General features: G+C 40.6%; 1 protein-coding gene and 1 long non-coding RNA gene across 4 annotated transcripts; one reads left to right on the top strand and one right to left on the bottom strand.

Moving 5' to 3' along the window:
- Positions 1–19,732: 19,732 nt before the first annotated feature.
- Positions 19,733–51,784, top strand: LOC120865807. 3 transcript variants are annotated; one of them, XR_005721510.1, is made up of 3 exons: positions 19,733–19,802; positions 44,940–45,043; positions 51,601–51,784. It is a non-coding gene; the product is annotated as an uncharacterized LOC120865807 (long non-coding RNA). The 3 variants fall into 3 exon arrangements; XR_005721511.1 differs by lacking the exon at positions 19,733–19,802 and adding an exon at positions 40,773–40,783; XR_005721512.1 differs by lacking the exon at positions 19,733–19,802 and adding an exon at positions 43,750–43,851.
- On the bottom strand, positions 25,411–42,651 carry ERI1 (exoribonuclease 1). Its single transcript, XM_040243195.1, has 7 exons — positions 42,384–42,651; positions 38,351–38,529; positions 36,942–37,152; positions 32,282–32,365; positions 30,833–30,942; positions 27,976–28,090; positions 25,411–26,524 (listed from the first exon to the last, which is right to left on the bottom strand). The coding sequence occupies exons 1-7, from the start codon at positions 42,489–42,491 to the stop codon at positions 26,282–26,284; spliced, it is 1,050 nt and encodes a 349-aa protein (XP_040099129.1). The 5' UTR covers positions 42,492–42,651; the 3' UTR covers positions 25,411–26,281.
- Positions 51,785–72,089: the final 20,305 nt, after the last annotated feature.

Genomic DNA, 72,089 nt, shown 5'->3' with positions numbered 1-72,089 from the left:
CTTTCAACCACAATGCTACACCATTTCCCCACCCTTCCTGTTTTAAACTACATGTGAGGTAGACAGCCTAATTGTCTCCATTTTACAGAGGAAGAAATGAGAGACAAACTTCATCCATAAAGTGGTAGGGTCAGGATTGAAATGCACAGAATCTGCATCCAAAGCCTATGCTTTCACTGATTCTGCTGTGCTGCAGAGTCGGGGGCTGGGAGGCACAGTGCCTTGGAGAATGGGGGCATCATAAGCAGACACTGCACCTTTTGCATATACGGAGAGTGCAGAACCAGTCACTCTTAGGAGCCCCAACCCTAAGCTGGGGACTCAGACATGTTTAGCAGTAGAGGACCTGCAGTCAAGACCAAGTCATGATCAAGAAAGAGAGAGCCAAGAGAGCCTTGGGAGGAGGAAACCCTCCACAAAGAGTGATTGACCTGGGATGCTGATGCATACAGCCAGCTCTCTGTGAGTGTACATGCAAAAGTCCCTAAAGTTGCAGTAAAAAAATTACTAGTATTCTTTCTGAGCTCCTAGTGCACTTGCTCCAGAAAACCACAGGACTGGGTCAATTCAGAGTTCCCGAGGAATGCCTTCCCTGAGTTATAGCTGAATGTCATGCTCAGTTTCTGTCAATAATTCACATAAGAAATGACCATTTAAGTAACAGCTGTGTTCTTCAGAAAATATGCCACTGAATTCATTCTTTTTACTTCTTATACCATGAGCCTAATATCCTGCCCTCAGTTTAGAGCAGAGAAATATTAGTCTCTCCAGGCAAATGTGTGCTTATTTTTATCAGACAATGTAAATGGCATGGTACATGTTTTCCTCTCTGCATTGACCCCTGTCAACCATAAGTTAAATTTAGTGCTGAATTGTTCACATATCATCCTAGGTTCTTGGATGTCTCTTAATAAATTTTGATTTTCCTTTTTGTCTTGAACCATCTTGGTGTTTTCTGGCTTCATTTTTGTTTAACTTTTTAATTGTAAGGGGAAACACTGACTGAAACTGCCTACGCTGGCCAGATGAGATAGTAGCCACTTGCATGAGTAATGTTGGAACAGGAGGTCCTGGTAAGGAACATGGAATTAACAAGCTACCACCAACCAGAAGAATTTAGGAAAAGTCAAAAGGATAGAGAAGTCCATATGCCCCACCAATCTCCCAGAATCCTTTTTGCTGGAATCCATTTTGGCTGAGTGATGCGTGCACCACGAGGAAGAACCCTGAATCAGAATGGTCAGCCAGAGACAACCCAGAAACTAATCCCATCACCATAAAACTTGAGAGTGCAAACCACTTGGCAGATAAGTCCTCCCAGGTTCCCTTATCCTCGTGCTCTCCACTTGAGTGCCCCTTCCCAATAAAATCTTTTGCTTTGTCAACACACATGTCTCCTCAGACAATTCATTTCTGAATGTTAGACAAGAGCCCACTCTCGGGCCCTAGAAGAGGTCTCCCTTTCTGCAACAGAACATATACCCAAAGGAGTGTACAAAACAAAAGCATTCTGTACAATGGTTATCTCAAGATAAACACACATACAACCGCCAGCCAGGTCAATACTCAGAAGTTGCCAGCACCCCAAAAGCCCTTTCTTTCTCCTCTTAAACACCACCTATCCCTGACACAGAGCAGGACCCTGTGGCACAAAAGCCTTTCTGTGTCCTCTGGTTTTTGTTTGTAGGAGATGGGTTTCATCCAGCCTCCATGACCTTCCTTGAGTTCCAACAGGCAGGTTTAAAAAGTTACTAATCAGGGAAGAGAGGGGATGCAGAGACAAGGGAAGAGCAGTCAAGAAACAATATTGCAGCCTTGGGAAAGGGTTCTGGTTCCCCTTCAAAGGATATACACAACAATATCTTTGAGCTGTTTTGGGCAGATACTGAAACCTCACCAGGTGGGAGAAGTTAACTGTTTGCCCACGAGCATGTAGACCCCAGACCAGCTGGAACCAGAAGGCTGATGATGCTGACTCCCACTTATCTCACCACCAACCGATTAGAAGAAAGTCCACGAGCTGATCATGCCCTCCTCTTTGAACCATTAGTCAAACTCTTCACCACCCCCTCCAGGTCAGGACACACAGTTCTGAGGGCACTGGCCTACTGTGGCCCACTTTGCCTGGCAAAGCAATGAAACTATTCTTTTCTACTTCACCCAAAACTCTGTCTCCGAGATTCAATTAGGTAGGCACTGGTGCACAGAGGCTGGTTTCAGCATCATCTTCTCTCCCCAGTATCCCTCCCTTATCATTCTGACTGCTTTGCTTGAATTTAGCCCCGTGAGGCCCATTTTGAAGTCCTGACCTCCAGAACTGAGAATTTATGATGTTTTTAGCTGCTAAATTGTAGTAATTTGTTAGAGCAACAACAGGAGGGAGAAACACCTCCTGGAATCAGTCTTTCTATATAATGCTTCCCATTGCTACTGTGAAGAGAAGAAGACAGCAAAGAAATAGAGACAAAACATTGCCAAGAAGTGTGATAGGGAGCAGTAGTTGTAATTCGTAGCAATTGCCCCATAGGGCAAGATTGAAGCTTCACAATTGCGCAGACCAGTATAATAGCGAACACAACTAGGGTCAATACAATAATGGTTAACATTTATTGAATGGTTGCTACTCACTAGACAATTTGTAAACATCCACTCTGACATTTCTCACTATAATCCTATGAGACCAAGGCTACCATGCCCCATTTAACAGAGAAAGGCCCCTTGCTCGGTGGCACCTCATGGCATCAGAGCCCAGCTGTCGATCAACACCCTACACTCATTCTTTAATGATGGTTGGAAGGTGACTCTGCCATTCAAGTTCAAGTTTGAATTATGAGCACTTAACGTCCAAATCACTGAAAATTCTCATGAATTAGTGCATGAGCTTTGGGAAAAAGAAGTGATGCTTCAAACACATTCACACGAAGAATATGTAACTACATGGGACATTTAAGGAGATCAGAATATACAGTCAGGACAACACAAGTGGCTGTACTTCTCAGGACTAGGAGGAAGGCATTTCCCCAGTTCCCAGGGGAAAGTAACATGGTTAAGGCCAGAACTAATGTCTATTCTCTCAGAGTACAAGTTGGGTAAGTAATATGTAGCTCATTCTAGAGTTCAAATTTTGTGACTCTCAATTAAACTTTTCTGCTATCATTTTAAAGTCCTGAATAAAGAATCTACTTCTAAGGATTATTGAAGTTCAGCGTCAGAACTGGCTTAATCAGTCCCAAGAAATGAGCCCACTTCAAGAACTACACCTTAATAAAGTGTATTTCCATCTGAGTGGGGAACTGTGAGTTACTTCTTGACCCTTTTTTCTTTGACCTCACAAGAGGAAAACAACAGGAAAGATACTAATATTTATATCTTCACTTCATAAAGCAGAAATAAAGAGGGCCAGAGATGTGAAGGGATATAGCTAAGCTTAGAATCCAAGCTTCTCCATTCCTTCTCTAATCCTGGTCCATTTTAGTGATAAATTCCCAGACTTATTTATAAGCAAGAAAATTGACTGGTTTGGACCACCCTCTGGTGAGTGATCAGTAAGCAGTGAACTGTTCCCCAAGTAGACTGAGATTAGGAAGGTAGAGCTTCTAGAACAGACTTAGAAATGGAATTGTCACATGATAATAAATGCCATGTTTTTAGCACTTAGAATATACCAGGCAGTGTGTGAAGTGATTTACATATATGATGTCACCTCTCCTTAAAACATCCCCATGAGGAATGTATATTACTGGCTCTATTCTACAGATAAGGAGTGCTGAAGGTTAACTTACCAAGGGAACAGTCAGGAACCCGTATGATGGGCGTTGTGTTCAGATCCTAAATACATCCCTACCTCAAGTATCAGCAGACAGGACTCCGAGGCTGCCCCTAGTGACATGAACTGGCCGGCACGCAGCTCAGCTTCTCATTACCCTCTCTCTTTCTCACAGGCTGGTAATTTTTCTGTTGAAGTGTTCACTCTGAGGCAGGAAATTGCATCAGGTCCCTGGGAGGTTAATGTTGGAAGGCTTTTGTGGTATTCCCGTCACTTAATTCAGAAGGATCTGAACAAGCCATAAAGAAGTTATCTACTCTCCTTGAGTAAACGATGGGGCACAACATTTAAGAAAAATAATACTTTAAAAAATCAAAATTAACATCAAAAAATCTATTTAAATAAATATGGGAGATCCAAGCCTACACTTGCACCGCTCACCCCACTGCCTTCATCCCAGCCCCAACTCTGTCAGATTCAGTCTATAGTTATTAATGACATTTTGTTCACTGTGAGTCTTTTTTGCATTAAATTTGTATTTTTAAATATAGTACTAAACTAGTATTTATCCTGATGATTGAGTTTTAGGGGTTTTTTTGAGTCCCCATAAATTCGTACCTGGGGTGAGCACCTCTCTTGCCAGTTGCAGTGGGTACATAGAAGATGGAATCACAGATGGTGGACCCCGATCCCCAGTTTATAATTTTCCCATGTCCTTGCCATCTCTTCTAGATGTCAGCTATTCTCCATGCAGCCTCACCAAATTAGTGACCGTCCCATGCTCTCAAGTTACTTCATGGCTGAGCCATGGGGGAGAAAGAAAGCAGCAAAAGCCTTGCAGCAGAGCTACAGGGGAAATCTGCTGTGTTTCTTTCTCTTTCTTAAAGGACATTTTTTACACCATCAGTTGAGTAATTTGCCATGAGGGAAATTCCTATCTTTGACACCCTCAAATCAGTGTTGATGTGTAATTTTAATTATTGAATTCCTATCACAGTTTCTCTAATGTAGTGGCTCTCAACCTTGAAAAAACAAATCCCTAAGCCTAGGCTGCTCCCTAGATCCAGGAAATCAGTATCTCCAGAGGCGTGAGCCTGGAGTCTGTAATCTTTAAAGCTTCCCAGAGGATTCCGACGGGCAGGCAAAGCTGAGAATGAAAGTCAGTGAAAGGCTGACTTTCTATTTTCCTCCCTCCTTTCTGTTTTTTACCTTGTGGTCCTTTCTGGAGGCCATTAACAGTCAGCATCCAGAGTCAGAAGGAGCAGCACCCAATTCCTGGCTTTCCCATACACTAGCTTTGTGACCTTGGATAAGATAGGTGACTTGTGTTTTCTCAGTTGTGCTATGGAGACAATCAGAGAATTGTCTGAAGGCACAAGCTCGGAGCACAGTGTCTGGCATGCATGCGCCTGCATGCCCTCACATATCCACACACCCAGCATGAGCTATTAGTCTTTATCAGTTAGGAGTCCATTCATCCAACCCAATGATAGGAAGCCCAATGAGTAAATAGACGAAGGCTGGACTGCTTTTGGAAACCAGGGATTAGGAGAGATTCAGATCCCACTCTCCTCTTCCAGGGGTCTGCAAACCTTCTGGGGTTCTGGGAAATAATTTGAAAACCACCAGAAGGGACATAATGACATTCCAGACTCAATTTACCCTGTTTGGGGTGGCCTTTACGGTCTTAGAACTGGTGGGTCCATGTCCAATCTCTTCTCTTGAGGCAGGATCTGGCTGGCCGGATTCAGGATGGTTCTATGGCCACAGAAGCCAGCAGAGTAGAACTGATTGGCCAGAGTGGCCTCTGTAGCCTCAAACTCATTAGGGAAGTAAGCAGCCACTAAGTTAGACCACTGACCCACCCAAGAGACACTGCTTTAAACCCCCCACCCCCTGACTGGCTTGATGTCTCTGGTTTTTAGGTGTGTGGTGGTGGCTAGGAGGCTTGAACCATTTCCTGTTCAAGAGTAGAAGAGTACTGAAGTGCTCTGTGCAGGAAGACCCTGAGGACATCCTGGCTTGGCAAGGATGCTCCCTTTGAAAAGAGTGGCTTGCCTGTTTTCCCATCTGAGAACAGCTGTGCTCTATTTGTTTCTTGGACGGTGTTGATTGTTTTCAACCCACCAGGCAAACATGCTGGCCCGGTTCAGAGACCTCTGCCAGCCTCGGGCTGACTCAGAGAGGGCGAGGCAGAAGGAACAGATCAGGATCAGTGTAACGGAGGCTGACTCAGCCTCAGACATCATCTGAACCACAAAAGTAGCTATAGTTCCTTTTCCTTTCTGGAGGCCCATCTGGGCTCCGCCAGTTCATGCGTGGCTTCCATCTCTTCCTGTCATCTTTTGTATAGATATAACTAGATACGGCATTTTCTTTTTTCTTTTTCCTTTTTTCATAAAGGATTACTAAATAAGTGTCTCAATAGTTAGAATAATTTGGTTTTTTCCTCCCCTGAGCCCATTTCCAGACTTGTTTGAAAGAAACTTATTTTGTACCAGAGCGTGTTTACAGTGTGTGCCTGGGGGAGGGATAAAGTAGAAGTTTGAGATGAACAGATATTCACTACTAAACATAAAACAGACAAACAACAAGAACCTACCTGCCACAGAGCATGAAAGAAGTGAAAGTGAAGTCACTCAGTCATGTCCGACTCTTTGTGACCCCGTGGACTGTAGCCTACCAGGCTTCTCCATCCATGAGATTTTCCAGGCAAGCGTACTGGAGTGGGTTTCCATTCCCTTCTCCAGGGTATCTTCCTGACCCAGGAATTGAACTTGAGTCTCTCACATTGTAGGCAGACGCTTTACCCTCTGAGCCACCAGAGGAAGCCCAACTATATTCAATGCCTTGTAATAACCTATAATGGAAAAGAATCTGAAAAAGAATATATATATATATATATATATAACTAAATAATATATAAATGGCTTTCCTGATGGCTCAGACAGTAAAGAATCTTTCTGCTGGAAAAGAGAATGGCAACCCACTCCAGTCTTCTTGCCTGGAGAATTCCATGGACAGAGGAGCCTGGCAGACTACAATCCACGGGGTCGCAAAGAGTCAGACACAACTGAGCAACTAGCACGCACACACACACACACATACATAACTGAATCATTCTGCTATACACCTGAAACTAATACAACATTGTAAATCCACTAAATTCCAATAAAAATATATCCCTCAACTGTTCTTTAGAGAAACGATTTTAGTCAGACTCCTAGTCATTGGGCTCTTTAATTGTAACAAAAATGACTCGTGGGGCTTTAGCCACAGAGAATAATTTATTATAAGGATAAAGGAACATCTCTGGGAAGACAAAAAAGGAGTATGGCCATGCTTCAGGAGGGGACGGGGGACTGGAAGGCTGCCAGGACACGCTTGCAATGTCTCGTCTGCAGAGCTCTGCATGTGAGTTGCTTCTGTGTGTCTCTGCTCACTGGCTTTTCTTGCCTCTGCCTACAAGGAGAAACACTGCTACCACTCAGAGGGCTGTACCTCCACTTCCAGTCCAGAGCATGACTAGTGTCTTTCGGTATCTCCTCTCAGGAAGCAGAACCTGACCGGTGAGATTCCATCAGCAGTGGTCAGTGGACAGACAGCCCATTGACCGTCTCCTCAGCCAAGGTGCCCTGAGCTGGCTGATGATCTCAGTCACTTGTGGGAGACTTTTTTTTTTTTTCTTAATACAGACCCAGGCTCCATCCTAGAATCTCTGAGTAGGAGCTGGGACCCTGCATTAAAAATTTCTCAAGCAATTCTGATGATAAATTAGATTTGAGAGCCACTGAAATGCAAGACCTTGGTATCCATTAATCTTTCTACTGAGGTCTAACGAGAGACTGCCTTTTAAGCTGTCTACTCTTCGTGGAGGCTATTACTGTAGGGCTTGAGTGAGCAATTCATTTCAGTGCAAATATACGTGAGTGGGCTGGGGAACTCCCTGCGCCACAGAACACGTGCTGTAGAACCAGTCTAGTGGAAATCTGAGACGCTTGCTCAGAGCTGAATCTAACGTCACTAATTTTGAAGAGTTCATGGTCAGGGCTTTCAGACAAGATGTCAAGAGCACTTCTTACCAAGTGAGATCTCCCTTAATGTTAGCCAAGGAGATGAGGCAGGTAGTGTGGGTCAGTGTAAGAGACCAGAACCAAACCTAGGCTTAGAATCTAGGTCTTCATAGTAAAGAAAAATGGAGCTCCACTGGGAAAATACCATCTTAAAGAATCAAGCTGTGTTTTCTGTTCCCACGCTTTTCTTTCTTACACTTGCCATTTCTGCTGCTTGGAGATATTACCTCTTCTAATGCCTAATGATTTGTTTTGTAAGACTTCACTTGTGTTGCACTTAGGGGAAGCGTTCTCTGAGTCCCTCATCTGGGAATCTCTGCTTCTGCTCTTACACTATTCTTCTGTGCCTCCACCACGTGGCTTGTAATCATTTTACGTCTCCATCACCTCCACTTGATGATGGGTAGTTGGCATTTCAGTAAATGCTCTTATGGGGGTTGGTGTGAACTGTCCTTCTACTGAATTGATGTATGGTCTATCTGCTCATCTGGCCCCTGGCCTCCCTTCCATCCTTCACAGCACCCTTATTCCCACAGTCTTAGCCATTTTGCTTTTGCCAACAATCTTGTGGGAGGTTTTTTTTTTTTTTCTCCAGGTTCTGGGATCACTCATCCTTGAATCATGAAAAATAAGGTGACTTGTAAGCCCTGCAACCCATTATGCCAGGCCAATTAGGACACCCTTTAACACTATGATGAATTTTGCAGATGTTTTATTTCTGTTTTACTGTACAATATTCCAGCTACCTCGGCCATCATTCACTAGGCATGATTCAGATATTACCTCATTTAACTCCTACAACAGGCCTACAAAGAAAGCTTTATAGGGAAAACTGGGAGTCAGAAAGCCTCAGTAACCTGCCTCAGTTACACCACCAGCAAGTGTCAGGACAAAGATCAAAATTCCAGATCCTTATGTTCTCAAATACCAGCCACTTGAGGCCCCTTGAGAAACCTGCTTTACAGTCAGCTATCTTTCCCTGTGTCTATCTTTATTTTGGATGAATATAAGCAATTGTGGATCTGAATGTCATTGATCTGAACAACAACAACAAAAATGTCTAGCCTGTTACTGGTTACCAGGCACAGAATGACTCTAGAAGTGTCTATTTAAAAGTCTCCAACAGAATGGGAACCTAGGTCTACCGGCATCCCAGCTGTGTACTATGGCTGATTTCCCCATGGCTGTCTTCACTTTTCATAAGACATTCCTAAACTCCAAGGAAGCCCTACTTTCATGGTGCTGTTTGTTTCAGGTGGGGCACCACACAGTTGGGTCTGAAAGCACGTACGTGCTCAGATGAATCCTCTGAGATTCATCACTGAGTCACAGAAGTGTCCCACATTCAGGTCTGGAATTGGGCGTTAGGGGAAGGCACTACACTCACAGGTTTCCCAAATACACCATCTACATATCTCATAGCCCACACAAGAAAGCATTGACCACGTGTCTGAAAGGACAAGTTTTTAAGAAGTTCTCAGGGATATCAGAAATGACTGTCATCAATTATAAATGAAGTACAAAGACAATTTTAAAAATACACTGGAATTATGCACCCCCTTCATGCCCAAGCATGGTTTAAGGGTGAGAAACTTAAAGAGATGCACTTGGACGTAAAAGTAGAGTCAAACCCCACCTAATCCAACAGAAGAGATGAAAAGTAACCTGCAAGGGGGCAGGAGCCAAGCTGTTTCTTTCCAGGGACCGCAGAAAGGGCCTTGCAGGGACAACAGAGGCACCAGGCAGATACTCAGCACCACACGTCGAAGCAGTGGAGGGAGTGCTGATTGGAGCAGGCTCAGGCATTGCCTCCTGAAAGCTCAGCACTGAAGCCTCCAGCTCATCAGCAAACTTTTTATTCTAGATGTAAAGGGTGATCACATCTAGGCTTCCTCCAAGAGCAGAGAGCCATGGCGTGCCTGTACTGTGATGAATGAAGCACCCCCCTAAGCCCAAAGAACAGGAAACTGGCAGCTTTGCTGCAGATTCTGAAAAAGTGATGAGCAGGTGGCAGAAGTACAGGCCAGGTGGGGGCGGGGTGGGGAATAACCCTGCGTTTGTTTTTTTAATGTATTACATTTAAGGTGCTGGTGATGCTCACAAAATATCCAGTAAGCTGGTAGAGAACTTCTAGAATTCAAGAGAGGTCAGGGCACTAGACTTTAGGAATCTTTTGCAGGAAGGTGATAAAATCTTGTGCATCCAAGGCAGAAAATAAAGCAAATCGAGGACCAAGGATACAAGTTTAGGGAGACATATCCTGGGTGAGGCAGACTGGTTACCAGGTCCCAAGTCCTTTCTCTTCTTTGTACAAAGATTCCTTTTAGCCTTGAGAAAATCCTGACGTTTATCTTATTCTGTTTCCTTTTACCCTGAACAGAAGTTAAAATTTTCATCCCAAACCTGACATTCACATAGAGCCTTGGAATAAATGACTTTATCCAGTAAGCCTATAAAAGACCTTGTAGTAGCAGGCAGTCTTTGAATGGATAAATAACCTTTCTCAAAAAATGAAAAAAGAACTATGGTATCTAAAACAGCATACTGCACACCATTATATTCATATATTGTGCAAAAAAAAAAAAAATCCCTTATAAGAATGTTTGAAACTGTAAGTCAGGCTTTTAATAGATCTATTTTGTAAAGGTTCCTCCTCTTTTTCTCCTCCCCAGACACTACTGGTAGAACACAAGGAAGTTGACTATATAAAGAATGTAGGATTTAATGCAAGTTTTATGACTTAAGGTTTACTTATTTTACCTGTCTTTCCTGAATTTCCTGAATCATCATTAGTTTACTATTTGCAGTTCCCACATTTTTCTCACTATACACACAAAATGAACAAAAGTCATGCTCATTGTTCCCAGCGGTGCTCTTTACACATTTTAAGCAAGCAAGTAGAAGCGTGGTGCAATCACCACAACACTCAGCAGAGTGAGTGATTGGGTTTCAGCTGTCTGCACTGAAAACTGTTTCTTAACATTATACCTGGTATGTATGCAGTTTCAACACGGCTCAGGGCTGAATAAGCACTCGACAGAGGTGGAAAGAATGCTATAACCCAGGTGTTCCTGACATTATCTGATAAAGGGAACTCAAAGGCTTGGTGTTGGTTGGTTGACGGATAAGCTTTATGACATTAACGAGTCAGGGGCAGGTTAGTTTGCTTTACACTCCCCTACAAAAGAGTAACCCAGTTTTCTCTAATGCTCACTAAGAAAGTCCTAAATAAGAACTTTAATCAAATGGGAACTCAAAAAAAAAAAAGTACAAGGCCACTGATGGAAACGTTTCACAAACACATGAAAATAAGGACAAAAATCTTCAACACTCTGGAGCAGAGTGTTCAGATGGGGTATATCTAGCCCTAATGTGGGTGACCTCAAAACCTTTCAAGGGGTTCTTGAGAAAGGGTTATTTTATTTTTTTAATATTTATTTATTTGGCTGCACTGGGTCTTAGTTATGGCATGTGGGATCTAGCTCCTCGACCAGGAATCAAACCCAGGACCCCTGCATTGAAAGCATGGAGTCTTAGCCACTGGACCAACAGGAAGTCCTTAGGGGGTAATTTTTTTTTAAATTTCTTTTACTTTGTTTTACTTTACAATACTGTATTGGTTTTGCCATACATGAATCCGCCATGGGTGTACACGTGTTCCCAATCCTGAACCCTCCTCCCACCTCCCTCCCCATACCATCTCTCTGGGTCATCCCAGTGCACCAGCCCCAAGCATCCTGTATCATGCATCTAACCTAGACTGGCGATTTGTTTCTTCTATGATATTATACATGTTTCAATGCCATTCTCCCAAATCATCCCACCCTATCCCTCTGCCACAGAGTCCAAAAGACTGTTCTATACATCTGTGTCTCTTTTGCTGTCTCGCATACAGGGTTATCATTACCATCTTTCTAAATTCCATATATATGTGTTAGTATACTGTATTGGTGTTTTTCTTTCTGGCTTACTTCATTCTGCATAATCGGCTCCAGTTTCATCCACCTCGTTAGAACTGATTCAAATGTATTCTTTTTAATGGCTCAGTAATACTCCATTGTGTATATGTACCACAGCGTTCTTATCCATTCATCTGCTGATGGACATCTAGGTTGCTTCCATGTCCTGGCTATTATAAACAGTGCTGCAATGAACATTGGAGTACACGTGTCTCTTTCAATTCTGGTTTCCTCAGTGTGTATGCCCAGCAGTGGGATTGCTGGGTCGTGTGGCAGTTCTATTTCCAGTTTTTTAAGGAATCTCCACACTGTTCTCCATAGTGGCTGTACTAGTTTGCATTCCCACCAACAGTGTAAGAGGGTTCCCTTTTCTCCACACCCTCTCCAGTATTTATTGCTTGTAGACTTCTGGATACCAGCCATTATGACTGGTGTGAAATGGTACCTCACTGTGGTTTTGATTTGCATTTCTCTGATAATGAGCATCTTTTCATGTGTTTGTTAGCCATCTGTATGTCTTCTTTGGAGAAATGTCTATTTATTTCTTTGGCCCATTTTTTGATTGGGTCGTTTATTTTTCTGGAATTGAGCTGCAGAAGCTGCTTGTATATTTTTGAGATTAGTTGTTTGTCAGTTGCTTCATTTGCTATTATTTTCTCCCATTCTGAAGGCTGTCTTTTCACCTTGCTTATAGTTTCCTTTGTTGTGCAGAAGCTTTTAAGTTCAATTAGGTCCCATTTGTTTATTTTTGCTTTTATTTCCAGTATTCTGGGAGGCGGGTCATAGAGGATCTTGCTGTGATTTATGTCGGAGAGTGTTTTGCCTATGTTCTCCTCTAGTTTTCCTCACCTTTCATATATTAATATAACCTTCCCTCAAACTGAGCAATCAAAAAACAACAAAATACTGTATAGACAATAATTCTTGTCTTGTCCAAGATAATTGTCTTGGACAATTCTTCCATCCTATAAATTGAAGGCACACTACTCCGCTACAAATCATGCTAGGCTGTACTTCCTTGAAGCATTCATGTCTCCAGAGTCCTTGGGGCTGCCTGACGCTCCCTGTTCTATATTTCTGTTCAGGGAGATTTAGAGACTAGGTGTTTGGGGAATTGTTAAGATGTTCAAAATCTGAATATGTGGTAAAGTGGGATACAGTGGAAGTAATGCTGATTTTTATTTAACAAATAGGCTACTTCCATCTTCAGATTCATGTCCAGGAAGAAATAGATCACTCGATGGAAACCCTACCAGCAAAGCAGGAAGTACCTGTAAGAAACGTTGAATACTACAAACAGCTTTTCTCATGAGTACTTTTTATACTATTTAAAATATTCATCCTCAGAACAATCACTGAACCCTCATAAAAGTACCTTTGAACAGTTAAATAAGAATAGTTTAGTAGTGCTGATTATTTTAATTACTTTTCAGTGAATTATTTATTACCAGAATTTTCATGATGCATTGAATAAAACCTACATAAAAAAACTTTTCATATCATGAAATATTTATTTCAAATAGTCAAATCTAAAATTTAATTTTATGAAATGACATTTCCCATCAGCTAGCAACAGAAAATTAGATTAGATTTTAGTTGCCATACCAGTTAGTTTTTAGCACCCTACAGAATATTCTATAGAAAAATCTGATCCTGATAATGTTATTCATTCCTAATTCTACTAAGTGTCAAATACACTAGTTCAATATATGCCCACAGGTTTAGTAAAAGATTACTTCTTGTTTTATCAACCTATGTGCTTCCTAATAACTTACAATTTTAGCTTACAGAGACTGACTTGTTAAAAGTTAAATATTGGGAAATTGTATATTGACTCAATAGTTTTTAAAAAATATACATTAAGTCTATGAATTTTATACCTTGAATGCTTTTAGTAATCTCTTAAAAATATTCTGTAATTTTAAAATAAATTTTATTCTTCAAAATTCATTTCCACAATATTTGAATGGTCAGGTCAGACTTTCTGACAGAAAGGAATATGATCTGGTTATCTGATTTAATGAGGAGATGGTGGATATCTGACTTGATTTCATTATATGGTAGACATTTACCATAAATTGAATGATTAAATCGGCAGCTCAAAGTTTTTGAATGAGTTATATATTTAATAAAATATATATTGTGATAAAAATATATATAAAGCACTAATTTTATCAAAAAAATCTGAAAAAATGTTTTTGAAAGTAACTGGTTGGATTTTCCAGCTGGATTAAATGAAGTTTTTCTAAGTGAAAGAGTGACAGGTAGAGTTAATAACCATTTGATAGTCTTGGTAAAGCCATTTGAGTTTATATCCCCAAATTTGAGAATGAATCACTAAGTAACAAATATTTCTAAAAGTTAGAGCTACCAATTCTCTGTTTTCAACAACAAAAAGAACAATAAACGAATCATATTTTCAGTTGAAGGATGATATACGATCTTTGCATGGGATTTAAAGAATTGAGTAAAATTTTTTAATAAAATTACTTCCAAGCCCATCTCTTTATTTAGAAGCTGTTTTTCAGCATTTACATAGATAGAAATGAAAGGCAGAAACAGAACTGGCATTGAGACTTCTTTCATTCTAGCTGACCACATTTATCCAGGGATAAACTAATCAGAAAATTACTCTCATTAAAAAAGAACTTTCAACAATTTCACATTTCATTTAACAAGTGTCAAAATCTTAAATGTATTTTGATTATGTAAAATAAAAGATTTTAATTATGCTAAACAGAAGAAATTTAGCACAATACGTAAATTTTAAAATGTTAATTTATATATATATATTTTTTGGCAAAGATGTATGATAGTGTAATCAATATTACTTTTGGACATAAAGATATCTAGTTAACTCCTATGACAACAAACTCCAAGAATATAAGAATCTGATCTAACAGAATCGGACCCTCCCTCCAGTCCAGCCCCTTATTCCCAAATGTGCAGGCTTCTCTGGGGAAGTCATGGGGTGGGGCCTTTCTCAGTTCAGTGAATGGTCAGTCTGTACAATAAATGTCACTACATTTACTTTTGTCCCTTGTGTGATAATACAGACTAAAATATCCTTTTTTCTTTCATTACAATAGCAATAACATGACCCTACATTTTCACAATTTGATTTTTTGGATTCTATCTAGGCATTATTGTAGTAATCTACAGGATAAAATCCTGTGGGGAAATTACAATGAAATACAAATTCAAAGAGAATAAACAAAGATGTAAAATTCTCAATATCTTTATCTTTTATATGGCTGATGGCATTAAATTTCTAAGATATTTTGCCTGCATTGGATATATTTGAAAGACCAATGTTTTGTTTTTAAAATGTCAATATTTATACTATGCTGGAAATTCTATCTTTTGCCAATATTTATACTTAGGAACAGCTTTAAATGCAGAAAAGAACAGTTTCCTTTTAAGATGATTTCTAAGAAACTATTAGGGAGTATTTGGGCAAATAAAGTTTGCAAATCACTGTTCTAGACAGAAGAAAGGTTAGCAATGACCTTTTCAAGGCCAAGGGTGGTTGGAGCAAGATGTTTATCAGCAGTGCACAGAGTGAGCAACTTTGCATTTGCTTGCTTTTCCTGGCACCTAGAGGGAAAGTCATGCACAGACAGGAATTAAACATTTCTTCTCTAAAAGCTGATTTATGGAACACAGTAAGAGGAACTCTGTAACTCTGCTCAAGCAATAACTCCTTTTTGACCAGAGACTAGTCAAGACAGGGAGGCCTGGCGTACAGCAGTCCAGGGGGTCACAAAGAGTCGACAGGACTGAGCGACTGAACTGAACTGAGTCAAGACTTAAGCTCTTTACTCTGCAGTTTTAGGAAAAGGTACTCATTAACACCATTAATTATTTTTAATTGAGCATCCCTTATGAAACAGAAAAAAACACCGAGATAAATATGGATCCATGTAGCACAAATTAAGGATCCAGTGACGACGACAAAACTAAAGTGAACAAATAGAAGGAGTTATTGCCAAAGGTCAGGGTGGTCTGGGAAGAAAACTGAAATCAAATTGGGTCTTTAAAAAAACAAACAAACAAAAAAAAACAGAATCAAGAGAATAAAACTGATGGGCTAAGTTGTGGGGACAGAAATAGGATGCTGTTGGTGTGATGCAGCCTTGACGGTGAGTGGCAGAATGATTGGCCCAGAGCAGATAGCTACTATAAAAGTTGCAAGGTAGCTAAAAACCAGACTGTGGAGTGTCTTAAATGCCAACCAATAGCTAGCTCTTGCACCATGGGAAACGTGAAGGTTTCTGAGATTAGTGAGAGACATTTTAGGGAGGTTTTTTTTTTTTTTTTTTTTTAATGACAGTAGAATGTAGGAAGAGAGAAGAGTCAGTTCAATTTTAGCAAAAGTCTGAGGAGCTAGGATGGAAACAGAGACTGCAGTAAGGATACCGTGACTGGAAAATAATCAAAGGACAATTTGATAAAAGGAGAGAGGGAACCACGTAATTCCAAAGTTTTAAGCCTATGTGACTGTGATAATCATGGTCCCACTGACAAAAATAATCCAAAGGGAAAGGAGGCTGATACTGGAAGGAGCAGGGTCAGTAAGAATGGACACAAGCAGGAGAAAGTCCAACCTCTAACCCATCTGCCATCATCACCTAGATGGGAAATCAAATGCTTTCTCCTATGCCTTCTTATTCAACAGGGGGAAAATCAACATCCTCCACTTGATCATACTACATGACTTATTGGTATTCATCCTAAAAAAATCATACTGTATGACTTATTGACCCTAAAGAATCATATTATATGATGTAAGGATTGACTAGTATTCACTCTAAAGAAATCTAAGGAAATTTTCCTTGAGAATACTCACTCAGAAGTCCAAAAGCAGATCTAACTTAAAGCCTCAGAATCATCAGCCTCTTACACAAGTCTTGATACAGAATTCATAAAGCAACCACCTCCACCTTCAGTCCCCTCATCAGCCAAGCTTAAGCCCTTTAACCACTATGTCTCATTACAGACTCATCATATACTTTGCCTTGAGAATGAAAGGAAAAATGGTCAACATCAATCTTTACCCTTCCTCACTGACCCCCGTCCCTGACAAGCCTTGAAAGCTTTGTCATCTGTGAAATTAACAATATTTTGTATGTTTGTTCCATCCAAAGAATGAACATCAAATGCTTTCCTGATATGTAATATTTAGTACAATCAGATACTGGAAATATCTAATTTAAACTGCAGCAGGGGGATTTCCCCAGGGGTCCAGTGGTTAAGACTGCACTTCCACTACAGGGCACATAGGTTCCATCCCTGGTTGGGAACTAAGATTCCACATGCCACACAGTATAGCAAAAAAAAAGAAAAACTTTAACAGGAAGATGTTCGTGCAATGTAGGACAACCTAGTTGTTCGCAGAACATCAAAGGAGCTGAAATATGTAAGGGGAGTTGGCATAGCAAAAGGGTACAGTGCAAAAGGCTCAAGGCAGACTCCCCAAGTCTGAAACTCCCACTACTTAAACTTTGGCAGGTCAACCTCTCTGTACCTCAATTTTTCCATCTGTAAAATGGAGGTGATACTGTACAGCCTATAGGCTTCATGCTGAACAATGGATTAACATGCTTTCACAGTGTTCAAAGTCAGGGTTCTTATTATATCTGAACACTCAGCTCTAGGCTATCACTCACCACAGTTAACTCCTCATTTATTGATGGAACTTACATATTGCTCTAGATCAAGGGGTAGGAGTAAGTAAGCTTTTTCTGCAAAGGGCTAGACAGCAATAGTCTCATCCTGGCTGGTCAGGTGGTCTCTGCTGCAACTACTCAATCCCACTATTGCAGGACAAAAGGAGTCGCAGGTAATATGTAACAAATGAGCATTGTAGCTGAGTTCCAATAAACCAATAAAGCTTTAAAGGAACTAAAACTGAATTCCATATAATTTGGGGCTACCAAACACTCTTATCCTTTTGATTTTTTTCAACTGTTTAAAAATGTAAAAACCACACTTAGTTTGAAGGCCGTGGGCCACATTTGTCCCAGGGATTGGTAGTTTGCTGACACCAGCTCCATAATACACTTTATAAGTTTATGGGCTTTGGAAGTTTGTAGGAGCAGGGAAGTCTGAAATACAGGTTGTTTGTGGTAGAGAAGAAAGAGGAAGCTTCTACATATTATGGAAAAAAGGTTATTTAATGCTATCGTTCACTTATTAACACAGGACTCAGTTATATGTGGAACATTTCTTAACTCACACACTGTTGTAGATGTCACTGTGCAAAGATGTGGAAGTCATAGTCCCTGCTCTCAAGGAGCTTATACTCCTTCACTGTAATTTAAAAACTGAAAGGCTTCCTTCAAAATGCAGTACATCCTATCAGGCTTTCCCAGCACACACAGGCGCGTTTATACCGGAGGCCTGGAGTTTCTCATGTGACCCACAGCCCATGCCAAACACACGTTATTGTGACCACCCTGTTTCTTCCTCTCTTCAGTAACTTTATGACCAGTTCTCTCTCACGCCTTTATATTATTGTGTTTTGCATGATCATTTTGGATATAATATTTATGAACAAGTAGTAAAGACAGCAGGTCAACTGGTCCAAGCTTTAAAAAAAAATGACCATTTAAACTAGTCTTCAAAGATACCGTCTCCCTTCTCATAGGTACCAGTTTAGTGATTCCCATAGTTTTTCACTTTAACCCAGGTAGAAACCTGCCCCTGGGAGGCAGGTTAAACAGGTCTATCTTTATGAAAAAAAGACTTCAGAAAACAGATTTTTTTTTTTCCACAGCAACTGTTCTGAAGTATTTTACCTAAAGAACACAAAACACAGGCAAAATACAGTGCTCCCTTATTCATCTCAGTTGGTTCTGAAGGTTTGGATTTAAAGTAATACAGCAGAAACCCAGTATGTCAATATGTCACAATAAGTGAAAAATGGAGAACAAGGCAATCAATGTAGCTAATGATTAGGAAAAAAGTGTTTGTAAATAATAAATATTAATATTGTAGTATATAGTATAATAATATCATTAACAGAAAACAAACACTGATAATCAAATACTCCTAATATTGTTGACTTTCTGGAATACTAAACAGCAAAACTGCTTAAGAGTAAGCATTTTCCTTGCAAGAATTAGCAGTACTGAGTATTTTAAAAACAGGAGACCACAACAAAAATTCAAAACCTGTACTCTTGATGTTTAAGATCCCCTCATCAGAACAGGCACAGTTAGTCTCAACCCCCAAGCCCAAAAGTCCATCTGATACAGGGAATATCACACAGGAGGAGGGGGCGGAGACTCAACAGAGCACTTAAAAATGAGTGAGGAGGGGGCACCAGCGAGGTGGAGGGCTAAGAGGCACTAACACTTCTCTCTCCACAAACACAACAAATCAATAAAAATAGGGAAAGCTGTTTCCTTAAAACACAGAAAGCTCTGGACTACAACAAAGCAGCAGCAAAACCTGTGCAGAGCTCAAAAAGCAGGGACAGCCGCACAGTGAAGGGAACTGTGAAGGAAACATTTCAGCTGCGTCCCCTCATTTCCCAGTCCAGAGCAGCTCGGCTCCAGGAAGGATGCCCTCAGAGGAATCACTTGATGGGGAAAGGAGAGCAGGAGAACCCCAGTGAGCCTCCCTGCTGTGGACGCTTGCAGCCTTTGCTGTCGAGGACTGCACAGACTTCAGCAGGGCTGTCTGGAGGGCCCCCACTGCATCTGCTCCTGGGACTGCACTTCAGTGAGACCTGCCCCCAGGGGCCCCAGATGCAGCGGTGGCCCACTCTCCACAGGTGGATGCCACACACCTTGCCATATACTGAACCAGGGCTGCGACTGCTCTGTGTCCGACTCCCAGGCCTCGGTCACAACTCTGTCCCACCATTTCTGGGACATCGGTTGCTGATAAAAAGAACCAAAGCATACCACTACCAAAAGTCATCAACTCACAAGGACAAACATAAAGAGAGGAACAAAGGGCTCACTTAACAATCAGAAAGCAAAGAACAATACCGAGGTAAGTTGTTATCTATCAATAATTACTCTAAATGTAAATGATTTTTTACAACTAAAAAGAGTAGATGAATATATGTAAAAACAAGACTGAATTATATGCTCACTACCAGAGACTCACTTGCGCTATAAGGACACTCATAGGCTGAAAGTAAAGGGATGGAATGAGATATCCTATTAGAATAGAAAACAAAAGTCAGGAGTAGCCACAATTACATCAAACAAAACAGACTAACTCAAAAGCTGTAACAAAAGACAAAGGTCACCATACAATGATAAATGGGTCCGAATTAATTTAAGCAGGATATAACAACTGTAAATATGTACATACCCAATACTCGAGCACCTAAATATATTAAACAATTATTAACAGATCTGAAGGCAAAAATACACAGCAATGCAATAATAGTAGAGGACTTCAATATCCCACTTTCAACAAAGTATAGATCATTCAGACAGAAAATCAATAAAACAATAATGGACTTGAATGATACTTTAGATCAAATAGACCCAGCATGTACACACACACACACATATATAAAACATCCCATCCAACAGAATACAAGCATACCTCATTTCTGGATTTTGCTTTATTGTGCCTCACAGACACTACAGTTTTTACAAGCTGAAGGTTTGTAGCAACCCTGTGTTAAGCAAATCTATCGGTGCTATCTTGCCAACAGCATTTGCTCATTTTGTGGGCATATTTTGGTTATTCTTGCAATACTTCAAACTTTTTCACTGTTATTATATGTTATTATATTCATTGATCAATCTTTGATATTAATATAGTAATTGTTATGGGCGCATAAACTGTGCCCATGTACGACAGCAAACTTAGTAAATATTCTGTGTTCTAACTGCTCCACTGACCAGCTGTTTCCATCTCTCTCCCTCTCCTGTGTCTCTGAGACACAGCAATATTGAATTAGGCCAATTAATAACCCTACAGTGGCTTCCAAGTGTTCAAGTGACAGGAATAGTCCTGCATCTCTCATTTTAAATCAAAAGCTAGAAATGATTAAGCTTGGTGAGAAAGGCAAAAGGCAGAGATAGGCCTAAAGCTAGGCCTCTTGCACCAAACAGAGAAGGCGATGGCACCCCACTCCAGTGCTCTTGCCTGAAAAATCCCATGGACGGAAGAGCCTGGTGGGCTGCAGTCCATGGGGTCGCTGAAGGTTGGACACAACTGAGCGACTTCCCTTTCACTTTTCACTTTCATGCGTTGGAGAAGGAAATGGCAACCCACTCCAGTGTTCTTGCCTGGAGAATCCCAGGGATGGGGGAGCCTGGTGGGCTGCCGTCTACAGGGTCGCACAGAGTCGGACACGATTGAAGTGACTTAGCAGTAGCAGCTTGCACCAAATGGTCAAGTTGTGAATGCAAATGAAAAGTTCTTGAGGGAAATTAAAAGTGCTACTCCAGTGAATACATGAATTTTAAGAAAGTGAAAGTCCTATTGCTGAGGAAGTTTTAGTGGTATGGATAGATCAAACAAGCTACAATATCCCCTTAAGCTGCAGCATAATCCAAACTAAGGCCCTTACTTTCTTCAATTCTATGAAGGCTGAGATGAGGACAAGTGTGAGGAAAAGTGTGAAGCCAGCAGAGCATGGTTCATGAGGTTTAAGAAAAGCAGGAGTCTCCATAATATCAAAGTGGAAGGTGAAGCAACAAGTGCTGAGGTAGAAGCTGCAGCAAGTCACCCAGAGGATCTAGCTAATTAATCCAGGTGGCTACACTGAACAACAGATTTTCACTGTAGACAAAACTCTCTTCTGTTGGAAGATGATTCTGTCTAGGACTTTGATAGCTAGAGAGAAGTCAATGCCTGGCTTCAAAGCTTCAAAGGGCAGGCTGACTCTCTTGTTAGGGGCTTATGCAGCTGGTGACTTAATGTTGAAGCCAATGCTCATTTACAATCTCCCAAATCCCATGGCCCTCAAGAATGATAATCTACTCTGCCTGTGCTCCACAAATGGAACAACAAAGTCTAGATGACAACACACTTACAGCATGGTTTCCTGAATATTTTAAACCCACTGTTGAAACCTACTGCTCAGAAAGATTCAAGATATTACTGCTCATTGCCAATGCAGTAATAGCAACATTATTCAACATTGTGTTCATGTCTACCAACATAACATCCATTCTGCAGCTCATGAATCAAGAAATATTTCAACTTTCAAGTCTTAGTCTTTAGTCCAGTGGTCACATATGGATGTAAGTTTGACTATAAAAAATGTTGAGCACCGAAGAATCGATGCTTTTGAACTGTGGTATTGGAGAAGACTCTTGAGAGTCCCTTAGACTGCAAGGAGATCCAACCAGTTCATCCTAAAGGAGATCAGTCCTGGGTGTTCATTGGAAGGACTGATGCTGAAGCTGAAACTCCAACACTTTGGCCACCTGATGCAAAGAGCTGACTCATTTGAAAATACCCTGATGCTGGGAAAGATTGAGGGCAGGAGGAGAAGGGGACGACAAAGGATGAGGTGATTGGATGGCATCACTGAATTAATGGACAGAAGTTTGGGTGAACTCCGGGAGTTGGTGATGGACAGGGAGGCCTGTCCTGTTGGTGTGCTGTGGTTCATGGGGTCACAGAGTCTGACACGACTGTGCAAGTGAAATGAACTGAAGGCTAGTTGTGATAGACGGGGATTCCCCTGATGGACCTGGGCAGGGTCAATGGAAAACCTTCTGGAAAGGAGTCACCATTCTAGAGTCATGGGAACAGGTCAAAGTATCAACATTCACAGGAGTTTGTAAGAAGTTGATTCCAATCCTCTTGGATGACTTTGAGAGGCTTAAGACTTCAGTAGAGGAAGTAACTGCAGATGTGGCGGAAATAATAAGACAACTAGCTTTAAGAGTGGAGCCTGAAAATGTGAATTGCTAAAATTTCATGATAAAACCAATGGGGAAGAAGTTGCTTCTTATGGATGAGTGAAGAAAGTGGTTTGAGATGGAATCTACTCCTGGTGAAGATGCTGTGAAGACTGCTGAAATGACAACAAAGGATTTAATAATATTACATAAAATTAGTTGATAAAGCAGTTTCAGGATTTGAAAGGACTCCAGTTTTGAAAGGTGGATAAAATGCTGTCAAACAGCACTGCATGCTACAGAGAAATAATTTGTGAGTCAACTGATGTGGCAAACTTTCATTACTGTCTCTTATTAAGAAATTGTCACAGCCACCCCAACCTTCAAGATACCAGCCTGGTCAGTCAGCAATCAACATCAAGGTAAGATCCTCCACCAACAAAATGATTAAGAGTCACTGAAGGCTCAGATGATGACTAGTATTTTTTAGCAATACCATGTTTAAATTTTTTTAGACATAATGTTATTGCACACTTAGTAGACTATGGTGTAAACATACATAAAAAGTTCACATGACTCACTTTATTGTAGTGGTCTGGAACCAAACCCGCCCATCTGAGGTATTACCTGTACATATTCTTCTCAGGCACACAAGGAACATTCTCAGGATAGATCATATGTAAAGTCACAAAAAAAGTCTCAACAAATTTAAGATGACTAAAATCATACTAAGTATCTTTTCTGATTGCAACAGTATGAAAACTAGAAATCAGTAACAGAAGGAAAACTGGGAAGTTCACATAAGTGAACTCACATATAACTGGAAACTACACATATACTTCTGAGCAACTAATGGCTCAAAGAAGTCAAAAGGGAACTCAAAAAATACCGTGGCGGCAGGGGGGGGCGGGAATGGTACACACACACACACACATATACACACAGAGGGATATTATTGAGCCATAAAAAAGAAGGAAATCCTACCATTTGAGACAATGTGGATCAACCTGGAAGTTTAACTGAAATAAGCCAGATGGAGAAAACAAACACTATGGTATCACCTATATGTGGAATCTAGAAAAAGAAGGCCAACTTCATATAAACAGACAACAGAATGGTGGTTGTCAAGAGGTGAAGATGGCAGAAATGAGACAACGTAGGTCAAGGATACACATTTTCAGTTATACAAATAATTTCCAAGGTGTAATGTATAGTACTGTGACCATGCTTAATAATATGGTATTGAATACTTGAAAGTTGCCAAGAGAAGACCTCAAGCATTCTCACCATCAAAAAAAGGAAAAAAGCTAACTATATGAGGTAATGTATGTCCCAATTATCTTGATCTTGGTACCATTCCACAATGTGTATCAAATCACAATGTTTATACTTAAATATATACATATTTGTCAATTATTCCTCAATAGAGTTAAAAAAAAAAAAAGTCTAGACAGTAAAGCATCACCAGATAAAACATTCAGTTGAGCCAAAAGGATATTGAGAGCTTATATTGTTGAAGGTCTTAAAAAGAAATCTATCTATCTATCTATATATATAAAATGAGCTTGTTGATACTTGGCAAAAAGAAAAATAGGCAAAGAGATTAGCAGCTGGACTTGAAAACAAAAGAGGAAGGCAATTTAATATATTTCTTTGCTATCCTCGGATTTCTCCCTTGCAAATTTCAGCTCTTGTAAGCAACTCTGAAAGTTGGTGAGAGGACTCCAGCTTTGCTGTGGCATGAATCTGAATTCTACAGTGATGTGGCTATGTGGAAAAATTGCCTAGGGAGTGTGACTGGACATTTCAGCATCCACACCTTGCTGGTGACTTGCTGTTTCTGAATATTAATACTTGGCCCTGGCACAGTCCCTCTGTAACCATTTGAAGGAAATGCTTTAAAACGTCCAGTAATACTTCATGGTATATTGCATGGGGCTATTTAGGTTAACAAAAACCTTAGCATATATCCCTTTCACCTCAAGAATTTACTGTTTAAGCTGAAGACATCTAGATGTCTTTGTTTTACTATAATCTGTATGTATGTCTAAGGGCATCACATACACTGTGCTGTTATCCTCTGCTAAGTCACTTCAGTCGTGTCCGACTCTGTGTGACCCCATAGACAGCAGCCCACCAGGCTCCCCTGTCCCTGGGATTCTCCAGGAAAGAACACTGGAGTGGGTTGCCATTTCCTTCTCCAATGCATGAAAGTGAAAAGTGAAAGGGAAGTCGCTCAGTCGTGTCCAACTCTTCTCGACCCCATGGACCGCAGCCTACGAGGCTCCTCTGTCCATGGGATTTTCCAGGCAAGAGTACTGGAGTGGGGTGCCATCGCATTCTCCACTGTTATCTTCTAATTAATCTTTATTATGCTGACTCTATAATTCCTGAGAGGCAGGAATTCATTTTTTTTGAGTTAAAAACCTACAGCACTCTGTGGAGAATTCTTATACCAAGAAAAATGCCTACTTTCCTCCTATGCATCAGGGTTAGAAGACCTCTATAAAATTCATTCGATTACAATGTATATATCATCAAAATAAAGTAGCACCTATTTCACTATTAGGAAGTGAATGAAAAGAAGCAGTGCTAATAAAACTGTTCCAGGAAAGTTACAGTGGGAAATCCAATTCTGAAAATAAGTATTTCTAGATTAGGGGAATTTTACTTTCTCAACTATATAAATACATTTTTGTTTTCAGAATTAGTTAAGACTTAACTTTTCAACATTTGGTGGTCACTATGTAAAATCAGTTTTTTAACAATAAAAACATAAGATATGGTAGAAAGTATTATTTGACTTTATTAACCTCACTCACAATGTTGAATACAAATGCAAAATTAAGAAGTGACCTTGAAAGTCTAATTCAAACCATGGTCTCTTAGATTTAAGAAATAGGGCAGATGTCACAAGAGGGAGAGGAACCAAAAAACCAAATCCATGACCTCAATGATTTATCTATATATTATAAACTTCAAGCTGTAGCCTTATATTCCTTTTCTTTTGACTTTCCATTGACCTCATCAGTAACTGAATTTTTAACCAGACCCTATAACCTATCACGAGCCTTCCAGTTATAAAGAAAAAACAAAAAAACACAGGCAGATATGTTTACTAAGTTCTTTATGAAATTTACCACTCACAGCTCATGTTCACAAATAAGCTTCAAAAATCAAAAGGACTCTGGTATTCTTAAAACCCAAAGGCTAGTAGATAAGGCCCACCTTTCTGATCTTTTCTGCATTTGAAGAAATGATCTGATTTAATGATGTCAATGTAGAAATACATCACATATTTTAACATCAGAAAGATATGACATTCAAGGGGAGAGCCAATAAACCTTTGCATTTTAAACCCAAAGAAATACATCCTGGACACCTTAAATTATAAAATTCAATTCTAAGCAGAACTGTTACTGTGTAACAAATACTGCTCATATCAAAAGTGCTGGTGACAAGGAATTCAATATGCCCTCCCACGGAATCTGTTCACATATGTATGTGTATACCTATTACTGTAATAAGATTTTAAATGTTTAAGGTGCTTCAAGTTTGCACTGCAGGACTACTTCAATAGGTATTCATCTGCTACCTCTTTGTAGCAGCTCCAGTTACAGTGAATGATCCACAGGCAAAAGGGCAAAAATGCTGTTATTTTCTGGAATGTGGCATTTGTGGCGCTGGAGTGCCCTCTATTGGTAGTGAAGAGGACACACTCATTAGCTGCCCCGCATGCATTTTCTCGTTGACCCGGAGTTCACATCCATCCTGCAGCATTCGAACTGCTATTCGTGCAATGTTCTTAGAGTCATCAAGACCACTGTGAGGCCGCCCGTCGTAATCCATTCCGAGTTTCTCAAGCATTATTGTCAGCTTAGTTTGGCTTCGAGGAACCTGAAACATGGACAGCTCAGTGAATAATTCTTTAGTATTTTGTAAGTCTCAATGAAGTGGAAAATTAAGAGGCTGAAAATTAACAGTAATAGGCAAGATAGTAAAAATTTAGACAAAGGGCAAATACTCCTAGATCAAATGAAGCAAATAAAATTCCCAGACTTAGAGAAAAAAATGATCTTAGAGTTTTAGATAAAAATATATATAAACAGATGGAGTCCATAAAACAAAGTTTGCAGCTTTGTAACTTAATTATTTATGAAAGGAAATACATTGTTCTGAACAGCTAAGTTGAAGCCCTACTGTTTTAACCCAAACTAATTGTTTTGCATGGTATTTTTCTGTAATGTATTATTTTAATTGACTGACAAAATTTATAATTTTTATATATCAAATGACACTATCACCAGAGGGAAAAGGCAGCCCACAGAATGGAAGAAAATATTTGAAAATCACATATAGGAAAAGGGATTAACATCTAGAATGTATAAAGAATTCTTAAAATGCAACAACCAAAAAAGCAAACAATCTGATTGAAACTTGTGAACGCTCTCCACAGTCATTAGAAATGTAAACACTGAATAATGATTATAAAGCTAATGTGACTGAGTTAGAAAGACGCAGGGAAGGGAAGGATAGGCAGGAATGGTTACTGTTTAATGGGAGCTAAATCTTCGCTGTTCACTCCAAGAACTCAACAGATAACTCAGACTGAAAACTCAAGAAATAGCATAAATATATAATTTAGAAATAGGAAGGTTAATATGAGAAGAAATAGCTTAAAAAACTGCAAGTGTTTGGGAGAAATGGAACCAGTACTGGTAAGGGCCATGCTGCTGCTGCTGCTGCTAAGTCGCTTCAGTCGTGTCTGACTCTTCACGACCCCATGGACTGCAGCCCACCAGGCTCCTCCATCCATGGGATTTTCCAGGCAAGAGTACTGGAGTGGGGTGCCATTGCCTTCTCCGGGTAAGGGCCATGGGGGAAGACTATTTAAGACCTGCAATATTATTTAGTATTTTAAAAAATTCACACTACACACACATATTAACTTTGCTAAAATTAAAAATCAGTATGAACCGTCTGTTCCAGAAGCAAGCCATATATTTCAGTTTCAAATCTCTGTTACTAAAGATCATCAGTGGACATGGGCTTGTGCAGACTTTGGGAGAAAATGAAGGAAAGGGAAGCCCAGCCCATGGAGTCACAAAGTCAGACACGACTTAGCAACTGAATAACAACAATACATATACATTTACCCTGTTTTGAGTAATAGGTTGAGTAAGGAAGATAGCTTATTTTTCTAAACTCACATGAACATAACTATTTAGAATCTGAATAATTATATGATCTTTTTCTGTGAAAAGTCCCTAGTAAATTACAACTTTATGTACATGCAAAATATAATAAATTTATCATCAAGAGCAATATAATCAATATAGTAATCTTACCTTGTAAAAGTTTCCATACGACTTTCGAATATTGATCCACTTTTTGGCAAAAGGTGGATATTTGAGCCTGCTTAGCTGGCACTGAATGTTCAAGAACTTACTCATATCCCATGAACTTGAGTTGAAAGAGGAAAGAAAACTGAATTAAATACATGCTATACCATTCTTTAAAATGAGGATCTTAAGTCATTCTATCTGTTTTTATTGATACATCACCCTTCTTATATTTACACATAACATCAAGCTCAGAAAACAAACTTCTCTTTCTCCACAATAACTCAAAAATAAACTTCCCCTCTATCCTCTTGAGCATTTTTTCACAACTCTAAAGAACTGCCCAGCTTACTTTTAATGCCAGGTTTATCACATGAGGAAGGTCTTTGAGGGTATGCTTTGAAATAAAAACTACAAACAAATGAACAAAATACTTGAGAGGAACACAGATGATATCAAGTAGTTAGAACGCAATTTGTTCTGCCACAGTACATGCTTCAACACCACAAATCAAGAATCCTGACTGTATCATGTGGAAACTGTGCTGCTTGATACATAGTATTTCCTCAGCCAAAGGAGTCAGAATTGAAGCAGTTGAAATCATACTCTTCAGTAAGAAAGAAAAAAGGAAAATTCTCAACTCAGCTGCTGTAAGGCAAGTGGAGTACTTTTAAGAAAATAAAAAACAAGTGCCTGCCCCCATGATCCTCTGGCTTTTGTGTACTTGTAACATCCTCTGAGGTGACTTCCACAGACCCCAGGCTGCTTACCTGGACTGTCCAAACTATTTCTGGAGGTATATCAATTACTGTTTTGTTAGTCCTCTGGTTACAAAATTGCATAGATTTTGAACAATTTGTCCCAGAATGCAAGGTTTTTATAGAACTGCACACACCATGTTATAACAGAGACACCTGTGTAATTAAGCAGGGACACTCCTCATTTATCCCGAAAATCAGTAATAGATTTATAAAGAGGCTCATCAATGTTTTCACAAATTTCCATTTTTAATCCCTGTTTTAATCGCTCTCATCTCCATACTTTTCATGTAACTAATGCTTATGAAGCATAATTTCAAGCTCAGCACTATAGTAACAATATGGAAGATTCTCAAGTTGCAAAACCTCTTGCTCTGAAAGGATTAATTTCCTTGCAAACATAAATCTTACACACATAAAGTTTAGATACCAGAATATTTAGTCAGATGCCAACATGAATGGTACCTGTTGCAGAGGCTGTAAGATTTCAACAGAGACATCAACATGAGTTAATGTCTGGTGTAAAACACGAGGTGGGCTTTGAGTAATAAAGAAGTAAATAGTGAAGGAAGGGAACCTTCCAGCAGAGAGGAAAAGTTGCATGCATACACAGAGTAAGGATAAACCCCTGTGATTCACGTGTCAGCCTGACTGGAGTGAAAAAGAGAAACAGCAGGAGGATTAGGCTACACAGGTAGGGTAAGATTAGATGAGAGCCTTGAAAGCCAGACTGAAGAGTTTGGACTTTTCTGAGCAAGAAGCGTAGTGATAAAAACAATAAAATCATTTAGATTTTGCATATTAATATTTAATCTTCTAGTCCTGGATCAGACTGTTATTTCTTTCGCTCCTCTCTTTGACCCCTCAGTTCAGTTCAGTTCAGTTGCTCAGTCGTGTCTGACTCTTTGCGACCCCATGAATTGCAGCACACCAGGCCTCCCCGTCCATCACCAACTCCTGGAGTTCACCCAAACTCATGTCCATTGAATCAGTGATGCCATCCAGCCATCTCATCCTCTGTCATCCCCTTCTCATCCTGCCCCCAATCCCTCCCAGCATCAGGGTCTTTTCCAATCAGTCAACTCTTCGCATGAGGTGGCCAAAGTATTGGAGTTTCAACTTTAGCATCAGTCCTTCCAATGAACACCCCGGACAGATGTCCTTTAGGATGGACTGGTTGGATCTCCTTTCAGTCCAAAGGACTCTCAAGAGTCTTCTCCAACACTACAGTTCAAAAGCATCAACTCTTCGGCGCCCAGCCTTCTTCACAGTCCAACTCTCGCATCCATACATGACCAATGGAAAAACCATGGCCTTGACTAGATGGACTTTTGTTGGCAAAGTAATGTCTCTGCTTTTCAATAAGCTATCTAGGTTGTTCATAACTTTCCTTCCAAGGAGTAAGCGTCATTTAATTTCATGGCTGCAATCACCATCTGCAGTGATTTTGGAGCCCCGAAAAATAAAGTCTGACACTGTTTCCACTGTTTCCCCATCTATCTCCCATGAAGTGATGGGACCAGATGCCATGATCTTCGTTTTCTGAATGTTGAGCTTTAAGCCAACTTTTTCACTCTCCTCTTTTACTTTCATCAGGAGGCTCTTTAGTTCTTCATTTTTTGCCATAAGGGTGGTGTCATCTGCATATCTGAGGTTACTGTTATTTCTCCCAGCAATCTTGATTCCAGCTTGTGCTTCTTCCAGCCCAGTGTTTCTCATGATGTACTCTGCATATAAGTTAAATAAGCAGCGTGATAATATACAGCCTTGACATACTCCTTTTCCTATTTGGAACCAGTCTGTTGTTCCATGTCCAGTTCTAACTGTTGTTTCCTGACCTGCATATAGGTTTCTCAAGAGGCAGGTCAGGTGGTCTGGTATTCCCATCTCTTTCAGAATTTTCCAGTTTATTGTGATCCACACAGTCAAAGGCTTTGACCCCTAGGACTTAAAAATTTAAGGATAATGATATGAAAGGAAAATTACTGTCTGCTGTGGGGGCTCCTTCAGGAAATAATATTTTCTGTGATTATTCTAAAAGTTAGATGAATAAGGACATCTTTAATCTTAAAAAGCAGATTAAGATAAATTTCCTAAACACTTACCCATCTGTTAATATGGAATATTTATACTTTGTCCCTAATTCCTTCAATTTCATCCAGTCAATGACTTTTTTCAGTACCTGAGGGAAGGTATCGGCTTTGTCTACTTGATCCTGAGGATATGAATGTAAAATACATAAAAATCACGGTAGTTACATGCAGTCCTACAAAATACTCAGCATACAAACACTGGAGGGACATGAAAGAGCAGGACACAGTCTTATCTATGATGTTTTGAACTCTATGGTTTCTTAGGCTAAGATTCACTCAAAATTCCAATTGTAAGACGATTAAAAATTGTTTATAGCCAAATATTAGGAACTGCTTTCAACTAAAGTATATAATCATCCCCAAATGAAGATTTAAGATCATCCGCAGGCATTCTCTTTTTTCAGGCCTCAACCTAGTGGCTCCCGATTCTCCAGAGGGGAGAGAAGGGCAAGCTCTTCTTAGCTGAGAGCCCTGACCCTCTAGAGTGTCTCTGCATCTCAAAGCTCACATCTTTCCAAAACATACTACATTCATCTTCCTAAGGTGTAAATCATCCATCACATCACTTTCATACTTAAAATCCTCCAAACACTCCCCAAGGCTTTCCAGACAAAAAAGACACATAAGACCCTTCATGATACAGCTCATCTCTATTACTTCAGCTTTATTTGTGACCATTTTCTCATCAGCCCATAAGATACCTGAACCATCCTGAACCACTTAAAAGTTCTGCCCTTCACACCTGAAATGCCCAGTCATTCTTTTACGTCTGTTTACCCATCGTGACTCTGGCCAAGCTCACCAACTTGAGTTTTGCCCAGGACAGTCCTCCGTTCCCTTTGTCAGAGAAAGGTCTTTCGACAGGGGCCTATGACACCCTGAGGAAACATTGACTGTCAGTAATCCCAACCATACTGTGACCACTGTCTTTTTGTGTCAGTCCCCCCAACCTACAATTGCTAAGCAAGCTGAGGAGAGAGACTATCCTGACTATTTCTGTATCCCTTGTAGCTCGGCAGATATTACAGCACACCCTCAAATATTTGCTGAACGAATGAATAAAGCAACTAAGTAAATGGACAAAGGGCTTGCCACATTAGAATACAACCAAAAATCAGAGACCTAAAAAGAATTACACTATATATAAAATCAGGTTGTAAACAGATATATTTTAAAACTTCATCCCCAAGTGCAGCATGGTAACTTAACTCTTTCTTCACTAATGCTCCAAACAAATGAAATGCTTAGATTCATCATTACAACACTTTAAAAGGAAAGGCTGAAAAATATCTTATCAGGTATAAAATGTGCTTTCCTGTTTTCTAAGTATTACAAAGCAAAAGATCTTTATCAAGAAAAGAAAGTCTCACATTTAATTGTTTACAACAATAATTTTATGAAATAAATCCCTAATTTCAAAACTTCCTTCAAACTCTAGAAAAAGGAACACAGAATGATAACCTGAGTAATTCCAGTTAGATTGATGCAGAAATCAGAAAGTTGGGTGTTAATCTCTGGTCTCACATACTGCTGAAACGTATCTTCCTACAAGAGAAGGACAGCAAATTGAAGTATTTCTATGACTTAAGATATATGACATAATATATGTCAATATCAGCCACACTGGGTTGTAACCTTACAGGTGGTTAAGGCAGAGACTACAGTTTTAACAATTTAAGGATAATGCACTATTCCCAAATTACTCTAATTTTTTAATTAAAAAATTATGTTTCACACTTTACAAATGTTTTAGAACAAGTATCTGAAGTCTTCAAACCAAAGTTTAACCAGAGGAGCAAAACGCCAATGACTTTGCTTATAATATTTTGGAAATGTAAAGCCTATTAATGCAACTTCTAGTTGAAGATATTAAGAGCTTTTTAAATAACAGAAAGTATGCTGAAGAAATGCTAGTTTTCAGTTACAATAAATTAATTCAGATTCCTGCTCTCATTCACTCCTAATTAGATCTTCTTTTTATATTAAGATTTCATTAAACTGAATTCCAAGTAATCAAAATTTAACAATATGGCATGCAGCAGTTTAAAGAGCAGTAATTAACAGCACTAATTATTTTAGCAATGTTTAACCTCTTGAAGAAGCTTTCAGGTTTGCATTCTTATTTTGTGCTCACAACAACTGTGAACTCAGTAAGGACAGAACTGTTATTATCAGGCTCAGATCTAAGTGCTTCTTCCTTTAGCCCAACTAAACCAGATCACACTAAGTCACTTGTTCAAATTAAGGACAATTTCAAAGTCTTTTAAAGATTTCTTGGCAGCAATTATTAATACTAGCTAGCTATGAAGGAAAAGACAAAGAATATTCCTTATAATAGAAGATTAAAAATTTAAGAAAAAATAGTGCTTACAAAATTCTTTTTACACACTTGTTTATTAAGCAGATGAATTATCAATAGTTAATAATTGTAAGAGTAAAAGAACAGCAAAGAACATTTGTACTTCTAAAGTTAAGAGACGTCCTTTACTCATCAGACATATTTCAAAAGAAAAAATTCTACTTCTTGGATTTCTTAGATAAACGAAGTCTATCCTTTTAAGTATCAGGATTTTATTTCATAATTTTATATGAAAATCTTAAAAAAAATCCAATATCTTTTACCATTACAAGCTGGTATTATTTAACATTTGTAACAGAATGATGCCAGAGAACTAACTATGCATTCATTGACCAAATACTGAATAATTACTTAAATAAATTACATAGTAAGTTAAAAGGTGATGAAGGTTCTTAAAAAGTAAGAGTAGATAAGAGGGATCAGAAACACTGGTATCTGGGGGTGTTCAGACTGAACAGAGAACCAGTTAGACTTTATTTAGAAGGCAAGAGTTAAGGAAGGCTTGGAAGGAAGGCAGGCCTGCAAGGATGGGCGGGAGGAAGGAAATTAGCAGGAAGATCTCTGGAGGAAAGGAATTTGAGCTAAAGCTCTGGGAGGTGAGGGGGTGGAGCATGCCTGGCATTTCTGAGAAGCAGCAAGCAGGTCAACATGCTGTAATCAGAGGTAACTAGAGGCCAGATTGTAAAAGGAATATCAGTTTTATTCTGAGTTAAATGGGGAGCCATAAAAGAGTTGTGACCAAAGGAATGAAACTATATGACTTATATTTTATAAGGAGCACTCTGGTCACTAAAGGGGCTTCTCTCATAGCTCAGCTGGTAAAGAATCCACCTGCAATGCAGGAGACCTGGGTTTGATCTCTGGGTTGGGAAGACTCCCTGGAGAAGGGAAAGGCTACCCACTCCAGTATTCTGGCCTGGAGAATTCCAAGGACTGTATAGTCCATGGGGTTGCAAAGAATCAGACACGACTGAGCAACTTTCACTTTCACTGGTCACTAAATTGAGAACTGGCTATAGGGAACAAGGACACAAGGGAAGCCCAAGAATACTGGAGTAGGTAGCCTATCCCTTCTGCAGCAGATCTTCCTGACCCAGGAATTGAATCGGGGTCTCCTGCATTGCAGGCAGATTCTTTACCAACTGAGCTATCAAGAAAAGCCCTTAGACAGAAACAGAGATTGGTTAAATGGTGAACAAATGCAGTAAACCCAGAGAAGAAATCAATGGGGCTCAAACTACAGTCATAGCAATGCAGTTGAGTGGCTGGTTCTGGATACACTCTGAAAGCAGAACAGACAAGAGCCACTGATAGCCTAGATGTGTGATGCAAAAGAATAGGAGTCAAGGATGACGCCAACGTTTCGGGACTGAGCAAGCAGAAAGACCGAGTTGCCAGCCCTCAAGCCAGGGAAGGCTGAAGATAAAACAAGCTGACAGTAAATTCAGTCTGGAACACGTTAGGATGGCTGTTTAGATGTCCAAGTAGAGATGTTAAGTGACAGCCTGGATTTTGGATAGAGGATGAGGTTGGAAATATATATTCAGAAGATACCAGTTTCTATGGAATTTCTAAAAGCTATGGAACTAGATGATAGGTGAGTTCATTAAGGGAGAAAGTATATACAGAGAAGAGGACCTGGGATTGAACCTATGGCATCCAATACTAGGAAGTTGGAAGAAGAGGAAACAGCAAAGGAAATTGTGAAAGGGAAACCAGTGAGGCTGGCAAAAACGTAGGACAATGAGGGGTACTGGCAGTCCCCTGAAGAAAGTGTTTCAAGGAGAGAGTGGTCAGTTCCGCCAGGACTTAGGTAAAGGTCAAAGATGACACTGAGGAGTGATTTTAGTGGAGTGATGGGATGGAATACATAACTTACATCTACAGGTGGTGGGGATTTAAGAGAATGGGAGGAAACAGAGACAGACAAGTATTTAACTTTTATAAAGAAATCTGCTGTAGAGGAACAAAGACACAGGGTAGTTGTCAGGGAAGTGGAATCAAGCTAAGGCTTTTTATGGTATGAAAAATGACGAATTTGTATGTGATGGGATTGCAGCCATGAAATTAAAAAACACTTGCTCCTTAGAAGAAAAGCTATGACAAACCTAGACAGCATATTAAAAAGCAGAGACATCACTCTGCCAACAAAGGTCCTTACAGTCAAAGCCATGGTTTTTCCAGTGGTCATGTATGGATGTGAGAGTTGGACCATAAAGAAGGCAGAGCACTGAAGAATCTATGCTTTTGAACTGTGGTGCTAGACAAGACTCCTGAGAGTCCCCTGGACTGCAAGATCAAACCAGTCAATTCTAAAGGAAATCAATACTGACTATTCATTGGAAGAACTGATGCTGAAGCTGAAGCTCCGATACTTTGAACACCTGATGCAAAGAACAAACTCATTGGAAAAGACCCTGATGTTGGGAAAGGTTGAAGGTGGGAGGAGAAGGGAATGACAAAGGATGAGATGGTTGGATGGCATCACCGATTCAATGGACATGAGTTTGAACAAACTCTGGGAGATAGTGAAGGACAGGGAGTCTGGTGTGCTTCAGTCCATGGGGTCTCAGAGTTGGACACAACTGAGCGACTGAACAGTAACAACAATGTGATGGGAACAACACAGTAGAAAGCAATGAATCATCATGTCTAAATGTGGGAGGAGAGTGGCAAGCGCCTCATCCATCACTGAGAAAGTAAGACCTAGTGAATCGCACAAGATGATTTTTCATAGCTGTCATTTTTTCTTTTAATTATACCAGAATACTGGAGTAGGTAGCTGTTTCCTTCTCCAGGGATTGAACCTGGAGAATTGATCCCTTCCCAACCTAGGGATTGAACTCAGGTCTCCTGCACTGCAGGCAGATTCTTTACCAGTTAAACCACTAAGGAAGACCAAGAATACTGGAGTGGGTAGCCTCTCCCTTCTCCAGCAGATCTTTCCAACCCAAGAATCAAACCAGGGTCTCCTGCATTGCAGGTAGATTCTTTACCAGCTCAGCTACCAGGGAAGCCTTCTTTTAATTTACTGACCTTTAATCTGCTTTGGACAAGGAATTATTTAAATGGGCTGATTAACACTATAACTAAAGAGGCTTCAAATGGCACAAAGGAAAAAATGCTGTGTATTTTAATGCATAAAGCCTTTTTTATATTTATTCCCAGTGTGTGGCAACTGGGGATACCATAAAAGTGGTACCTCTGTATAGATGAGCAGTTACAATCCTTGGTCAGATTTTACAAGGCAAATGGCATTTATTTGGAGGGATCCTGTTGAGCTCCTGAGCTAACAATGCATTTCTGTCATATGGCTTAAAAGCCAAGGTTACAAGAGTTGTTTCACCCATAAACTTTTCATCAGAAAGCTAACTAGTTTTAAGTTGAAAGGTAATTTCTGTACCTTAGCATTTTTATAGATCACAGAATACGTAGTCTACTGCAGTAGTTCTCAACCTTGATTACATACTAACTGAGCTTTAAAGAAAAAAAAAAAAAAGCTGATGCTAGGGGCCCTCCACAGAACAACTAATCTCTGGGACAAGGGCCAGGCATCAGGGGGTTTTGTGTTTTTTTAAGCTCCTGGAAAAGGAGAGCAGCAGACTCTGAAATTATTATAGCCGATCTATTAAGGATGAATCCAGAGCAAACACCCCCTCTTTAGAACTCTAACTAAATCAGCAAGTGGAATCCTCCACCTCACTAGTCAACCCCAGAATAGCTGCTGCTAAAACAAAAACTAAAATATAACAATTTACTTACTATTTCTAAAGTATGAGTATTCAGTAAAACAACAGGAAATTCAATTATTTCATGTATGAACTCTGGTGGGTTTCCCTCTTCACAAGTGGCTTCAAAGTCAATAATACAAATGTAATCGTAGTAACTGTCAGCACAGTTGCTCTCTTTCAACATCAGCTTCTGCTTCTTGTAATAGTTTTTCAGTCTCTTCTTTAGTACATCCTTTACACCTCTATTGAAAATAAGAATAAAATGAACTCTTAGGTGAATTTTACAGACAAGACTGTGAACTCCTACTTGCTGGCATTGGGTGGAACACTGACAGTCGCAGCCTAATTTAGCAAATGTTAGCCAAAATGAAGGTAAAGAAAGCAGGAAGCAGAGCTAAGTCAGCAGCCAACTAATTAAAACAGAACATCTAATATGGTATCAATATTTTCCTTCACACGTAATTTTTCATTTTTGTTGTACAGTATATAAACTATATGTTGGTCTTTCACACCAGAAGCTTTGCTGGCATACATCACCTACCTAGCCCTGTTGCCTTATATAATAAGATAACATACAGGATACAAAACCTGAAATTAATACTGAATTATTCTACTGACCAAACACAAATTTCAGAATATAAAAATTCAGGCAAATTAAATTTATTATGCTCTTTCCTTGCTTTGGCTTTTTTAAGTTAGATAACTAAAAAAAAAAAAAAATCCATGTGAATTTAAAAGTATCATGAGCCTACTATATAAAGTTGAATGCCCCTTAGCTATTTAACTAGGAAAATTCATTTAGGAGACATCCTAAAATAAACCATGTCCAGGAGAACACTGCCACAGTCAATAGATTCTTAACTCGAATTAGATTTCTAATTAACCATGGGTAAAATATGATTTAGGAGATTCAGTTTTACATTTTTTTTTTTTTGGCCATGCTGCATGGCATGCAGGATCAAAGTTCCCCAACCAGAAACTGAACCTGCAGTGGAAGCTTAGAGTCTTAACCACTGGACTGCCAGGGAAGTCCCTACAGTTATTTTTAAAATGTATGTTCCACAAACAGAAAGTGGGACAAGATTGTTCTAAACAGATAACTATGGTGGGCAAAGGCAGTCACACTGGTTCGTCAAATAACTTGGTTGAGTCCTAGAGGGGCTAGCAAATAGAAAATGGTAGTAAAAATAAGAGGATCTAAAAACTGTAACTAATGGGAAGTGACAAGGAAGACATTTTGGTCACATCACCAATTAGTGACTGTTAGAAATCTTTTGTTTTCCTTTTGAAATTACCACTGAAAAGGAATCTTACCAATGAAAAATCCTGATAACTAATCAGCTGATAACTAATCATTACAGACGATTTTTGTCAGTGTTTTCAAGCTTTTCTAGGATGAACGTGTACTACTTTTGCAATTTGAAAGTTATTTTTAGTTACCTGGTTTCAAGCTTGAATTCTGAAAGTTTGGCTCTGAGCTCTTCCTTACTCATTCTGTTAATGCAACCATTTGTAATCGCAATCTCTTTGTAAACTGGGTCACTGAAATCATTTGCACTGGAGGTAATCAACGTAGATACTTTTGTTTCTTGGCCATCAAGTCTACACCGCTGCTTTTTCTACAAAAAAATAAAGTGTGGGTATATATAGAGTTTACAGTTAGTATAAGCATCTTAAAGATTAAGGCCTCTTTGTACTGTATGTTCAATAAAAGGGCATAGGAAGAAGAAAGATGTGTTTCCAGAACAATTTACCCTGCTCTCTTCTGAGTCACGAGGTTCCATACAGGAAAAGAAGCTAAGTAAAAAGAGCCCTGGTGTTGGGAGTCAGAACAACCTCAGGGCAGAGCCCCCGGCTGATTATTTACTAGTTGCATAACGTTGGGTAATTATTTATTAGCCTCTGATCTTCAAGATATAATAATAAGTATCTCAAATGGTATTTGGTATTGGTAATGATAAACAGTAGGTGAGAGACATCATTATAAGGATTAAATAAAATCAAGTATATCAGGTTCCCAATGCCACACACACCATGTGCTTAGTTGCTCAGTGGTATCTGACACTTCACAACCCCATGAACTGTAGTGTACCAGGCTCCTCTGTTCATGGAATGTTCCAGGCAAGAATACTGGAGTGGGTTACCATTCCCTTCTTCAGGCGATCTTCTTGACCCAGGGATTGAACCCAAAGCTCTTGCACTGGCAGGCAGATTCTTTACCACTGGCATCACCATAATGGAAAAATCCATACCTACCATGGCTATCAATAAACATTACCATCACAGACTGAAGGTTAGACCCTTTCACAAACAATATTCTAAAATTTACAAATGAACCAATTTTTAAATAAACTTTCACAACATTTAACACATATAAATGAGTGTCTTCCTGAGAATTTTTAGCCTGACCTCGTTTCACAAAGTTAACAGAAACTGGCCAATATAAAAATAAAATGGCCAGAAATCTAATCTAAAACATGTTATCACCCAAAGCAAAGATGAAAACACATTGTTTCAAAACACACAATTTCCAAAAGTTACACACACAAACATATATATAGAGAGAGGTTATTCAGGAGAACTATAGTTACTACATTATAAATTGTTCTTCCTTTCTTAAATTACAATTCAAGTTGAGAAAGACATAATTCTACTCTAATCACGCCACAGGTAACCCCCAAATTACTAAAATGTTAAGCTCCAAAGATTCATTTACAAGTTATTTTCCACATGCAATGTCATATTAGGTATGTTCCAGAATTTTCAAAAATACTTTGGAGTTTACTAGCTATCTATACAAAACTTGTTAGTTACAGTTTACCATACTGTCCCCATGTGAACTTTAATTACATATTAAGGAAGGAAAACCATGGAAAGGCCACAGTCTCCGAGTCAGAGCCAATCCTGATGACTCAGGGACTATTTCTCACTCTTAGCTCTCCATTTAATGTAACACACGTTTAGCAGATAGTGCTAGAAATACTCCCATCTCCTCTGAGGAAGAGGTCAGGAATTCCAATGTATGAACTGTCTGTAAAGTAAGAATAATTATACTGAAGTTATTTGATAACAAATGTTTTAGAAACCTATTTCACAGATCTTTGACTAAAGGTAAAGAAAATAATTTGCTTCCAATAATAAATTTGCAATGCTTGGCTACTTTATCATTAGAATATAATCAGGATTCCTAATTCATCCTTTGTCTTTACACTTACAGTGAAATTTTAAACTCCATCTTCAATCAGGTTAAAATTTAGGTTCTACACTGAACAACAGTCTGCCTACCAAAACAGATGTCTCAGTCAATTTAAGTGACTTTTCTCTTTGGTTAAGTCCTCTCTCCTACTCACATGCTTTATTTTTATCTAGAACTGTAGTTACAAAAATTACCCACATGTAAGAGGCCTCTTCTAAATATGTTATAAATCATGATTTCAATAAAGAAAGTTTTGTCTCCTCCCCTGGGTCCAACTCTAGTCCTCCTCCTTCAATGAAGTTCAGGACACGGTCAAGGTGCAGTTCTCACAAATTTCAGTCCACACAAACTTCCAAAGAAAGTTATTCAAGACAATCCACTAAGAAGCAGAAAGAAAGTATTTAAAACCCTATATGTATTATTAATCTACAAAAACACAAGGTTAGTTTACCACGTAATACACGGATTGACAACGGCACCCTCCCCAATGTCTGAGTCCATCTGTCCCATGTCATAAAGTATCAGCCATACAATGAGGAAAGGTAAGGACAGACTCCACCGTATAGGAAGGAATATTCAACTTCATGATACTGTGACATTTTGCAATTTTCACATGTCCCAGTAAATGGTTACATAGGTTATGTTATCTCAAATGAGAGAATCTTTACAATATGGAAGTGACCATGATCAAAAGAAACCTTTTCTGTGGCAAGAACATTTAGGAAATAGATGTTTTGGAAACATTTCCATTATTTTATTGCCCAAAACACCCCTGCACATTACCTATTAAAAAAAAAAAAAAAGCCTCTGAATCTACACATTAAAGAAATTAAAAGCAGAATTAAACTTGATTAAAATCCTTCCCAAAGAAGAGTTCTGATGAAATCTGAAGCTACTTCATTAAAAACCTATTCATTTATGAAAACACTTTTGTTGATATAAGGGATAATGAAAATTTACTTAGCTGAAATCCAAACTTGCTTACTTAAGCCTGAAAACAAAAGGACTGTATCATCATTTATTAAAAGCATCCTGTTAAAACAACAGGTTTTTAACAAATATGACAGTCACTAAAACCAACCAGGAACACAGATTCAGGCCTTGAGTCACTAATAGCTCAAAGTTTGTTTTTTTTTTAGCTCAAAGTTTTAAGACATTTAAATAAAGTAAAGTGTATTCAATCATGCTACTCTCATTAAACATAAACTTTAAAAAATTATTTTTGTACCAACTCACATGACTATGTTATTGACAGTATCTAAACTGAAGAAGAATGGTGGAGTAGAAATGGTTCTTTAGAGAGAAGAGATATGGAGCCCTCTTTGAAAGTAGCATCGTAAGGTGATCCAGATAACTGTTCAAAGACTCAGGGCAAAGAAAGCACACAAAAGACCTTTAACAAGAAAGACCACCCACCATAACACCAAGGATGGTGGCCCCTGAGAGCAAAAGGGAAGAGGTACAGCTAACAATGGAGGAAGGAGCCAAGTCCTGGGGCCAGCAAACTGAAGATTCAGGAGGGGAGAAACCCAGTCAGATTCATGTTACTGAAGATTATTCCAGCTGCAATGTGGAGAATTGGCTGTAGGTGGAAAGAGCAAAAGTCTGGACGCCTCCTCCAACTACCCACACTACGAGGCACTCAGCATTTGTATATTATTAATAGAAAATGACCAGTTTGGGTATTATTTACAGTCTGCAGCTAGTCAACAATAATTATACCTATCAAAGAATATGATTAAAGATGTTTTAAGACCGTCTTTACAACTTTGTCACTGTAGGCTCTACCACTGAGCTGTCAAAATCATTAACAACATCATTCATACATTATGTTTATACGAAGCAGGAGTAAAATGGTCCAAAAACCAGAGACGAAGTTCCAGCCAAAAGGCAGTTACCTTCTGCCAAGGCTGGGAGATGGCCTTAAAGGTCTTAAGGAGTGATACACTTAGAGCTAGGGTGAGATTTCTAAAAACATAAACTGCCAATTACAGACTAGGGCTACCCGGAATGACGACAGCAACGTGTAACCGATTGTTAACTCAGAAAGTTGAGAGCAGAATTCCCACTCAGAACGTCTAAAACCTCAGTTCGTCTGGCTGTTGACTTACTTCCAGACGGTACCTGGGACTAGAAAGGGCTCAATGACAACTACCCCCAGAGAACGGCTCCCGGAGTTGAGGCCAGGGAAGGCGGCCGAGGCTAGGGTCCCAGGGCGCACGGGCTGCGGTTCCCGCGGGAAACCCTCAATTCAGGGGCGCGCGGGGGGATTCTCACCTCAGGATTCGGACGCTGGGCTTCGTCCCCGCACTCCGACCCAGGAGACGCGCGCCGCGCGGGAGCCACGGCCTCGTCGCCAGGCTGGAGGGTCTGCTCATCCTCCATGTCGCGTGTCAGGTCACAAGGGAGCTGCTGGAGCCCACCACTCCCTCAGTCTCACCCGGCCAAGCCCGAAAACCTCGCCTTTCTCGGTTGAAAAATTACCGGGCTCGCGTTCCCGCGGCGGCGGCCACACAAACTCGAGCGGGCACCTCCCACTTCCGGGAACGTGAAGCGTCCAGACGCCGCGCAGGCGCAGTGAGCCGGCGCCCGGAACGCGAGGGCTTCCGTTGACGGGGGCTGGAGAAGCGAGGAGGGAGGGGCAAGAAGAGAGATGGGAGGAGCCAAGGGCAGGGAGGCGCGCGCGGGAGAATCAGAACGCTGGCGGCGCGGAGTGGAGGCTGCGCCAGGTTCCGGACTCTGGTCCCTGGCGGAGACCACCAAAGGAAATGATCCATCACCATCTCCTGAGACGTAAACGAGGAATGCCCTAGAGAGAGGTGAATTTTAACCACAGAAAATAACATTTATAAAACAATCTGCGTTTTCCGTAAGGCATTTAAGACGCCCACTACTGGACAAGAAGAAATAGGTCTGGACTTGTTAAGAAACTGAGCAAAGTATGTGAAAATAACTGTTTTCAGACATCGGACGGCAGGCAGTTCCAGTCCTTTTACCTGACAGAAGAGAAACAAATGAGATGAGCCAGGTATGAGCCGGCTATGACCCTGGCTGTCTGTCCAGAGGCAGTTTCCAGTTTGCAAGTGCAAGGGGAACTTAAGCAGAGTCTAGGGTCGCCCTGAGAAGACAGGTCTTACCGAATGGAGTAGACGGGGATTGTATTTTTGGGAGACCAAATTGGTTGGAATTTATGAGGCCGAGTTCATGGAGAAAAAGCTTTAGAAATCTGCATCTTTAACTGAATAAAAATCAGTGAATATGTTCTGTGACTATTCCACAAGGCTAGGAAAGAACAATCATGGGGAAGCAGTAAGCCAAACAGTTTTCAGAACTCACAGGACTAGGAATCATTTGTGTTCCCTGAGCCACAGTGGGGAGACTGTTGAATACAGTTGTTGAATGGAATATGCAATAGAGACCCCCGAAGTGTCATGCCTTAGTAGTGACTAGCCCTAGACTCTGGGGTCTAAAAGAGAAAATCTTAAAAGCAGCTAGTGAAAAAAGGCACATTATGTACAGAGAAATAATAGTAAGTTTTCATAGACTTCTCATTAGAAACTGTGCAAGCCAAAAGAAAATGGAATGGCAACTTTAAAATGCAAAACAAAACTGTCAACTTGGAATTCTATACTCCACAGGATGAAACAAAGACTTTTTCAGACAAACAAGTCCAGGAAGGCCACATCCTGAAGCAGCACCATCCCAGCTGACTTGCAGACTTTAGGAGAATAATTAAATGCTTATTGTAAGCCAATGGGGTGGTTTGTTATTCTGCATTATTATAAAAATAATTGATGAGTATAGGATTACTTCTAGGCACGTGGCAGTGGGTGAGGACATATAATTCCCTAACGGCAAAAGGGACGCAGTTGGAAATCTACCACCGATTTTTCACTTCTGAAATCACCTGCTTCTTTCTAAGGGGACTGTATTTTTTTCTCTCGTAACTGCAGACTCACCTTTGTGTTTATAAACAAAGGTTTATAGACTTAAAAATCACAAAGATTTCTAAGGCACAACTCTAATCATCTCTTTTTCCTAGGGCTTATTTATTTTCTCTTCAGATAATGATTGTGAGTCCTGACATGCAACTATAGAATTAATGAGAATTGCTAATTGCATCTCTCTCCAAGGAAAAATGATCCAGTAAACACTTATCAGGATGATTCACGTTATGTGAACACTAGTAACTGCTAACTACAAATTTTCTGCTTGAACTTTTTGATTTGATTATTGTATCTCAGTTGTGAAGTAAAGATTCACTATCAAGGATTGATTGATCATTTATCTACACTTCAGATGATGAGCTTATACCTTAGTACTGTTGCCAGTATCTGTGGGAACGCTAAGATACAATAACCATTCATTCATTCAACAAACATTTATGGAGCACCTTCTACTTGCCAGGAATGAGTACTGAGCAAAATGGCAAAAACTATGCATGAGTTTATGTTCAGGAAGTGGAATAAAGATAACAAACAAAAGAAATAAGCAAAACATTTACATATGGAGGAAAATTAAGCAGGTAAGAGGAAGGTGGGGATGATTCTGTGGGAAAGGGTCTTGCAATTGTAAATAGAGTGGTTATGGGTGGTCTCTTTGATGATACGCTACTTGGGCAAAGGCCTGAAGGAGGGAAGGAGCCAGCTGTGAGGCTCTCTGAGGGAAGAGAATTGCAGGCAGTGCAAACAACAAAAGAAAAGGCCCAGAGCTGACAACGTGCCTGGAATGTTCAAGAAATACCACCATATCTCACGCTTTCCTTTCACTGTACGGTATCAGCATGCAGGAGACCCGTGTTTTGTAAATGGTGATTTTGCCGTTACTCTCCAGGTACACATAGGGTAAAGTCCCAATGATTCCAGTGCCTTCCACCTAAGAAAATGACTTCTCCAAGTTGGACAGCTCAAGGGGGAGAACCTCCCTAAATGTTTCAGGTATGGCCCAAGCCTAAAAGAGGGGTTTTAGAATCAGTTATTCTCTTACTGCTGCTACGTCACTTCAGTCGTGTCCGACTCTGTGCGACCCCAGAGATGGCAGCCCACCAGGCTCCCCCGTCCCTGGGATTCTCCAGGCAAGAACACTGGAGTGGGTTGCCATTTCCTTCTCCAGTGCATGAAAGTGAAAAGTGAAAGTGAAGTCGCTCAGTCGTATCCGACTTTTATCGACCCCGTGGACTGCAGCCTACCCAGCTCCTCCATCCATGGGATTCTCCAGGCGAGAGTACTGGAGTGGGGTGCCATTGCCTTCTCCTATTCTCCCCAGTGAAAAACATACCTGCTTCCAAAGTCCCTGGATGAATCCACTGTCAGTGATAGATCTGTATGTTGAATACCAGGTTTTGTAAATTGTTCTAGACTGAACTAAATATGTGATCTTTGGCAGAGTAGAATGCCATTTGTTTCTGAGTGGTTTACCCATGGCTGCCTGGTGCCAATATATATTTAGTTCTATATGTTTGGGTTTGTATCTGAGCTCTGCCCTGTTAGTCCATGGTGTCTGTTCTTACACCCTTCCCACACTATTTTTATTGCTTGACTCTGCAATGTGTCTTAATATCTGATAAAACAAGTTCTCCCTTTTTTTCAAGACTAGCTTGACTCTTTTATGTGTTTTTGGTCTTTTCACGTACATTTGAGGACAAATTTATTGGTACTTAAAAATCCAATAAAGCTCATTAAAATTGAATTCACCTGATTAATTTGAAGAGAACTGACATAAGTCTTTCTGTTGAAACATATGACTGTTTATTCAGACCATGTTGCATGCTTTAAAATTTTTATAGTTTTCTTCGCACAGAGTCGGACAGGACTGAAGCGACTTAGCAGCAGCAGCCATAGAAGTCTTGTCTGTTCTTGGTTAATTTCCTAGCCACACTATGGCTTTTGTTATTGTTATGAATGGTATATTATCTTACATTATACTTATTTAGGTTGGTTACTTGTGAGAAAAAATACTATTGATTTTTATAATGCCTAAACTCCCTTATGAATTTTAATATTTTTTATTCTGTTAATTTTTTCCTAAGATGGCTGGTCGTATTTTTTTAAATGTTTTAGCTTTACTTTTCCTACTTTTATACACTTTTATCTTTTTCTTTTCTTGCTGCATTGCCCAGAAGTCTTGGTAATTTCTTAATAGTAATGATACCCATGCTGAACTCATGGGAATTGCATATAGAATCTCTCTATTTAATGTAACAATTTCTGCAGCTTCCAAGGTCATTTCCTTTATTACTTTAAAATATTACTTAATTTTTTTCTTGAATATAGTGTTGTTTCAAAAGTCTGATACCAGTGTGATTCCTTATCTTTTTAGATATCTGTTCCCTTTTTCTGAGAATTGTACATCATTTATTTTTGTTGTTGATGTTCTTAAATTTCACTAATAATGGATCTAGTTAGGGATCTTTTTTTGAAATCTGATTGATTTTTTTTTATTTCTTTCAATCTGGGATCCTTCATTTTTCTTTAATTTAGGAAAATTTGCCTTCTTTATCTCTTTAAATATATCTTTTCCAATCCCCCCCCATTTTGAATCCATAAAATCTAGATATTGGCATTATGCTTCTACCTTCAGTACCCTCCATATCACATATCATTCCTTTTATGTTTTCCATATCTTTATTTTTTCCTGTAGCTGCCTGGGAAAGTTCCTCAATCTGATTTTACAGTCTCTAACTTACTTTTTAGCTGTATCCTCTGTGCCATTTTACCTATTTGTTGCATTTTCTGTCTAATTATTTTCTTTAGTCAAAGGATAATCCAGGGACCTTAAGTTAATTTGCTTCACCCATTTAGTCACATGAGGAAGGCAGTCATTACACTATTGTTAAGAAACAAAGGCAAAAACAGGATTTAAAACACAAAAGAGAACAGAAAAAGGCCACAGTCTGGAAACAGTGATTGGTGTGCACGTATTTGGGGTATGGTGGTTAACCAGCAACTTGAACAAGCCGACAGAGGTATCAAAGAAAATTATTTCAGTAGTTTGTGGATTTTTGGAAAATGGTGACTGTTTAACAAGGAAGCCTCATATTTCCGCTTTTTCATGATTTCTTAGTTCAGATTGCTAATATCTTTGTTTATCTCCTGAAGCATCTTTGACATTCTTGGCTCATCTGTTCTAATGATTCTGATTCATTTGGTATGTGTGATTCAACTTGTCTGCATTTTATGGTCTCTTTGCTCCTCCACAAGTGCCGGGTTATTTTGAGCTCCTGTGAGCTCTTGTGCCTGTGGGAGTGTCTGGTAATGTAAAGTGGGGAGGAGGCATGTGTGTGACCCTCCAGATGAATTTAAGAAGGAAGCCAGGGAGCCTGCATCACCATGGAATTTGTTTTAATCACCCTCATTTGTTGTCACTCCGTTCAATAAAGACAACTCTGTTCAGAGTTATACCATTGGTCTCTAAGGAAGAAGTAGCTTTGAGAGACCCACTCCCCAGTCCGTTATCCATCAGCCCTGGGATTTGGAGGGGGAGGGGGAAAAGAAATCAATGTCAGAGGTTAGCTGGTCAGCCTGTTGTTTTCATCAACCTGTCTCCCCAGCCACGTGCGCTGATGCTTCTATTCTGATATGTCCTGGGCAGGCTGGGGATGTTGCCGTTCCTTTCTGCTTTCCTTCAGGCCTTCTCAAGGCTGCTTCTGGTTGCCCACCACCCCCTGGCGGAGCCCTGTCCTCTGCAGATAAACACATCTACCTCCCACACCGTTTCAAAACTGCCTTCAGGCTCCCAAGGAGTTTCTTGTTTTGTTGTTGTTTTTAATATTCATTTCTCAACTCCATGTGTTTTCTTAATTCTAGAATTTTTCCAGAGTTCTTGGGAGAGAGGGTTTAATCAGTTATGAAGCGACATTATTCATTCTGCAATATTGAGATATGTGTTATATTAGTTTACTAGGGCTGCCATAACAAATTACCCACAGACTGGATATTTAAGATTTTAATATTTTATTCACCTTAAATTTTTTGTGTTAATTTTGATCTATATAGAGATTGCACTAAAATAGTGTTTATCTTAATTACTGAGGATTTCTTTTTGGTGCTTCCCTAAATTTTGTGCCCAAGTTGAGGGCCTTATTGCTTTACTCTAGTCCTGGCCCTGCTCCATCCCCCCATGCTTCCTTCCCTTTTTCATTTTCTGCTGACTGTCACCATATGCTCTGAATTCTACACTTCTCACCTTTTCAGGAACCTTGAATTTTGTGCTCTCCATTCTGTCTTCTGTACTTGCAATCTTTTCCATGTACGTGGACCTTTCCCTTTTGTATTTAAATGTGCTGTGCTTAGTTGTGAGCTATTGCCCACCAGGATCCTCTGTCTGTGCAGATTTTCCAGGCAAGAATATAGGAGCGGGTTACCATGCCCTCCTTGAGGGCATCTTCCCAACCCAGGAATCAAACCCAGGCCTCCCGGATTGCAGGTGGATTCTTTACCATCTGAACCACCAGGGAAGCCCAAGAATACTGGAGTGGGTAGCTTATCCCTTCTCCAGAGGATCTTCCCAACCCAGGAATTGAACCAGGGTCCCCTGCATTGTAAGCAGATTCTTTGCCAGCTGAGCTGCCTAGGAAGCCCAAATTTAAATGAGCTTAACTAAAAAATTTCCAACTTAAAAAGCCAAAGCAAACCAAACATCTTCAACCTCAGTACCCCTGCATTTGCTGCTTGCTTGCTTGCTCGCTCTCTCTCTCTCTTGCCCTTTGGAGCTGCTGCTGCTGCTGCTGCTGCTAAGTCGCTTCAGTTGTGTCGGCTTCTGTGCAACCCCAGAGACGGCAGCCCACCAGACTCCCCCGTCCCTGGGATTCTCCAGGCAAGAACACTGGAGTAGGTTGCCATTTCCTTCTCCAGTGCGTGAAAGTGAAAAGTGAAAGTGAAGTCGCTCAGTTGTGTCCGACTCCTAGCGACCCCATGGACTGCAGCCTACCAGGCTCCTCTGTCCATTCTAGAAAGTACTGTCTCTTTTCCTACACCATCTGCTCCGGATATAGCCTAACCCTAATTTGGATTCCGTCCCCATTGCCCAAGGCCTTTCTTTCTCCATTGAGGTCATCAACTATCTGTATATGGTAGAGCCCTGTGGGCTCCTATCAGAGCTCATCCTACGTGACCCTGAAAAAACAGCATCCAACATTGTTGGTCATAATTTATTTACTGAAACAGTTTCTTTCTTTGGTCTCCTTGACAATGAACTTGTCTGGTTTCCCTCCTATCTCTCTGGCCATTCCGTCTCAGTCTTCCTGGTTAGTCCCCACTCACATTCAATCATTGAATGCGGGAATTCTTTCAGGGTGGGATTTTAGACTTTCTTATCTTCTCTTACATTATTTTCTCAGTTTAGACTTTCTTAGGTGCTCCTATCCATTCCTCTAGTTTTGTTTACCATCTGTTTGCCAGTGACTCCTCCTAAACATTTTTCATCCAGGATGTTAATTCTCAGCACCAGAGACATGTGACCAATTGCCTACTCACGAACACCTCCAAGTCCACACATCCAAAAGTGAACTCATCTTTCCCCTGAAACCTACTGTCATTTCTTTTCTCAGTAAATGGTTCTAAAAACCCCATAGTTGGTTTTACTTTTGATTTTTAATCTTCTTCACCTTCCTTAGGGCTTCCCTGGTGGCTCAGAGGTTAAAGTGTCTGCCTGCAATGCAGGAGACCCGGGTTCAGTCCCTGGGTTGGGAAGATCTCCTGGAGAAGGAAATGGCAACCCACTCCAGTATTCTTGCCTGGAGAATCCCATGGACGGAGGAGCCTGGTGGGCTACAGTCCACAGGGTCGCAAAGAGTCAGACACGACTGAGCGACTTCACTTTCACTTTCACTTTTCACCTTCTTTAATCAATGTGGATTGTGCTGACCTCTGCAGGTTTAGCAGGAAATACCTTCTGTCTCCTTCCAGACTTCTTTCTATACTTCGACACCCCATGCTTGTTCTTATCTGAAAGTTTTTCCAGCACGGTTTCTCTCATTCTTCTTTTTTTTTTTTTTTATATATATATCTATCTATTTATTTATCTGGCTGCACCATGTCTTAGTTGTGGCACATAGGATCTTTAGTTACAGCCTGTGAATATTTTTTAGTTGAGGCATGTGGGATCTAGTTCCCTGATCAGTTATCGAACCCTGGCCCCCTGCATTAGGAGCATGGAGTCCCACCCACTGGACCACCAGGGAAATCCCCCTCTCATTCTTTAGATCAGAGATTAAACTTTTCTCCAGAATGTTTCCCTCAAATCTCCAAATTTGGTTAGATTCTACTCTTAATGAGATCTGCTTCCTTCCTGGGCATGGCTTTTTTTGTTTGTTTTTAATAAAGATTTGACTGTGTAAGAAAAGACCTTGAAGAGCAGTGGCTTAGATGACATAGAAGTTTATCTGGGAGGTTAAAGCTTGGCCTTATAACACAAAGATTTCCGGGGCCTGGGGTCCTTCTATCTTGTCCCTCCACCATTCTAGTATACCTTCCTTAGCCCCGTGTTTCAGACAGCTCAGGACTCAGAGTGCCTACCAGCCAGCAGAAAGAGGAAAAAATTGGAAGGAAGAATGTGCTTTTAAGGTCACACCCAGAAGCCATGCACATTATTCATGCTTCTATCCCATCTGGAACTTAGTTGGAACTTAGTCACATAACCACATACTTGTTGCAAAAGAGGCTGAGCAGAATGTTCTTTTTGGTTCTGTGAACAGTTACCTATGAACAGGTGAAACTCCCTTGTAGAGAAAGGGGAGATTGAATATCTGGACAACTAACAGTCTCTGCCACAGTCATGGTAAAACACACATATCCATGCACACCCTCTCTCTGCACAGAAGGCACACTCATCCATCCCTTCCTAAGTGGATACCACCCCAATCCTGTTCAGCTGGTGCCTCCAGCTCTGTGTCTAGGCTCTTTAAGGGAGGCTCAGATGGGGCTCCTCTTGGTCCAGCCACTTATAAACCAAATGACAAGTTATCTGCTCTGATCATACCCAGTATGAAGTAGTAAGAGCAGGATAACTGGAATAAGAATGCTGATTTGGGGGGAAAAAAAGGAGGAGGAAGAAATGGAAAATGCAGGCTGTCACTAGTTCGCAGAAATGACCAATTGTGCTGAGCAGGAACTAGAAAGACTCTGAGCTCAGAATGTTGAACTCCTGTGGCCAGCACTGCTTCTGCTTTCAGAGGGATGGGGAAGGATGGGGGTGTCTCTCTCATCTTTATCTTCTGTGGTTTTCATCTGATAATACTCATTTCTCTTGTATTTGCTTGGCATGAACTTCTTTGCTACATAAAACATTTGAAAGTTTAAATAATTTTATTCAGTTTAGATATATATACATATGCATGCCATATATAAATGCGTATATATAGATACACATATGTGATTTGTGAGTTAAATGATGCTTTTTTCTGGTAGTTTCTCTTCTTGTGTGGTGTTATGCAATTGCTTAAAACATTTCTGAGAACTGTACAAATCATGTCCTATCTCATTTTGAACCCAAACAGGGGCCTCTGCTCTGCCCACCGCATCTCCATGTGTAGCCTTGTTGACAAGCACAGACCAGCATGATGACCCCGTGATGAGGGAGGTGTGTGCAAATTTTGACCCTCTCCTTAAATATATCATCCAAGAAAGTTTATCTTGTACATTTTATATGTCTATGGTTAAATAAACATGATTAAACCTACATATTAAAGATTTCAGATTGATTTTGAATTTGAGCAGAAGCAGCTCAGTTTGGGGTTTTGGTATATAAAATAAAACATTTTCTATTGTAAAGAACAACAGATATTTACTTACCATTTGAATTATAAATATTTCATTTGAAGGTTATTGTAATTCAACTGAGTCAGACTGAGAAATAAGAAAAGCAAAGTAAACATTACAAATAGGTTGTATTTTAAAAACATTTGTATTGGGACTTTCATTCAGCTTCCTAATGTAATTATACTATAAGAGAAACTCATTGAATGATTTTGAAAAGTGTAGCTTTCCTTGATTATAAAAGCTATGCATATTAAATTAGGAAATTTTTAAAAAATAGAGCAATGCATTCCTTTGAGAATTTAATATCAATAATATCAGATATTTTCTCTTTAAAGACAACCCATAGGCTGTACAAGAAGTTAGTTTCTTGAAATGCCACTAGAGGGCAATAAATTCAAAAATTGATTTATGGTGTATAAACAGGCTTCTGTGCTGCAGAGGTGCTGATTTTCAGTTTTAATTTGGGAAGACAGCAAAAAAAGAAGAAGAATTAAAAATTTAGTTGGTAGAAAATATATCCAAATAATTGTGGTGCTGGAGAAGACTCTTGAGAGTCCCTTGCACAGCAAGGAGATCAAACCAGTAAATCCTAAAGGAAGTCAACCCTGAATATTCATTGGAAGGACCGATGCTGAAGCTGAAACTCCAATACTCTGGCCACCTGATGCAAAGAGCCGACTCATTGGAAAAGAACATGATGCTGGGAAAGATTGAAGGCAAAAGGAGAAGAGGGTAGCAGAGGATGAGATGGTTAGATAGCATCACTGACTCAATGGACATGAATTTGAATAAACTCTGGGAGATACTGAAGGATAAGGAAGCCTGGCATACTATAGTCCCTGAGGTTGCAAAGAGTCAGACATGACTTAGCAACTGACAACAACAACATATCGAAATAAGTGTTTGATTTTTTAGAAGGTTCACCACTACCCTTTTGGGAATTTAATTATTGTACTAAAAATTATTGAATGCATTGAAAGATAAGATTAATTCTGCCAAAGGCAAATAAGTCAGAAGAATGCCTCATGAAGAATTGAACCTTGCAGAATGAATAGACTCTTTTGAACTTGCAGGTTAAAGTAGTGGGTTGAACATATGTGTTTAATTTTCCTCCCTTTTGAACAGAAAAAAATAAGTGTTTTAGGACCTAAGCTCACACAGATTAGGAAAATAGGAGAGGAGACAACAGCAACAAATTTCTGGAAGCTGAAAAACTTACAGATCAATGGTAAGTGATTTAACAGACTTGAGAAAATAAAACTTCAATCTATCAGTGGGAAAGCTGAGAAAGATATACGCATGAAAGGAAAGATATACCCATTTGAGCAGAGTTCCAAAGAATAGCAAGGGGAGATAAGGAAGCCTTCCTCAGTGATTAACACAAAGAAATAGAGGAAAACAATAGAATGGGAGAGTCTAGAGATCTCTTCAAGAAAATTAGAGATACCAAAGGAACATTTCATGCAAAGATGGGCACAATAAAGGACAGATATGGTATGGATCTAACAGAAGCAGAAGATATTAAGAAGAGGTGGCAAAAATACACATAACTATACAGAAGAGATCTTCATGACCCAGATAATCACGATGGTGTGATCACCAACCTAGAGCCAGACATTCTGGAATGCAAAGTCAAGTGGGCCTTAGGAAGCATCACTATGAACAAAGCTAGTAGGGGTGATGGAATTCCAGTTGAGCTATTTCAAATCCTAAAAGATGATGCTATGAAAGTGCTGTATTCAATATGGCAGCAAGTCTGAAAAACTCAGCAGTGGCCACAGGACTGGAAAAGGTCAGTTTTCATTCCAATCCCAAAGAAAGGCAGTGCCAAAGAATGCTCAAACTACCGCACAATTGCACTCATCTCACATGCTAGTAAAGTAATGTTCAAAATTCTCCAAGCCAGGCTTCAACAGTACATGAAATGTGAACTTCCAGATGTTCAAGCTGGATTTAGTAAAGGCAGAGGAACCAGAGATTGAATTGCCAACATCCGTTGGATCATCGAAAAAGCAAGAGTTCCAGTAAAACATCTACTTCTGCTTTATTGACTGTGCCAAAGCCTTTGACTGTGTGTACCACAACAAACTGTGGAAAATTCTGAAAGAGATGGGAATACCAGACCACCTGACCTGCCTCTTGAGAAATCTGTATGCAGGTCAGGAAGCAACAGTTAGAACTGGACATGGAATAACAGACTGGTTCCAAATAGGAAAAGGAGTACGTCAAGGCTGTATACTGTCACCCTGCTTATTTAATTTATATGCTGTGTACATCATGAGAAACGCTGGGCTGGATGAAGCACAAGTTGGAATCAAGATTACCGGGAGCAATATCAATAACCTCAGATATACAGATGACACCACCCTTAATGGCAGAAAGAAAAGAAGAACTAAAGAGCCTCCTGATGAAAGTGAAAGAGGAGAGTGAAAAAGTTGACTTAAAACTCAACATTCAGAAAACTAAGATCAGGGCATCTGGTCTCATCACTTCATGGCAAATAGATGGGGAAACAGTGTCAGACTTTATTTTTTGGGGCTCCAAAATCACTGCAGATGGTGATTGCAGCTATGAAATTAAAAGACATTTGCCTCTTGGAAGAAAATTCATGACCAACCTAGACCGCATATTAAAAAGCAGAGACATTACTTGGCCAACAAAGGTCTAGTCAGTTTTTTCAGTAGTCATGTATGGATGTGAGAGTTGGACTGTAAAGAAAGCTGAGTGCTGAAGAATTCATGCTTTTGAATGGTGGTGTTGGAGAAGACTCTTGAGAGTCCCTTGGACTGCAAGGAGATCCAACCAATTCATCCTAAAGGAAATCAGTCCTGGATATTCATTGGAAGGACTGATGCTAAAGCTGAAACTCCAGTACTTTGGGCACCTCATGCGAAGAACTGACTCACTTGAAAAGACGCTGTTGCTGGGAAAAATTGAAGGCAGGAGGAGAAAGGGATGACAGAGGATGAGATAGTTGGATACAATCACCCATTCATTGGACGTGAGTTTGAGTAAACTCCAGGAGTTGGTGATGGACAGGGAGGTCTGGTGTGCTGCAGTCTATAGGGTCGCAAAGAGTCAGACACGACTGAGCGACTGAACTGAACTGGGCTGAACTGAATCATAAAGCAGAATCATCAAAGGGCATGATTTGTAAGCTCTTGCAATCCCAGGACTGGAGGTAAAAGGAAGGAAAAGAGCTAATGTAGGGAGGACCAGGGTGAAAGCTGTTTGAAAAGAAATTAGAGCCCTAGACTCTCCCTCAGCCTGGTAGAAATCTGCATGTTTAGACTCATTGAGGGGGATTAAGAAATCATCTCCTTCCTCAACCTCTTCCCCCACTTGGTCCCCAAAATGCAGCCGATAGATCTTTACTCTCTCTAGGTGGGAGATGGGAAGACTCTTCCCTGGAGAAATCTGGCCAGCCAAAAAGAAAATGCTTAAATATACCGATGTCAAGGTTTTGCCAACAACCTTTCTGCTGAAAATCAATAGAAGTATCTGGGCTTTCCTGATAGTTCAGTTGGTAAAGAATCTGCCTGTGGCAGAAGACCCCGGTTTGTATTCCTGGGTCAAGAAGATCCACTGGAGAAGGGATAGGCTACCCACTCCAGTTTTCTGGCCTGGAGAATTCCATGGACTGAATAGTTCATGGGGTCATAAAGAGTCAGACATGACTGAGCGACTTTCACTTCACTTTCTACTGATATCACCCTTTAGTGAAAGTCACAAGCTCAGAGTTTTAATCGTTTTTTTAAATTCTCCACTCTTAATTTTGAGCAGACCACCAAGGATTACCTGATGAAGCCTGTTATATAGAAGATAGAGACTAAAACAAACAGGCAACAACAGAAGAAGCATCTTGGAGGAAATAGAAATTAGTCAAGACTTAAAAATGAAAGCTAAAATCATATCCTCAGAGAGAGAAGAGGGAATATTGCACCCATTAAACAAGAACCAAAGCTACAGAAATGGAAGATTTAGGGGGAAAGTACAACTGCAAAGGGCTCTTGAAAATTAAAAACATGGTAGCTGAAAAGTAATACTTGTGCTGTCCAATGTGGTAGCCACTAACCACTCTATTGAAAAGTAAATTACTCAAAATTAACAAAATTAAAGATTTAACTCCTTATTTTCACTAGTTACATTTCAAGTACTCAAAAGGCACATGTGCCCAGTGGGTAAGATGTTGGACTGCTCGAATATAGAACATTTCCATCATTACAGAAAGCTCTATTGATGACACCTGAGAAAGTACATGTGAGGACTCCTCTCATGAAACAGAAGACAAAGAGAAAAGGTTAAACAAAAACCATAGGATCATCCAAGAGATCAAACAATTGGATAATAGTAGTTCCAGAAAGAAAGAAAATGCAGGGAAGAAAATAATCAAAGAAAAAATTCAAGAAAATTTCCTGGAATTGAATAATGTAAATTGCCAGATTGAAAAAGCCCTAGGTACTTAGCCTAATATATCCACTCTGAGGCAAGTTCTTGTCAAATATTAGAAATCCAGGGATAAAAAGAAGATACTACTCATTTCTAGACAGATAGTAGTAGTATACCCAGTATTAGGAAACAGGCTTTTGACCTCTCAGTACAGTAGTAACCTTGGAAGCAAAAAAGAAAACACTGGAGCAATATCTTCCAAAATCTGAAAGAATTACTTGCAATTTTGCATTCTGCACCTATCAACTCTTGTAACATTTATTGATTAAAATCAGGCTTCTCAAGATAATCCATAGGAGGCTTCCCTGGTGGCTTAGTGGTCAAGAATCCCCTGCCAATGCAGGAGACACAGGTTCAATCCCTGGTTCAAGAAGATCCAGCATGCTGTGGAGCAGCTAAGCTCATGCACCGCAACTGTTGAGCCTGTGCTCTAGAACCAGGGAGCCACGACTACTTAAGCCCTAGAGCCAAGCTCTGCAGCGACAGAAGCCTCTGCAATGAGAAGCCCATGCATTGCAACTAGAGAAAAGCCTGCACAATGAAGACTCAGCACAGCCAAAAATAAATAAATAAAATTATTTTTAAAAGAATGATAGGATATTTAGCTGTTAAGAATTTAGCTCTCTTTCAGTCGTCAGGAATGTGACTTTCAGTCACAGGGTAAGTCACAGAATAAGGTGACCACACTGTTATAAAAACACTGAATTAATTTTTTGTTCTATAGATTATATTGATTGAAGAAATTGGAATTTGCCTACCATAGTAAATGAACTCACTCAGTTTGTGTTAACTGACTTCTTATATTCTTATGTAGGTGCTTCTATTAGTCAGAAAGGTCCAAGCACTGGGGCTTCGTTTTCTGTTTCAGCCTGTTCCATATAGAATGTATCTTTAGCAAACAAATCCAAACACAACAGAAAAGCTGGTTCCTTTGATGTACTTTGCAAGTACTTTCATTAATAATGAAATAATCTTATTGCTATGTTTACACATATTTGCCAATCCAATCCTGAAAAACAGCTACATGAGTTACTCAGGACAGTTCTGTGCTCCCCCACTTAATGGGGTTGCTGCCAAGAGATTCAGAGAGTGTTCATCCCAGTCTCTCAAAGCTGGGACTTGACTGGTCCAATCAGCCTCAACTAAATATCCTGCATGTCGAAACCGAAGATCGGGGATCCAGTGTGCTGCAGCTAAGACCCGGCACAGCCAAACAAATAAAATATTTTCTAAAAAGAGTCTTCTAAATCAAGCGAAAAATGTATCTTCCTTTGGAAAAGAAAACATAAGAGGATACTGCAGTTACATAACAACAACAAAATCATGTCTTTCCCAATCTATGAAAATATTTGTTTTTAAAAAAACAATAAGCCTTTTTCCCTAGAAAAGTCATCTGTGGGGGAACTCATTCCAAGAGTGTGGACAGCAGCCCTCCTCACAGCCCTTTCCCACTGCATCTCCCAGGGGCTGGGATGCTCATACGTCGATATCACACACGGGTGTTTACTTTCACCGCCACAGGACCAGAGTGTATGTTTTGAGATTCGGTCCTTTGGGGAATCGCTTTTTCTTCCCCAGTCTGGCCTAGCCTTCTTGTCTTTTGGGGGGCTGCATCTCTTCAGGGCCTCCCTGGTGGCTCAGATGGTAAAGAATCTGTCTGCAATGCGGGAGGCCTGGGTTCAGTCCCTGGGTTGAGAAGATCTTCTGGAGGAGGGCATGGCAACCCACTCCGGTATCCTTGCCTGGAAAATCTGACAGACAGCGGAGCCTGGCAGGCTACAGTCGATGGGGTGGCAAAGAGTCGGACACAACGGAGCGACTAAGCACAGCACAGCACCTCTTCAAGAAGCAGGTGAAGAAAGCACCTACAGGTGAGGGTGGGCAGCTGGAGGAGCAACGTCAAGTTCCCAAAGGCAGTGGCAGTAATACAGCAGTGCCCACTACCTCGTGCCAGCATCAGTGGTGGGCAGGCTGCAGGGGCCGGTGGGTGTCTCATGTCTGCGACAGCAGCAGTCATGTCCTCGTTGGACTGGCTGGTGGTTCTGGCAGCCGCCCAGCTTCGTTTGACACTGTTTCTAAGCCTGATCCTCCAGCGTCCTCACAGGAGTGGGAGCTCCCAAGTAGCCTTAAAATGCTGTTCTTCCTTCTTTAGGTATTGGAGTTGGATTCTGTCCTTTGCAAATTAGATTCTTCCAGGTACAGTTTGGTGGATTAGAGGCATTTTGATCTAGCTCTCAGGAAGGAGTGCAATCCCTTCTTCTTGCTTGGATTGCTCATCCGTTTGGGCTGCTCTGGAGGTTGTGACTTGGACTGGATTTAGAGGAGGAGGCTCCTAGAGGCTGCTCATCCCGCTCTTAGGGTGAAGCCCCTTGGATCTGCCTCTAGGCTTGGCCAGGTGAATCCTTGCCGTCATTTAGCCCAGCTCACCACTCTACAGCCTGGGAGCTAAACCCTCTCTCCATCTATGTTCCTGGTGGTAGCAAAGGAGTGAAATGAGTAACAGCTTGACTCTCCCACCCTGTTCTTTCAGTCTCAATACCACAGATCACCTTACACTCTTTGGGTAGACTGTACATTATAATGAAGATCCTAGTCCATTTGGTGGAGACCTAAGGGCCAGAAAAGTGCTGGTTTCACAAGTCTGGGGTTAGTATTTATAGAACATCAGTTCAGTTCAGTTGCTCAGTCACGTATGACTCTTTGCAACCCCATGGACTACAGCACGTCAGGCTTCCCTGTCCATCACCAACACCCAAAGCTTGCTCAAACTCATGTCCATTGAGTCGGTGATGCCATCCAACCAGTTCATCTTCTGTTGTCCCCTTCTCCCGCCTTCAGTCTTTCCCAGCACCATGGTCTTTTCCAATGAGTCAGTTCTTCACCTCAGGTTTATAGAACATAAATTTCTATCCATTTATAGAACATAAATGGATAGAAATTAAAATACAAGATATTCTGAGAGGAAAATGAATGAAGCCTAGTATGTGCTTTTATGGAAGAGAATTACAAGTCCTATTACATCGGCTGACTCCTAAATGGGCTTGGCAATGGGCATCCCCTTTGTCTCCATCCTGAGTTCCCTCGGGGCTCATCATCGACTATAATATCCTTTGTTTACTGATAAGGCAAGCAATGCTTTAGTTCACATACTAGAAAAAATGAATACCAAAGGGAAGGGCCTAGCCACCCTTATTTTTTTAATGTTTTCCCAAACGATCTCAGTGTGCAGCCAAGGTTGAAAATTCTTGCCTCATCTCCTTCCTCTTAGTATAGGCTTCTTTGTTTGGACAACTCCATGTCTATTTGGTAGATAGCATATAGAATCTCCTTGGGATTTATGTTATTTCCAGACAAGCAAATGACACTTAGCCCTGCAGAAGGGATGCTGTGCTCAAGCAGGCTTGACATGGTTTTTACAGACAGGCAGCTGTTCGGAGATGGAGAAGCTGAGAATTCTGTATCTCATTCCCTCGTTTCATTGAGCTCATCACTGACCTCATTTTGGGCTACCACGTTATTCCCCATGGCTGAGCTGCTAAGGCATTACCTGGCCTTGGGACAAGCTGGTCTTATATAAGATGCTTAGAAAAGCTTTTGGAGACCTAGCTTTTTTTGATTTGTGACTAAATAAGTCATTTCAGCCTAATCTCAAAGTGCCAAGTTCTCAGAAGCTATTCCTTTTATTATGATCATTTTCCCACCCGGCCTGTGGACTTGCCTGGCAGTCCAGTGGTTAGGAGTCTGCGCTTCCACTGCAGGGGGCATGGATTCAATCACTGGTCAGGGAACTGAGATGCTGCATGCTTCGTGGCATGGCCATAATAATAACAATAAATTTAAAAGAATAACAGTGTTCCATCTATTAAAAAAAAAAAGAAAAGTCTGGTTTTCAGCAACTTCGCCTTCCATTCTTTGATTCAAATCTCAAAACAATGAATAAAATATGCCAACACTGTGTTCTTGTTGGAGTCAGAATTCTATCTAGAACAGTGGTTTAAAAGGTAAGGCTTTCCTTGTGGCTTAGCTGGTAAAGAATCCGCCTGCAATGTGGGAGCCCTGGGTTTGATCCCTGGGTTGGGAAGCTCCCCTGGAGAAGGGAATGGCTACCCACTCCAGTATTCTGGCCTGGAGAACTCCATGGACTGTACACTCCAGGGGATTGAAAAGAGTCCGACACAACTCAGTGACTTTCACTTCACTTTAAAAGGTAAGATGGTTTGGAATTACCCTAAGGGGATGTTCTGGAAACCTGTGTGGGAGAGAGGATTAGTTGTCACAATATTTGGGTAGTGTTGTTGGCATGGGACACTTTCATCAACTTTTGAAAACCTCATCAGATCTTTGTGTAAGAAAATCAAATAAACCAAACACTGTATGGTTACCAGAGCCTGGAAACCAACTCATTTTACCTATAAACACAAAATATTTTTGCGTGGCTTTAATATACACTGAATTTCATGAATGTAATTATAAAGTAGAAAGGGGAAGATCACACTTTGTTTTGCTTGCTTTACTAAGAGTTATTTGTCATTTCAAAAAATACTAAGAGTATCTACAATTTGGGATATTTTACTTGTCGATATGAGACACGTGTATAAGCCTTCATTTATGGCTGTCACTTTCGTATGTGACTCCATGTAAGGGACGCTACATTATGTCCCTGTGTCATGTTAGTATTAATGTCTTCCTTTTTATCTCTCCTTTACATTTTATTTGGAGCATTGTGTTGATTTTTTAAAATTAAGTTGTAGGTAAATGATATAACTATAAATTTCATTTCAAGATAGTTAAGGAGGCATTACAAAATTTTCGTGATAAAAAAAAGTGAGTACAGTGTCTAATAGGATCAAGAACTCTACTATTAGAAGGACATGGAACCTTGCTTTTTAAGTTGGATCCAGAGGAATCTTAACCTCAACTCTATTTAGTATAAGAAAGTGTTATATTAAGTGCCAAAAGTGTTTTCCAAACAATATCTGCTCAGAAGTACAAAGTTTCTAAATAAGTGGAGCATTATGTAATTATAGGCAATCAGTTCAGTTCAGTCACTCAGTTATGTCCAATTTTTTGGGATCCCATGGACTGCAGCACGCCAGGCTTCCCTCTCCATCACCAACTCCCAAAGCTTGCTCAAACTCATGTCCATCAAGTTGGTGATACCATCCAACTGTCTCATCCTCTGTCATCCCCTTCTCCTGCCTTCATCTTTCCAGCATCAGGGTCTTTTCTAATGAGTCAGTCCTTTCCATCAGGTGGCCAAAGTATTGGAGCTTCAGCTTCAGCATCAGTCCTTCCAATGAATATTCAGGACTGAATTCCCTTAGGATTGACTGGCTTGATCTCCTTGCAGTCCAGGGGACTCTCAAGAGTCTTTTCCAACACCACAGTTCAAAAGCATCATTTCTTCGGGGCTCAGCTTTCTTTATGGTCCACCTTTCACATCTATACATGACTACTGGGAAAACCATAGCTTTGAGTGTATAGACCTTTGTCAGCAAAGTAATGTCTGTAGTTTTCAATGTGCTTTAACTATATATTTTATATACAATAGCTATATATAATCATATATGCATGTTGTTGTATGCACTATATATATATATATATCCATCTATATCTTGCCATATCTATTTATGCCATATCTATATATTTATAATTATCTAGAACAGTGCATGCAATTATGTAAATGTGAACTAAGGTGCAATACTTGCCCCTCATGTAACCATTTGAAATAAGCATTAACTTTTTTTTAAAAAAACTTTTTATTTTATATTCAGAGTATAGCTAATTAACAATATTGTGATAGTTTCAAGTGGACAGCAAAGGGACTCAGGCATACATATACATGAGTCCATTCTCCCCCAAACTCTCCTCCCATCCAGGCTGCCACATAACATTGAAATAAGCATTAACCAAAGGGAAGGGCTTACTTAATTTTTTTTCAGTTGAGTTAGCACCATGCAGGACTTCATCATGAACACATCCTTGTCAGGCTGGTCTTTCTTCAAGGCCTGCTCACCAGACCCTTCCTGTGTGTGTGTGTTAGTCGCTCAGTCGTGTCCGACTCTGTGACCCCCATGGACTGTAGCCCCCTAGGCTCCTCTGTCCATGGAACTCTCCAGGCAAGAATACTGGAGTGGTTAGTCATTCCCATCTCCGGGGGAATCTTCCTGACCCAGGGATCGAACCCAGGTCTTCTGCATTGCAGGCAGATTCTTTAAAAGGGAGGGTCACACCTGTGGAAGAAAGCAGGGCTTGTTTTTCTTTGGAGGCTTCATGTTCCCCAGCAGAGTGGAAGCCTCATATTGCTTTGCCATAGGAGTGGTAGCCTGTGTTGCAAGGGTGACTCCATCACTGAAACAAATACAGGCAAAGAGCTGAGAAGCAGATTTCAGTTTTCAGTGCTTCAAACCCCGAGGAATGAAAACAATCTGTGCAATTTAAATAGAATAAATCTCAATGCCCCCAAGGGAAGTGGGGGTTTATTTTTAGGCTGCAAGCACTGCCACCCAGACTTTGGGAATGACAGACTGAAAGTCCAGAGCAGTGTGGAAGTGCGTCTGTGGCCTTGCAGGGTTAGGGCCCTGAGCCGGGCGGAGAGACAGTAACAAACCAGCGTGGGGGCTTTCCTTCCCAATCACTACCTCCAGGCCGCCTGCTCCTGCACCCTGTTAGCCAAGACCCCAGTTCTCAGAGGGGGACTCAGAGCAGACCCGTTCGCTCCACATCTTCGCCATCCCTGGGAGCCAGGTGGCGGCAGGAGGGGCTCGTCTGGCAGGTGGAGCCAGCGCTGTGGGATGCGTGAAGCAGGCGGCACGGCTGTGGCCGTGGCCCGCGGTGATCACCAACCAATGTGAGAGGCACTTGCCAGCCCAGGGGGGCTGCCCCTAGTGCCTGACAGCCTGGAGGGAACGGGAGGGATCCCGGTGATAGAGGGCATGCGAGACCAGCTCTTGCCAAGGTCATGCCAGTGGACAAGGGCACACCAGGTCTGCACCAGCTCCACCCGAGGCAGGACCTGGATGAGTCCCAGATGGCTGAACAAACTAGATAGGGAAGAAGAGCATTTGGCACCTTATAAAACATGTGTAGAGCATCATGGTCCTGGTTTGGTTTTGAAATGCTTATTAGGCCAATGTTATTATTGGCCTTTTATTGTTACATATGCATATTAAAAGCCCACATTAATTAATAGACTTCTTACAAGAGCAGCTTCAGTTTTACAGAAAAATTGAGCAGCAAGTGTAGAGAATTCCATGTGCCCCTGCTCCCCTCCCGTTTCCCTCTTAGCATCTTGCATTAGTGTAGTGCATTAGTGACAACTGATCAATCAACACAGTGAAAGTGAAACGTGAAAGCGAAAGTCACTCAGTCATGTCCAACTCTTTGCAACCCCATAGACCATACAGTCCATGGAATTCGCCAGGCCAGAATACTGGAGTGGGTAGCCTTTCCCTTCTCCAGGAGATCTTTCCAACCCAGGGATGGCACCCAGGTCTCCCGCATTGCAGGCGGATTCCTTGCCAGCTGAGCCACAAGGGAAGCCCAAGGACACAGCTGCATTAGTACCGACTCCATAGTTTACCTTAGGGGTCACTGTTGTTATCGCCCTGTTCTATGGGTTTTGAAAAATGAATGTCATGTGTGGATCATGACAGTAGCACACAGAATAGTTCCATTGTCCTAAAAGTCCCCTGTGCTCCACCCGTTCATCCCTCTCTCCTCACTCCTCTCCCAACTGCTGGCAGTCGCTGATCTTTCGTGTCACTATAGTCTGGCCTTTTCCAGAATGGCATACAGTGGGAATTACACAGAATGTAGCCTTTTCAGATTGGCTTCTTTCAAGCAATGTGCTTCTTTCTTAACAATGTGCATTTAAGGTTCCTCTGTGTCTTTCACGGCTTAATAGTTCTCTTTTTAAATCGCTGAATAATATTCCATTGTATGGATATTCTATGGTTTGTTTATCCATTCACCTATTGAGGGTCATCTTGGTTGCTTCTGATTTTTGACAATTTGTTATCGGCCCTTTTTGGTATCTGCAATTAAGAGATTATAGATCTGAAGTAATCTGAATACCAGTATTTATTAGCCAAACATGATTATCAGTGACATTCTGCATCCAAACGCATTTGGGCATTGTGATGTCACTCTTATATTGCTCTAACACCTCTTATGCATTCTCTTCCTTGCATAGATCAGGTGCACAAAGAAATTTTCTAAAAATATTTATTTGTTTACTTGGCTGCATGGGGTCTTAGTTGCTGCATGCAGGATCTTCCATCTTCAGTCTTCTTTGCAGCGCATGGGGTCTTTATTTGAAGAATGTAAACTCTTAGTTGCAGCATGTGGAAACCCAGGACCTCTGCATTGCGGGTGCAGTGTCTTAGCTCCTGGACTGCCAGGGAAATCCCCACAAAGAAATATTTTTAGAAGTTTAATTGTTATAAAATGATACCTTTGGTACATCCACTATCCTTCAATTTTTAAAAGGTTCAAGCACAAGAAAAAAAAGGAAAAAGCATTAAAAAAAAATGATACCCACTCAGGTGAACTTTTTTTTCAAAGATGGCATATAAAGTGGGAAGCAAAAACACTCCCTCACCCGTCTCCAGCCCCATCACCTCCCCAAAGGTAGCCACTCTTAACATTTTTATACATGTCTAACTACTTTTTCTTCATATACAAGCATTCATGTATAGCTTTCTTTGGTAACCAGAATACATATGCCTTTTGGAATATACAAGTGTAAATAATTTCTAAAGATGATGTCCTGCTTTTGTTTATAGGAAAGTGCATTTGAAAATATAGTCAAATGGAACAGTTATTTTTTTTAAAAGAAGAGGTGGCAAGAATACACGGAAGAACTGTACAAAAAAGATCTTCATGACCCAGATAGTCATGATGATGTGATCACTAATCTAGAACCAGACATCTTGGAATGTGAAGTCAAGTGGGCCTTAGAAAGCATCACTACAAACAAAGCTAGTGGAGAGGATGGAATTCCAGTGGAGCTGTTTCAAATCCTGAAAGATGATGCTGTGAAAGTGCTGCACTCAATATGCCAGCAAATTTGGAAAACTCAGCAGTGGCCACAGCTCTGGAAAAGGTCAGTTTTCATTCCAATTCCAAAGAAAGGCAATGCAAAAGAATGCTCAAATTACCGCACAATTGCACTCATCTCGCACGTTGGTAAAGTAATGCTCAAAATTCTCCAAGCCAGGCTTCAGCAATACGAGAACCGTGAACTCCCTGATGTTCAACTGGTTTTAGAAAAGGCAGAGGAACCAGAGATCCAACTGCCAACATCCGCTGGATCATGGAAAAAGCAAGAGAGTTCCAGAAAAACATCTATTTCTGCTTTATTGACTATGCCAAAGCCTTTGACTGTGTGGATCACAATAAACTGTGGAAAATTCTGAAAGAGATGGGAATACCAGACCACCTAACCTGCCTCTTGAGAAATCTGTATGCAGGTCAGGAAGCAACAGTTAGAACTGGACATGGAACAACAGACTGGTTCCAAATAGGAAAAGGAGTACGTCAAGGCTGTATATTGTCACCCTTCTTATTTAACTTCTATGCAGAGTACATCATGAGAAACGCTGGACTGGAAGAAACACAAGCTGGAATCAAGATTACCGGGAGAAATATCAATAACCTCAGATATGCAGATAACACCACCCTGATGGCAGAAAGTGAAGAGGAGCTAAAAAGCCTCTTGATGAAAGTGAAAGAGGAGAGCGAAAAAGTTGGCCTAAAGCTCAACATTCAGAAAACGAAGATCATGGCATCCGGTCCCATCACTTCATGGGAAATAGATGGGGAAACAGTGGAAAAAATGTCAGACTTTATTTTTCGGGGCTCCAGAATCACTGCAGATGGTGACTGCAGCCATGAAATTAAAAGACGCTTACTCCTTGGAAGAAAAGTTATGACCAACCTAGATGGCATATTCAAAAGCAGAGACATTACTTTGCCAACAAAGGTCCGTCTAGTCAAGGCTATGGTTTTTCCTGTGGTCATGTATGGATGTGAGAGTTGGACTGTGAAGAAGGCTGAGCACCGAAGAACTGATGCTTTTGAACTATGGTGTTGGAGAAGACTCTTGAGAGTCCCTTGGACTGCAAGGAGATCCAACCAGTCCATTCTGAAGGAGATCATCCCTGGGATTTCTTTGGAAGGAATGATGCTAAAGCTGAAACTCCAGTACTTTGGCCACCTCATGAGAAGAGTTGACTCATTGGAAAAGACTCTGATGCTGGGAGGGATTGGGGGCAGGAGGAGAAGGGGACGACCGAGGATGAGATGGCTGGATGGCATCACGGACTCGATGGACGTGAGTCTGAGTGAACTCCGGGAGATAGTGATGGACAGGGAGGCCTGGCATGCTGCGATTCATGGGTTCGCAAAGAGTCGGACAAGACTGAGCGACTGAACTGAACTGAACTGAACTGATTTATTTTATTACATGTTTATTTATTTATTTTTGGCTGTGCTGGGTCTTTGCTGCAGTGCAGGACTTTTCTCTAGTTGCAGCAAGCGGGGGCTACTCTCTAGTTGTAGTGCACGGGCTTCTCATTGTGGTGGCTTCTCTTGTTGTAGGCTCTAGGCATGCGGCCTCAGTAGTTGTGGCACATGAACTTATTTCCCCTTGGCAAGTGGAATCTTCTCAAACCAGGGATTGAAACTGTGCGCCCTGCATTGACAGGTGGATTGACACTGGACCACCAGGGAAGTCCTGGAACACTTATTCTAAATCCTCCTTCTGGCATCGTCAATGGGAGAGAGTCTTTTGATTTCTTTTCTTCAAAATGCTACCTTGTTCCATGGTCCCTAGAGCTACACTAAGTGAGAATACACTGGTATTACTCCTAAGCAGGAGGGAGTTTGGAAGATGGCTTATTTATCCACTCCCATGGCAGATTCTTCAATCAGCCATAATTTATCTTCTCCTCTCACCACATTCTTGGTGATGTCACCCTTTCCCTGGGAAGCGACTTGTCTCTTCCCTGATAACCAAAGTTCCACTCAGAATTTCTCATATGATTTTCGCCCAGCAAACTCTTTTTTGGGGAGGTACCCTTCTATTTCCCCATGTACTTATACCACAAAAGCTGTTTTTGTTGTATTTTAAGCCTAGGCACTTCCCTCAGGTATCTGTCCTGCCAAAGATATCTGCAATTCTTTGGGAAAAGAAAATAATTCAAGTTCCTAAACTCCCATAAGGGGACTAATAACCATAGGAGAAGCTCAAAGGATAACCAAACATTCATCATTTCCATGGGCTTCCCTGGTGGCTTCCCTTCTTTACCCCAGTGGTAAAGAATCCACCTGCCAGTGTAGGAGATGCACTTCGATTCCTGGGTCGGAAAGATTCCCTAGAGAAGGAAATGGCAACCCTCCCCAGTATCCTTGCCTGGGAAATCCCATGGACAGAGGAGCCTGGCAGGCTATAGTCCATCAGGACACAAAAGAGTTGGATGCGACTTAGTGACTCAGCAACAAGGATGTGACTTAGTGACTCAGCAACAACAGAAGACCCACTTGCAAAAGCCACTCCCTTTTACAAACTTGCTTTTGCAGCGATCATTTACAATCAAAACATCTTCTTATAGGATAAAGTATGACTGTTTTTACACTGGATCTTTGGACCTCTCGGAGGATGTTCTATTCTTTTGAAAGCTGTCTTGAGTACTCAACTTTGACTATCACTGTCTTATTAAACTGCCTTGGGAAGAGGCTCTCATCTCAGCAGGAGCACTCAGTACATGAATGAGCGCCTACTCTAGCCCTTGGGTTGGTTCCACTGACAGAGCCTTTGCACAGAGTCAGCTGCACTCTGTAAGTCTGGTGTGTGAGCAAAACCATAGTTCAGTGAGAGACCACTGTATATGAGAAATTCCTGCCTGAGAGATTCCATTCGGTTCTCGTGTGTCCGTTTCAGTAGGCTCTTGAGCATCAACTAAATAAAAAAGTAGAAAATGGAGTGGAAAGAAGCCAGACAATGGGCATCAGGAAATATAAACTATCTAAGGAAAAGGCAATGGCACTCTACTCCAGTATTCTTGCTTGGAAAATCCCATGGATGGAGGAGGCTGGTGGGCTGCAGTCCATGGGATTTCAAAGTTGAACACGACTGAGCAACTTCACTTTCACTTTTCACTCTCATGCATTGGAGAAGGAAATGGCAACCCACTCCCGTGTTCTTGCCTGGAGAATCCCGGGGACAGAAGAGCCTGGTAGGCTGCCATCTGTGGGGTCGCACAGAGTTGGACACGACTGAAGCGACTTAGCAGCAGCAGCAGCAAGGAGTTAACAGTAAGGGAAGGATGATGGGTTTTATCTGATTCATATGAAATATTAATATTTCATTTATCTAAATTGTGTAGATAAATGTGTATAGTTAGGAGAGATTAGAGGTTGTCTTTTTTTAAAAAGTCTTCTAGCACTATTACCAGCAAATGGTCATATTTGTTCTATTTGTAACCACTGTATGTATAATATAAGGAACTGAGGTAGAAGAGGGTTTCCCCAGTAGCTCAGCTGGTAAAGAATATGCCTGCAATGCAGGAGATCCCAGTTCGATTCCTGGGTTGGAAAGAGGCCCTGGATAAGGGATAGGCTACTCACTCCAGTATTCTTGGGCTTCCCTAGTGGCTCAGCTGGTAAAGAATCTGCCTGCAATGCGGGAGACCAGGGTTTGATCCCTGAGTTGGGAAAATGCCCTGGAGAAGGGAAAGGCTACCCACTCCAGTATTCTTGGGCTTCCCTAGTGGGTCTGCTGGTAAAGAAGCTGCCTGCAATGTGGGAGACCGGGGTTTGATCCGTGGGTTGAAAGATGCCCTGGAGAAGGAACTGTTTCTATTTGTAAAATCCCTAAGCCCAAATGTGCAACAAAAGCTAGGGCATATGGAAATGTTGGGATGACAAAACAGTAAAGTCATCCAAATGGTCTTGTTTTATTCCTAAACTCCTAAAATCAAGTAGGTTAGAGGGGACTATTCCCTAGAGCTGAGTCTCCAGTAGATAAATTACTAAACACTATTAATTACTTGGCCAAATACTGTGTCACCATTTTGATTATGCTTTGATATGATAATTAAACAATTCAGCCACTGAACAGGTCATTTATAAGTACATGCAGGCTGCTCATTGGTAAAAAAGGTACTCTGTGACCCTGAGATTCTAGGATAGTTTTGAACTTTTCCAGCATGTCCACCCACTTGGTGCAGACTGTCCGAAGGGGACAACTAGCCAGCTGTTCTGTCAGTGAGCTCCAAGTACCTCAGCAGTTCAATGTAACAAGCATGAGTAACCTGAAAATTTGTTTCTCTTTCTTATTTTGAAATGTCTTCAGGTTCAAGAACTCTAGCACTTCTGCATTCACATGTCACACAAACAAAATCAAATACCCCTTAGTTTAACAGGTCAACAGGCTGCTACAGCCAAATGCATGTAAAATTTTTTGTGTCCAAGGGAAAGACACAGACTACTAGGTAGAGAAAATTCCTAATTTTATTTTATTATACTTCTTAGGCTTTTTTTTTTCAGGAGGAAAAAATGATTTTAAAAAGAGTTTTGCTTTGGAGTAATTCTTTTGCTATTTATATTTGTGAAGTCAATTTTATCTAATTGTGGCAATAAGTTGTTATTCATAAAATGTTATATTGTATTTTCTATGTAAGTATTTATTTATTTGATTTGTTATTTACCATTCCATTGACGATGCAACACATATCATCCTAATTGAATTCCATTATTATCTCTGATGATCATATTTTAACCACTTAATTGTTTATTAAGCAATTTTAAGGCACATTTGTTCACTTTAAAATTTCATGCAATCATCTGATCATTTTCCTTTCAGTTTGGCTAATAAAAATACAGGAATGGGTTAAATGTTTACAGAAAATATCTCAAGAATTGGGAACAACTGGTGCTTTCATATCTGCACACTTTTCATTTGGAGGGAAGGTAATAAAACCCTAAGAATTACAGTCAAATAGCCTGCCAGCCATGTCATTCTGAGCACATAAATCATACCTTGTCAATATCTCATCAGTCAAATGGGCCAAATAGCACTAATATATTTATGAATTCTGTGTAACTATTAATAGAACATGAACAAGTAAATCTGCAGATGACATCACCCTTATGGTAGAAAGTGAAGAGGAACTAAAGAGCCTCTTGATGAAGGTGAAATAGAATAGCGAAAAAGCTGGCTTAAAACTCAACATTCAAAAAACTAAGATCATGACATCCGGTCCCATCACTTCATGGCAAATAGATGGGGAAACAATGGAAACAGTGAAAGACTTTATTTACTTGGTCTCCAAAATCAGTGCACATGGTGACTGCAGCCATGAAATTAAAAGACACCTGTTCCTTGGAAGAAAATCTATGACAAACCTAGACAGCATATTAAAAAGCAGAGACATTACTTTGCCGACAAAGGTCCATTTAGTCAAAGCTATGGTTTTTCCAGTAGTCATGTATGCATGTGAGAGCTGAATCATAAAGAAGGCGAAGCGTCGAAGAAATGATGCTTTTGAACTGTGGTGTTGGAGAAGATGCTTGAGAGTCCCTTGGACTGCAAGGAGATCCCACCAGTCGACTCTAAAGGAAATTAGTCCTGAATATTCATTGGAAGGACTGATGCTGAAGCTGAAGCTCCAATACTTTGACCACCTGATACAAAGAGTTGGCTCACTGAAAAAGACCCTGATGCTGGGAAAAATTGAGCATCTTCCCTCCCAGCATGGAGGGAAAGGCAGGAGGAGAAGGGGACGACATAGGATGAGATGGTTGGATGGCGTCACCAACTCAATGGACATAGTTTGAGCAAGCTCTGGGAGATAGTGAAGGACAGGGAAGCCTGGCACGCTGCAGTCCATGGTTGTAAAGAGTCAGAATGACTGAGTGACTCAACATCAATAAGTAAATCTGAAATCTGAAAGGGTTCGATCCCAAAAAGCATTTATCTTCATAAAAGGAAGTAAGAATTCAAACAAAGACCTAAAGAGATTATTTCTTGCCATACACCCTCTAGATTTTCAGAAAGTTCTTGTTGGATGTGCCTTAAAAGGATGGGGAGCGAGACCCTCCTATGTCCCTGGATCTATGTTCACACCATATATAGTATCCTCCATGTCGTCCCAGTGTCAGAGACAGCCTTTTCTGAACCTTATGTATTCTGAAGTCCAGTTTGTGGTTCTGACAATACCTTACACTGAGAGAATGTAGCTGTTGAGTTTACCTACTCTTGCAGAAACAAACAGATGCAATGTGCAGTATATACCTCCAGCATTCATTTGTCTGAAAAGTGAAAGTGTTCGTCGCTCAGTCCTGTCTGACTCTTTGTGACCCCATGGACTGTAGCCGGCCAGGCTTCTCTGTCCATGGAATTCTCCAGGCAAGAATTCGATCTTTAATATGTTTGTAACAGAAAAGCCATGCATTCTTTCTAATTTGCTTCATAACATGTGGCAGCAGTTACCTTTTATGTAAGTCAACGTGTTTATGTATGTTTTTAAATACTGGTGCTCCCTAAGCATTTCTATCTTAGACATTTTGTGAAGTGATTGTACTCAGGAAGACACAGAATGGGAAAAAAAAAAAAGCCACATTGTCCGTTCATTTATTCAATAAAAAATAATTACCAGGCTCCTACGATATGCCCGGCGCTCTTACAGACACCAAGGATGCGGAGGGGAGCGGTATCGTCGCCGGTTTTGGTGGCAGTTGAGCATCCATCCGAGAAGTTTCCTGGAATGCGTTT

Source organism: Oryx dammah, unplaced genomic scaffold (assembly GCF_014754425.2).
Source record: "Oryx dammah isolate SB20612 unplaced genomic scaffold, SCBI_Odam_1.1 HiC_scaffold_7, whole genome shotgun sequence".
Classification (NCBI taxonomy): domain Eukaryota; kingdom Metazoa; phylum Chordata; class Mammalia; order Artiodactyla; family Bovidae; genus Oryx; species Oryx dammah.
This window is presented reverse-complemented; position numbering and strand designations above follow the sequence as displayed.

Bases quoted from the DNA above. Each gene is read 5' to 3' on its own strand.
- ERI1 (XM_040243195.1), bottom strand. From the start codon at position 42,491: ATGGAGGATGAGCAGACCCTCCAGCCTGGCGACGAGGCCGTGGCTCCC. The intron at 38,530-42,383 runs GTGAGAATCCCC...ATTTTTTTGTAG, and splicing joins CCCAGCGTCCGAATCCTGAG to AAAAAGCAGCGGTGTAGACT. The intron at 26,525-27,975 runs GTAAGATTACTA...TCCATGTTTCAG, and splicing joins CGTATGGAAACTTTTACAAG to GTTCCTCGAAGCCAAACTAA.